The 72,089-nt window shown below is 38.4% G+C and overlaps 1 protein-coding gene across 4 annotated transcripts; it reads right to left on the bottom strand.

The window, feature by feature from the left end:
- Positions 1-29,338: 29,338 nt before the first annotated feature.
- FAM204A (family with sequence similarity 204 member A) lies at positions 29,339-66,440 on the bottom strand. Of its 4 annotated transcripts, none has more exons than XM_071215653.1 (9): positions 66,361-66,440; positions 65,821-65,937; positions 60,132-60,373; positions 59,183-59,270; positions 59,014-59,044; positions 58,735-58,834; positions 48,699-48,788; positions 34,447-34,553; positions 29,339-34,136 (listed from the first exon to the last, which is right to left on the bottom strand). In XM_071215653.1, exons 3-9 carry the CDS (start codon positions 60,363-60,365, stop codon positions 34,085-34,087), a joined length of 702 nt encoding a protein of 233 aa, XP_071071754.1. In that variant the 5' UTR covers positions 60,366-60,373; positions 65,821-65,937; positions 66,361-66,440; the 3' UTR covers positions 29,339-34,084. The 4 variants fall into 4 exon arrangements, with proteins under 4 accessions (XP_071071754.1, XP_071071752.1, XP_071071753.1 ...); XM_071215651.1 differs by having other exon boundaries at positions 65,821-66,094; positions 66,361-66,419; XM_071215652.1 differs by having other exon boundaries at positions 65,821-66,005; positions 66,361-66,406.
- Positions 66,441-72,089: the final 5,649 nt, after the last annotated feature.

Raw genomic sequence — 72,089 nt, 5'->3', positions numbered from 1 at the left:
AGGAGCAGTCTATGAATGATGTGAAAAAATATGTGGATGTTTTTGGCAATAAAGAGTTTTGACTTTCATTTAGAGAGTATAACACATCATTGAAGGTGTGGCAGGATCAGATCCATGCTTTTGGAAGAATATACTGGAAGTGATGTGTAGGATGTATTAGAGCTGGGAAAGGCTGAAGATAGCAATACCAGCAAAAGGCTATTGAAATAGTTCAATTAGAAAAATAATGAAAGGATCCATGCAAAGACTTGTAAATGAATGTTTACTGCAGCTTAAGTCACAATGGCAATAACTGGACACAACCGAAAGTCCTTCAACAGGCAAATGTATATATCTACACAATGGAATATGATTTTGTAATAAAAGGGAATAAATTACTGGTATATGCAACAGCATGGGTGAATCTTATAGAAAATGCAAACTAATATATAGGGATCAAAGGCAAATTGGTTGTTGCCTATATCATTGGAGGGAGGAATGGGTTGCAAATGGGATACAAGGAGTCTTTGGGAGGTGATGGAAATGTTCAATATCTGAACTGTGGTGGAGATTTTACAACTGTGTATGTCTGTTAAAATGAATCAATAGCACCTTTTAAATGGATGCAGTTGATTGTACAAACAACACATCTCACAATCAAAGTGAAGGTGAAAGGAGTTTGGTTAAAATAAAGACTGAAAATGCGTGTAAAAGCCTTCAGCTATGCAGATATCCTCCTTCACTCTTTCTGGAGAAGATGAAACCGAGTGTCTGTGGCCTGAGGGATACTCGACATAGTTGAGGGAGGGGGAAACACACCAAAACCAGGCGTGGTAAGGGAATGTATTCCTGCTGCAGATTGAGATCCTTGCCTATTTATCCATTTAGGCCCCAGAGAGCTGGTAGCCAGGACTTCAACTTCCGAGGAGAGATTGGTAGAGTCTTCTTTAGATAATTTTTCCTTTAGGAAAGACCTAAAGCTACCATCATTGAAGTTTTTCCAACTCATGGCACAGTTAGCTCACTCAACTAGAGAAGGCCATTGGGTTTAAGCTTCCCACATGTCTAAGAATTTTAAATCACCATTTTAGCCTTTCACTTTTAAATATGATTAGATAGCCAGGATTAGAATGCAAAAGATAAAAAACAAAACAAATGAACATAGAAAAGCAATTTGGTGGAAGCCGAAATTATACGATTAGAAGTAAACCCCTGAGAGGTAAGAGAAGATACTGCAACCGTAAAGCAAGAACAGATTTTAAAAAGTATTCTGAGAATTTGAAAAAAGAAGAGCTTCAAGAATTAAAAATACAGCAAACCTGAAGCCCTCAACTGGAAAATTAGAAGATGAAATTGAGAAAATATCCTGAAAAAAGTGGAAAGGAAGAGAAGAGAAATAAAATATTACAATAAAATTTCCCATAATTGACAGGCAGTTGGTAAATTGAAAGGGCTTTCTAAGTACCCAGGACAATGAATGTAAAGACCTTGCCAAGGCACATCAATATGAAATTTTAGAACACAGGAAGGAAAAAAAAAGAGATTACAAACTGCTAGACAGAGAGAGAGAGAGAGAAGAAAAGAAGAAAAGAAGGAAACTAACATGCAAAAAGCAAAACAATGAAAGAAGAAAAAGAAAAACATACACAAAAAGAATCAGGAATCACAATGATTTCAGATTTCTCAACAACAATATTGGAAGCCAGAGAGTAATGGAACAAGACTTTCAAAATGTGGAAGGAAAATTAATTCCAACCTAGAATTCTAAAGTCAATTTGACTGTCAGTCAATTACAGAGTAGAATAAAGGTTTTTCAATCATGCAAGCTCTCAAAAAAATTGTCTCCTCTGTACCCTTTCTCAGCAAGCTCTGAAAGATGTGTTCCATCAGAACAAGAGATTAAGAAAGAGGAAGATGTGGGGTACAGGTAATAGTTCAACACAGGAGGAAGGGAAAAGAAATTCCTAAATAATGATATAGGGAGATCCCAAGGATGAGACATTTGCTCAGCAATTAATTAGATAAATTAAAGTTTTCAAACTTTTTTGGTGCAAAAGAATCATGCATGGGAAGCAGATTTGGCCCAATGGATAGGGTGTCTGCCTACCACATGGAAGGTCCAGAGTTCAAACCCAGGGCCTCCTGAACCATGTGAGGAGCTGGCCAACGCGCAGTGCTGATGCGCGCAAGGAGTGTCGTACCACACAGGGTTGTCCCCTGTGTAGGGGAGTCCCACGTGCAAGGAGTGTGCCCCATAAGGAGAGCTGCCCAGCGCCAAAAAAAAGTGCAGCCTGCCCAGGAATGGCACTGCACACACAGAGAGCTGACACAGCAAGATGACACAACAAAAAGAGACACAGATTTCCAGTGCCACTGACAAGAATGGAAGCAGACACAGAAGACATAGCAAATGGACACAGAGAGCAGACAACTGGGGTGAGGGGGAAGGGAGAAGGGGAGAGAAATAAATAAAAAATAAATCTAAAAAAAAAAAAAGAATCATGCAAGCACTTATTAAAAATGTATATTCTATTGACCCCATTCTAAGAAATTCTAAGAGGTCTGGGATGGGGCCCCAGGAAGTTGCATTTTGACCAGTTACCTCAGGTGCAAGTACATCTGCAAAACATTAGTCCAAACATTTACATTTAGCTGAGTAACACCATATTTATGGTGTTCCAAGATTTACTCTTTAAAATTGAGATATTATTCACATTCCATAAAATTCACCATTTTAAAGGACATAGTTCAGTGGTTTTTAGTGCAACCAGAATTGTGTAACCATCACCACCATCTAATTCCAGAACATTTTCATCTCAAAAAGAAACCCAGCAATTGTTAACAATCACTCTCCCCAAATTTGGATTTACCTATTCTGGAAATTTCATATAAATATCTGGCTGCATTCACCTAACACAATTCTTTCAAGCTTCACCCATGTTGTATCATGTATTAGTACTTCATTCCTTTTTATGGGTAAATAATATTACATTGTACAGATATGCCACATTTCATTTATCCATTCCCTGTTGATAGACACTTGGGCTATTTCTGGTTTGGGGGCTATAACAAATAACTCTGCTATGAACATTCAAGTACAAGTTTTTGTGTGAACATGTTTTCAATTCTCTTGGGTATAAACAGGAATGGATTTGCTGGGACATATGATAACTCTATGTTTAACTGGTTTCCACAGCAGCTGCACCATTTTGTATTCCCTCTAGCAATGTATGGCCATTCCAGTTCCTTCATATCCTTGATAAAACTACTTGTTCTAATTCCTTCTTCTCTTCCTCTTCTTCCTCTTCCTCTTCTTTCCCTTCTTTCTCTCTTCTTTTTTGTTACTATAGCCATCTCAGTAGGTGTGATATGTTATCTCATTGTGGCTTTGATTCGCATTTCCCTAATGAATTACCAGAATTTACACTTACATAGTCAATCCCCATTTTCCCTTCTCATTTTTTGCCTGTCCTATGTATACAGGCAGTAATACATACTGTAAACTTCCCTGGAACTCTTTAGTCTCAATTCTACAAGTAACTATGTATAAAATACTCACCATCAGGCCTTAGGTCAATATCTCTGTAGTCTGAAGCTTCTTCTCTACTAGATTCTTTTGGAAGAGCTCATAGGAACAATAGTTCCTGAGTTTTTGCATGATAATTATAATTCATTTATGACTTTTGTACTTGAAAATTTATTTTGCTAGATTTAAAATCTGTGGCTCACATTTTCTTAACTTGAATATCTTAAATATGTTGTGCTATTACCCCATTTTCTTACACCATAAAGTGTTGCTTTAAAAAGTCCAATGATAACTAATCTTCTTTCCCTTATAAGTGTTATATTCTTTTTGCCTAGAGTTTCTGTGATGGTTTGAAGCTGTATGTTTCCCAGAAAAAAATGTGTTCCTGTGGGTGTAAACCCATTTTAAATAGGTTCTTTTGATGAGATGACTTCAGTTAAGGTGTGACCCACCTCATTCAGGATAGAACTTATCCTATTACTGGAGTCCATTATAAACAGAATGAACACAGGAGGGAGGGAGAGAGAGAGAGAGAGAGAGAGAGAAAGAGAGAGAGAGAGAGAGAGAGAGAGAGAGAGAGAGAGAGAGAGAGAGAGAGAGAAAGCCAAGGAGGTAAGAAGGTGAAATCAGCAAAGCCTGGAAGAGAAGGGAGAGACCAGTAGATGCTGCCATGTGCCTTATCAAATGACAGAGTACCAAGAACTGCCAGCAGCTGATCTTTGAAATAAAAGCATTGCCTTGATGATGCCTTGATTTAGACATTTTCTCAGCCTAAAAACTGTAAGCTATTAAATTCCGGTTGTTCAAGCCAAAGCATTTTATGATTTTTGCTTTAAGCACCCTAGGAAACTAAAACAGTTTCCCAAAGCTGTTTTCTTTTTCTTAAAGGCTATAGTTCACTATAATTTGTCTTGTTGGTTAAGACCAGGAATTTTATTACAATATGTCTTGGTCATGCTTATTCTGGGTTGATAGTCTCAGGTACACAATATGTACTTTCAACCTATTTCAAATCTTTTCTTTTTTCCTGTTTTAGGAAATGTCATTTGAAGGAGAGTTCTTAAATAGTTCTTCTGTTCCTGTGCTGTGTTTTTCTTGTTCAGGACTACTATTATCTAATTTTGGGTCTTCCTTGACTAACTTCCAATATTTGTCACTTTCTCTAAAATTCTTTTGATATCTTTCTACAAATCTTTATTTTTGAGATATTATTTCTTTTGAATCTCTATTTCTCTTAAGATGTTATTTGTAAAATCTCAAAGTTCCTTCTAAAATTTATTTCCTTTTATTTTTAATTATTTCTTGAGTTATCTCATCTCCTGTCTGAATTTTTCTATTCCGATTTGCAATGTTCTTTCACTGTTCATTGTTCTTTCAATGGTCTATGTCATTTTCCAATGTCTTGTTTTGAGAGCTTGTTTAGAGGTTCTAGCAAAGGAGTACAGCTACTCATATACCCTGGACTGAAGAATAGTCCTCTTCTAGTAGGGAAGGTCATCCTCTGACCAAGCATGCAGCTTCAGGAGGGATGTATATGGAGTGGTGAGGGAGAAAGTGGACATCCATCTAGCCAGCCAGATCTGCCAAATCAACCCTGGTGATCAAGGGGTGACAGCTGTCACAGCCAGATCACCCTCACAGTTCCTTCAGCTTGTTGTGAACTGATACATTACCGTTTGGATAAGCTTTCATTGTCTGTAGGGATGTAGTCTGATACTTTTTTCCTTTTTTTCTTATAGCAACTTTGTAGAGGATTTGCCCTCAATATTTTTATATTTTTTATTGTTTATAAGTAACTTTGGTTTTTCTGAACTTTTAGAGGGAAGATTTGTTCAAATAACTTTTATAAAAAGACAGAGCTCTCAATAGAAGTGTATGTTTGTGTGTATGTGTGCATGGCCTGCACACGTGTATTGTTAAAAAAATATAGTGAGCTGGGAAACGGACTTTGGCCCAGTGGTTAGGGCATCCATCTACCACATGGGAGGTCCGCGGTTCAAACCCTGGGCCTCCTTGACCCATGTGGAGCTGGCCCATGTGCAGTGCTGATGCACGCTAGGAGTGCCGTGCCACACATGGTGTCCCCCGTGTAGGGGAGCCCCACGCGCAAGGAGTGCACCCCATAAGGAGAGCCGCCCAGTGTGAAAGAAAGTGCAGCCTGCCCAGGAATGGCGCCGCCCACACTTCCCATGCCGCTGACGACAACAGAAGCGGACAAAGAAACAAGACGCAGCAAAAAGAGAACAGACAACCAGGGAAGGGGAGGGGAATTAAATAAATAAATAAATCTTTAAAAAAATATATATATATAGTGAGCTGCTTTCTGGGATTTCCTGGCTCTGTTCCTCTCCTACACTTTTACAGGGTCCTTCTCTTTCCTTCTTTATCTCTATCGTCCTATCCTACTTGTTTTGATTCCATCCCCAGGTTCTGTCCTAGAAGGGAGCACTGTGGAATCAGTTTTGAGAGTTCACAGGAGCCAAAGCATTTCAACCCTTTTAAGCCTTATCGCAGATGCCTTGCGCACACCCTCTCAGTTTTGCCTGCTTTGTTCTCATACTGTCTTGCTGTGCTCTCCAGTGCATATCTGATGGTTATTTGGAAATTTCCCTGTTTTTAGCACCCTCAGATGCCCCATTTCTTTCCACTGCTTTCTCTTTCAAAGGCACTGATAATATGCAGATCTTGAAGTTGGTAGAGGGTTTTCTCCAACCACTTGAATGTTGGGGTTCATAGGAAGACCATGTCAATTAGTTTAGTTGTGAATGTTGTCCACAGGTTTTTGATTGGGTTATCTAGTTGTTATGTTTTGTTTTGTTCTTTAATGTGGGGACTTGGGAAAATCTGAAAAGAATGCTGCCATCACCACCATCATCTTATGGAGTTCACTAGTTTACTAGATAAAAATGAGAGAAAATAGCTTAGGGAAATAAAAAATCTAGCCAAAGATAGAAGCCTCAAAACAGGAACAATTGACAATTTTTAAAATTCTTTATCTACACTAGTAAATCAAAACATTAGTCCTACAAAAAATTTGTCCGTATCGTCTTCAGCCTAGTGGCCTACAAGCCTTATCTGCCCTTAAAAGTAGTTGGTTTAGTCTGGCAATATTTAAAAAGTGAGGAAACTTTCATATAGATCTAGACTTTTAGCTTCTCCTTAAAACATTAGAAGATCTGGTAATACTGATATACCCTGTCTAGTTTGCTAATCACCACCCTGCCCAATTCCCTTATTTATGTTATCTACCTCATCCCTGAGGGCTTTTGAGTTTAGAGCTCCCAGTCTAGAATGCTAGCTGCCAAATATATGTGATATAAAGCTCAGAAACTATGAATTTGAAACACAAATTCTACATGGACATTTCTGCTCATTATAAGTTTTAGTTCCCCAATCAATTTTACCTAATAGAGATACATATGTGGAAGCTAAGCTTTATGAGAAAATAACATTGGTTTATCTATGTCAGAAAATAAATCACTATTTCTGCTACACACAATATGGGTATATGTCACAGACATAGATGGACAAAAGAAGCCAGATGCAAAAAGTCCACATTTTTTATGATTCCATTTACATGAAGTTCAACATGCAAAACTATCTATGGTCAGAATGATGGTTACCTCTAGGGAGGGGGTGGGTGTGGGGATTGACTGGGAAAGGAGTTGGAAATGGTCAAAGTCTTGATCTAGGTAGTCGTGGTTACGTGGGAATTATACCTAAATTCATCAATCTGTATGCTTAAGGTTGATCAATTTTATGACATGCATTTTGGACTTCAATATAATTTTTTAAAATTAGCATCTTTTTATAGTTATGTTACAACTATGTTTTATTTATCTCCGTCTTTTGACTCTGTTGCTCTGTGTATATGTTTGTGTGTGTGTGTGTGTGTGTGTGTGTGTGTGTGTGTAGGAGGTGATACAACAAGGCATTGATGAAGACCCATCACCATTACCACCACTGAGAACATAAAAAATTGGTTAGTCTTGGAGGATTAAACTATAACTCTATACTTAAAAGATTGGAACACAGGAATACAAAGTCACATCAGACAGGCCTAAAGAATAGAAACCTGATGGAAGCTGACATAGCAAAAAGGAAAGGGTGCTCATCACAGAAATATAGAAAGAGGAGTCATGGAGCTTTAAGAGGGCAGGGCCATCAAAGCTCTATCAAGCAAAGAGGATACTGGCTTGAGACCAACCTGCCATTTCCAGAGGTAGTGGCCACATTCTTGTTGAGATGAGGCCTATGACAAATGATTGTACCCACTTACTTATGCACATTTGAATCCCAAATCTCCTCTCCATGCTCAGTATTTTCTGATTGTGGTTTTGACCTTCTGTGCCATTTTCTTACAAGGAGAGATCCTGTATACTGATGGCTACAAGAGTCCAGTTCCCTGGTAGTTTTGTTTTTCATTGTAGGTTAATAAATTAGCATCTGGTTTACATAAATCAGGCTCATGGGAATTAAGTTAGCACAACTTCCCAGCGTGGGAACACTTCTGACACTTTGGCAAGGCCAGATGCCTGGGTCTGTAGAATCAGGGGCCAGACCAGGACTCTGGTAATTTGCCCAAAGGCTGGCTATGCAGGGAGGCCTCTTGGTGGCCAACTGGGCAGGCCCCCACCTGCACCACCATGCTCCCTGGACCGTCCCTGGGCAGGGGCAGCACTAATGTTTTGCAACTGAGATGGAGAAGGGGTCTGTATTCCGTACATCCCCGAGTGTGAGCTGATAGGAGCATATGGCTGTGACTCTCCAAGCAGGTGTATAAACCAGAGACGCTCGGTGCTGCAGCCAACCGCCCGGGCAGCTCCAGGGCACGAGCATGTTCAGGAACACTATAAATATTCATCTTCAGGGCCAGATGCCGGGTTTCGAGATGTATTGACTACAGTTCAGAAATCCAGACTAAAGTTCCCCTAAAACTCTTCTGATCAAAATTCTTTATCCTCTCCCGAGAAACAATAATTATTTAGTGGGATTGTGATGATAATGTACCAACTTCAAAGTTCTAATGCACCGAAAAGGAGAGGGGTTTCTGTGGATATTTTCCTTAGCAATGACTTTTGGGTTAAAAATTATGCCTGGGGGAAAAGCCCAGCTCTGATGACATGGCTCTGTGTCTCTGCTCTGCATGGTTTACTGCAGGGACCATCTGATAGTTTTTATCATTCCTAACAAGTATCACATTATTCTCAAATCATTTTGCTAATGGGTCTTCAAATGAACCATTCTTATAAAATAAATATTCAGGGGCAAGATGGCGGCTGAGTGAACATCCCTGTTAGGGTCTTCTGCAGGGAATCGGCTGGGCGGCGTTGGAGACTCTTTGGGACCGGATTGTTTCAGGATTTTTGCTGGTCCGGAGGTGTCTGGACATCGATTTGGAGGGAAGGTAACAGAGAGGATTCGTCTGTGAAATATACACGGAGATCCCAGCTACCTGTAGAGGATTCCCTCCTTGGGTAGGCGGAGACGAGGCATCTAGCCCCGCTCGGTGGGGCTGAGCCAGGCCGGGCCGCAGCGGCGGACGCCGGAGCCGGGCCGGGCTGCGCCGGCGGCGAGCGGGGCCGGGCGGGGCCGAGCCAGGCCGAGCCGGGCCGCGGTAGCGTTTGGAGCCGGGCGGGGCCGGTTCAGGCCGCGGCTGCGGGCCGCGGTAGCGTTTGGAGCCGGGCGGGGCCGGTTCAGGCCGCGGCTGCGGGCCGCGGTAGCGTTTGGAGCCGGGCGGGGCCGGTTCAGGCCCCGGCTGCGGGCCGCGGTAGCGTTTGGAGCCGGGCGGGGCCGGTTCAGGCCCCGGCTGCGGGCCGCGGTAGCGTTTGGAGCCGGGCGGGGCCGGTTCAGGCCCCGGCTGCGGGCCGCGGTAGCGTTTGGAGCCGGGCGGGGCCGGTTCAGGCCCCGGCTGCGGGCCGCGGTAGCGTTTGGAGCCGGGCGGGGCCGGGTCAGGCCGCGGCGGGTACGGAGCCGGGCAGGGCCGGTCCAGGCCGCGGTGGCGGGAGGTGGACGCCGGAGCCGGCTGGGCCGCTGTAGCGAGCGGAGCTGGACGGAGCCAGGCCAGGCCAAGGCGGCGTGAGGAGCCGGGCAGAGCCGGTCCAAGGCTCCGCGGCGGGCGGAGCCGGGCCTGCGGAGGGGTTTCTGTTTTGTTTTGTTTTGTTTTGTTTTGTTTCTGTTTTTTGTTTTTTTGTTTTTTGTTTTTTTTGTTTTTTTTTTTTGAGCATGTGCAGTACTGGGGAGTTCGTGGGCCCTGGGCGGCCTATTGGGGGTTTGTGGGAAGGGAGGTGCTTGCAGACCCATTTGGGCAGACAGACGGGGTTTTTAGGGCAAAGCGGGGGGAAGTTGTTGTTTTAGATAGTGTTGCAATTGTGACACGTGTGTACCTGTATCTCTCTCCTCCCTATCCGTTCCCCACCGTTTGCCCATCCTCTTTTTCTTTCTTCCTTTCTTCTTGCCTTTCTTTTTTCTTTATTATAATTATTTTTTTTTTTTTCGGTTTTCTCTTTCCCTCTTGTCCCTCATCTTCCACTTATTTTTACTTTAATTCAAGTATACAATAGGTGCTACAGAGAACACCTCACATTTGCTGGGTTTTCCCATCCTCCACTGCCTCATTTCTGTGTGAACTGATTTAGGCTACCTACACTATCCCCCTTCCCCTGCATCTTGATATCCACTATCATCTACTGTCTCTCCTATATTCCACCCCCCACCTCCCGTTCTTTGATCCACAAAGTGTCTAACTCTTAATTTCTAATACCTTTGTTCTGTTTTCTGTCTATTATCCACTCTTGAAACTATTACCTTTCTTTTCTTTTTCCCTCTCTCATGAAAACAATAGCTGTGTAGTTCATACCATATTCCTCCCAAATTCAGTCATCTACTTCATAAAAGGTACTCTACCTACAGCTATAACTCTATACAATCTACATGAATCTAACCTCCATCCTTCCAGATCTCATATTCTTGCTTTATTAACATACATCACCAATACAACTTTACACTTTTCCCTTGCTTACACAATTGCCTTTCCCCAACACTAATACTTTCCTCTAAAGTGAACTTAACCAACAACAAGTAACTAGAATAAGAAGAAAAAAGTGACAAAGAGAAGATATAACACCTGTGCAAAAATAACAACTAATTAACCTCCAAGAGCAGACAAAGAAGCTAAGGAACTGATTAAATTCGTCAAAATAAAGAGATGACCAGAAAGCAACAAAAATCTACGAACCAAACCAATAATCAGGAAAACATGGCTGAATCCAATCAACAAACCAATAATCACGAAGGGGAGCAAAACTTGGCACAAGCAATGAAAGATCTCAGAACATTTATCACCGACAAATTTGATGCAGTAATGAAAGAGGTTAACAACATGAAAACATCACTTGGAGGGGAAATTGCAGACATACGCAAAAACATAACAGATATGATGGGAATGAACACCACAGTTCAAGAAATCAAAAATACACTTGCAGCAAATATCAGCAGACTAGAAGAGACAGAGCAGAGAATTAGTGATGTGGAAGACAGTACATCAGAAATCAAACAGATAGTAGAAGGGGTCAATAAGAAGATAGAAAAAATCCAATTAGGATTTAGGGACCTGAATGACAATGCAAAACGCTCAAACATACGTATTATAGGCATTCCAGAAGGTGAAGAGAAGGGAAAGGGGTCAGAAAGAGTGTTGCAGGAAATAATGGCTGAAAACTTCCCAAATCTACTGAAAGAGACAGATGTACATATCCAAGAAGCACAGCGCACTCCACAAGTCATAAACCCCAACAGGCCCACCCCAAGACATATACTTGTCAAATTATCCAATGCTCAAGACAAAGAGAAAATCCTAAAAGCAGCAAGAGAAAAGAAAACCATCACATACAAGGGAAGCTCAATTAGATTAAGTGCTGATTTCTCTTCTGAAACCATGGAGGCAAGAAAACAGTGGTATGATATAGTCAAGGCACTAAGGGAAAGAAATTTCCAACCAAGAATACTTTATCCAGCTAAACTAGCATTCAAATATGATGGAGAGTTCAAAATATTTGCAGACAAACAGAAACTGAAAGAGTATACCAACAAGAAACCTCCCCTTCAAGAAATTCTAAAGGGAGTGCTGCAGGAAGAAAGGAAAAAACAGGAAAGGCAAAGTTGGAGGAGAGTATAAGACCAACGACAACAACAAAAAAGACAAAAAAAAATATACAAACAAAATATGACAAACACAAATCCAATCAAAGTATGGCTAACACAAATAATTCTTTGATAGTAACAACACTGAATGTCAATGGATTAAACTCACCTATCAAAAGATTCAGACTGGGACATTGGATAAGGAAATATGACCCATCCATATGCTGTCTACAAGAGACACATCTTAGACCCAGAGACGCATGGAGATTGAAAGTGAAAGGCTGGAAAACAATCATACAAGCTAAAAATAACCAAAAAAAGGCAGGAGTAGCTATATTAATATCAGACAAAATAGACTTTAAATGTGAAACAATTGTGAGAGACAAAGAAGGATACTACATTTTAGTCCAAGGGAAAATCTGTCAAGAAGATTGAACAATCATAAATATCTATGCCCCTAACAAGGGTGCCTCTAAATACGTCAGGCAAACGCTGGAAAAACTAAGTGAAAGAATACATACATCTACAATTATAGTGGGGGATTTTAATACACCACTATCAACTCTGGACAGAACATCTCAAAAGAGAATCACCAAAGAAACAAAACATCTGAATAGTATATTAGAGGAGCTCGATCTAATAGACATATATAGATCGCTACACCCAAACACAGCAGGATATACATTTTTATCAAGCGCACATGGATCATTCTCCAAGATAGATCATATGCTAGGCCACAAAGAAAGGCTGAACGAATTCAGAAAGATTGAAATCATACAAAACATTATCTCTGACCACAGTGGAGTCAAGCTGGAGATTTGCAAGGGAAAGAAGCCCAGATTTCACACCACGATTTGGAAATTAAACAACACACTCTTAGAAAAACAGTGGGTCAAAGAGGAAATCTCAAAAGAAATCAATGACTACCTTGAAACAAATGATAATGATAACACAACATACCAAAATTTATGGGATGCAGCAAAAGCAGTACTGAGAGGGAAGTTTATAGCCATAAATTCATATATCAAAAAAGAAGAAAGAGCAAAAATTGAAGAACTAACTGCACATTTGAAGGAATTAGAAAAACAACAACAAAGTAACCCAACAGGAAGAAGAAGGAAGGAAATAACAAAGATAAGAGCAGAACTAAACGAAATAGAAAATAAGAAAGCACTTGAACAGATAAACAAGACCAAGAGCTGGTTTTTTGAGAAGATTAACAAAATTGACAAACCTTTAGCAACACTAACAAAGAAAAAAAGAGAGAAGATGCAAATACACAAAATAAGAAATGAGAAAGGCGATATCACCACTGACCCCACAGAAATAAAGACTATCATAAGAGGATATTTTGAAAAACTATATTCCAACAAAAATGACAATCTAGAGGAAATGGACAAATTCCTAGAAACACATAAACAGCCCATATTGACAAAAGAAGAAATTGATGATCTTAACAAACCAATCACAAGCAGAGAGATAGAATCAGTTATTAAAAATCTCCCAACTAAGAAGAGCCCAGGGCCAGATGGCTTCACAGGTGAATTCTACAAAACATTCCGGAAAGAACTGACACCAATCCTGCTGAAACTATTCCAAACCATCGAAACAGAAAGAACATTACCCAACTCCTTCTATGATGCCAACATTACCCTAGTACCAAAGCCAAACAAAGACATCACAAGAAAGGAAAATTACAGACCAATTTCTCTAATGAACCTAGACGCAAAAATACTTAACAAAATACTTGCTAATCGTATTCAACAACACATTAAACGAATTATACACCACGACCAAGTGGGATTCATCCCAGGTATGCAAGGATGGTTCAACATAAGAAAATCAATCAACGTAATACACCATATAAACAGATTGAAGGAAAAAAATCACATGATTATATCTATTGATGCAGAAAAAGCATTTGACAAAATACAGCACCCTTTCTTGATAAAAACACTCCAAATGATTGGAATACAAGGAAATTTTTTGAACATGATAAAGAGTATATACGAAAAACCTAAAGCCAATATTGTTTACAATGGAGAAATCCTAGACTCCTTCCCTCTAAACTCAGGAACAAGATAAGGATGCCCACTGTCGCTGCTCCTATTTAACATTGTCTTAGAAGTACTTGCTCGAGCACTGAGGCAAGAACCAGAAATAAAAGGCATTCAAATTGGAAAGGAAGAAGTCAAAATTTCATTATTTGCAGATGACATGATCCTATACATAGAAAACCCTGAGAGATCTACAACGAAGATTCTAGAACTCATAAATGAGTTTAGTAAAGTCGCAGGTTATAAGATCAATGCGCAAAAATCAGTAGCATTTCTGTACACCAATAATGAGCAAGATCAGGAGGAAATCAAGAAACAAATACCATTCACAATAGTAAATTAAAAAATCAAATACTTAGGAATAAATTTAACTAAAGAGGTAAAGAACTTATACACTGAGAACTATACAAGATTGTTCAAGGAAATCAAAGAAGACCTAAATAAATGGAAGACTATTCCTTGTTCATGGATAGGAAGACTGAACATTATTAAGATGTCTATCCTACCAAAATTGCTCTACACATTCAATGCAATCCCAATAAAAATCAATGCAGCCTTCTTTAAGGAACTAGAAAAACTAACTATGAAATTTATTTGGAAAGGAAAGAGACCCCGAATAGCCAAAGACATACTGAAAAAGAAAAACGAAATTGGAGGAATCACACTACCTGACTTCAAAACATACTATAAAGCTACGGTGGTGAAAACAGCATGGTATTGGCATAAGGAGAGACATATAGACCAATGGAATCGAATTGAAAGCTCTGATATAGAACCTCACATATACAACCACATAATATTCGATAAAGCCACCAAACCCTCTCAACTGGGAGAGAGTGGCCTATTCAACAAATGGTGTCTGGAGAACTGGATAGCCATATGTAGAAGAATGAAAGAGGATTACCATCTCACACCTTATACAAAGATTAACTCAAGATGGATCAAAGACCTAAATATAAGAGCCAAGACCATAAAAACCTTAGAAAGCAGTGTAGGGAAACATCTACAGGACCTTGTAATAGGTAATGGATTTATGAATATCTCACCAAAAGCACGAGCAGCAAAAGAACTAATAGATAAATGGGACTTCCTCAAAATTAAAGCCTTCTGCACCTCAAAGGAGTTTGTCAAGAAAGTAAAAAGGGAGCCCACACAGTGGGAGAAAATATTTGGCAATCATATATCTGATAAGAAACTTATAACTTGCATATATAAAGAACTCCTATATCTTGAAAATAAAAAGATAAACAACCCATTTAAAAAATGGGAAAAAGACTTAAACAGACACTTCTCCGAAAAAGAAATACAAATGGCAAGAAAGCACATGAAAAAATGTTCCAAATCTCTAGCTATCAGGGAAATGCAAATCAAAACCACAATGAGATACCATCTTACACCCATAAGATTGGCAGCTATGAAAAAAACAGAAGAATACAAGTGCTGGAGAGGATGTGAAGGAAGGGGAACACTCATCCACTGCTGGTGGGAATGCAGAAGGATCCAACCATTCTGGAGAACAGTATGGCGGTTTCTCAAAAAACTAGCCATAGATTTGCCATATGACCCAGCAATACCACTGCTGGGAATATACCCAGCAGAACTGAAAACAAGAACACAAACCAATATATGTACACCAATGTTCATAGCAGCATTGTTCACTATTGCCAAAAGTTGGAATCAACCCAAATGCCCATCAACAGACGAGTGGATCAATAAAATGTGGTATTACACACAATGGAATACTACTCGGCTGTAAGAACAAACACACTACAAACACATGTGATAACATGGATGAATCTTGAGAACCTTATGTTGAGTGAAGCAACCCAGACATTGAAGGACAAATACTACATGACCTCAATGATATGAAATAAACAAGCTGCCCTAGATAGCAAGAGACTGAACGATAGGCTTGCAGGAAATCGGAGGGTGGAGGAAGGATATGAGCCGATGTCTGCAGGGGTGGAATTTAAGACGAGATGGTGGTAAGTATGAACACAAAGAAGAGATAAAAGGGGGGCAAGGGGTTGCCTTTGCTTGGGGCTTTGCGGGTTTGAGGGTGGCTGGGGAGGGACGGATGGGTAACGTTGCCCAAAAGTGGGGGGAGGGAGGGGTAGCATACGAACCAGGAGAGGGTCAGGTGTTGGTGGAGAGTAAAATGCCGAGAAAATCATATCAAAATATAATAAAGAGGGTTACCTGTTTAGAATGCTCGGAGGGGAGGGTCTGATGCAGGACGGGCTCCTGGGGAATGTCTAAATGCTCATTCTGCCAGAGTGGGTGACACCATGGGGTAGAAACCCAAGTAGTGAGAGTGGGGGTGGACCCACATCCTGGGGAGGACTAATGCCATCCAATAGAGGGAACTGTATCCCTCGAGAGAAAGGGTGGCTCCCAGGGCATTGGGGCAGTTGAGCAAGTTAGGCCCTGAACACTATTCCATCTATCTCTGGAAGTGGCTCCTCAGGAAACGGAGGTTGGCTATCACTGAGGGCACCAAGGTGGAAGGGAAAATGGACGTTAAATGTGTGGAACCAAAGTAAATGGGGGGTAAGAGAGGAGTTTCTTGAGAGTACACAAAGATGGATATAAAACATGTAATATTACACCATAACATATAGGAGATGACAGACTGATAATGTAAACCATAATGTAAAACATAGGATAACTAAAAATGTAAAGAACTGTGTATCCTAAAGTATGCACCATAATGTAAGCACAGATGTCACCTTGTTAGAAAGCTAATGTCTCAGACTCTGTACATCACTTTAAGTAAATATGATATGAATAGGGCGTAAGAGTATCACTGTGGAAGGGAAAAGGTTTTCTGGTGGATGTGTGGGAGTGCTGTATATTATATATATACATTGCTGTGGTCTAGGACTCCTGCGAAGAAAAGCTGAATAATTAGGGGGGGGGGGGGGGGAAAGAAAAAAATAGGATGTGGAATTTTTTCAAGTCAACATTCTTTATCTAAGTTCTTTATCTAACTTTATCCAAGTTCTTTATCTATCCTTTAAACTCATCGCTATATGCCATTCCCTAGTAAGGGACCATGACATTATATTGGGCTTCAAATTTCGGGGAGTTCTGGATCACAGAGTGTTTCAACAATGGCAATGGAGGGATACTGGTATGGGATACCAATGACAGGTGATATATGACTGACAGGGAGCTGTACAGAACATATGTCCAGGGTGCATGGTAATGTTTGGATATACTCATAGTGGCAACAATTAAAAACCACAGTAGGGGGGGTACTGGGTTCCTGGCCAGTGGTGCTCTGTCGTGGTCCCTAGGGGAGCAGCGACAGTCTCCCAGGTACAGTGGTGGGGACCGGGAGGGAGTGTGGGTTCAACAGTGAGCCCCAGATGCTAATGACTATGCTTGTGAGCTGATAAACCCAAAATAAGAACAAGGCCTAGAGCAACTTTGTGCCTGGGAATTTCCTTCTGTCAGCCTTCATGTTACTCAAATGTGGCCAATCTCGAAGCCAAACTCAGCATGTAAATGCAATGCCTTCCCCCCAGCGCGGGACATGACACCCGGGGATGAGCCTCCCTGGCAACGAGGGACCACTATCAACTACCAACTGATGATGCAACTGGAAAATGACCTTATACGGAAGGTTCAATGCGGATCAGCAGAATATCCATGTCTACATAAAATACCATGACTTTAAAATGCTGTTTGACCTAAAGTAAGGGGGAAATGGAAAGGAGAAATGAGTTTATATGGCTACGAGTTTCTAAAAAAGAGTCTGGAGGCTGGCAGAAGGTTTGCCCTCATGCACAACTGAGCAGAGTCAGAGAGACAGATAAAGCAGATACAACCCCCAGATATTGGTTCCTTTGAGGGCTAAAGAGACCCATGGGAGTTATGGTCATGGCCGATGGGGTTAACTACCAGGGCAGATGGCCCCTCTTTGGAAATGGTGTTTATGTGTGATGAATCTGGACTCAGATGGGATCTCCCTTCATAAGACTTTCATGCTAATGTGCTGGAGGTGCAGTTAATGTTGGGGTTTAAGATATATTTAGGGGATTTGAATCTCTGGACTGACAATGTGATAGCCAGATCCTGAGCCTCAACAGACTCCAGCACCTACAATCTGATTTATTGGACTTACCACACTCAGCTAAGATGGAGTTGAAGAAGGACAACCACCACACCATGGAGCCTAGAGTGATTACAACTGAAAATGGGAGGATTGCATCCAGCATCCAGGTGGAATCTGACCCTCCTCTTGACATAGAGGTGCAATGGACACAACCAATCCAATGTCCACATAGAAGAGGTGGCATTGGATTGGGAAAAGTGGACATAATGGACAAAGGGTGTGGGGAAAGGCAGGAAGAGATGAGAGGTGGAGGCGTCTTCGGGACGTGGAGCTGCCCTGGATGGTGCTTCAGAGGTAATCATTGGACGTAAATCCTCACAGGGCCCACTTGATGGAATAGAGGAGAGTATGGGCCATGATGTGAACCAATGTATATGAGGTGCAGAGGTGCCCAGAGATGTACTTACCGAGTCCAGTGGATGTGTCATGATGATGGGAACGAGTGTTGTTGGGGGGGGGGGGAGAGGAGGGGTGGGGGGGTGGGGTTGAATGGGACCTCACATATATATTTTTAATGTAATATTATTACAAAGTCAATAAAAAACAAAAAAATTTAAAAAAAAAAAAGGAAAAAAAAATAAAATAAAATAAATATTCAGGAACTTCCTAGAATTTGTCTTTTTAAATAATTGATGATAACAACAATAAAAACCCACATCAAGCGATGATGATGGAGGTTCTTTTTCACGGTGTTCCAGTGGGTTCTGTTAATAGTCTTCATAAGCATTGTGTGCCTGCTGTGCAAAAGGCCAACCAACGTCCTTCCCCAGACTGCAGGGGGTGGGAGAGTGAGGCCGCAGGGAAGCTGGTCACTCTGAGACTGAATGGACAAGCTTCCTTGAATGACCAAGGGTCAAGCTGCTGCATTCCTGGGGACAGTTTTCCCACCCGGGGTGGTAGACTCCCGAACTGTAGCTCTTTGAGACAGCAGAAGGATAGGGACAGATGAAAAAACTCCAAGTAAAAGCTCACTGGTGATGGTGGGAAACCAAGGCTGTGGCTCAATGATGCTGCTGAGTGTGGGTGACAGTTGTGCCAACAGGCAGTGGCAACTTTCCCAATGGCTGAGAGCATGGTGGAGCCAGCAGCTGTGGGGAGAGGGGTAGAAACTATGGAGAACAGCTAGATTGTCGCTCTGCTCCAGCCAGCCCCCGCATTCCGGGGGCTTGAGAACAGGGAGCTACCACGGCGGGGCTTGGGACTTCACCACGCTGTGCAGTCGAGTCTAGCTTGTTCTCCCAACCTCATCTCGGACTTCACCCCTCCTGGCATTCTCTTCTTCACCCCGACCTTCTCTCAAGCCCCTGAGGCAGTGATACTTCCCCCTCCCTTCTGCCACAGGCCACAGGGCCTTTGCAGAGGCTGCTCCCTCTGGGTGAAACCCTCTTCCATTCTCTCTAGGTTTGACTCACTCCTTCTCAGTTTTAGAGCTGAGCTCCATTCTCATTTCCTCAGGGACATCTCCCTGGCCTACCTTGGTCAGGTCACGCCCCCACACCCCACATTCTCTTCAGTCGTGGACTCCTTTATAGCCTCCACCCCAGGTACATGTTTCTATTTGGGTGATTATTCGATCAGTGCTTTCTCCTGAACTGGACTGTAAGCTGCAAGAGGGAAGTGACTACATCTGTTCTTTTACGCTCCTCATTCTAGCCTCATGCCCTAGGACAGTGCTGGACCTACACAGGCATATAATACTCACTAAGTGTACACTGACTGCATAAATTACTGAAGGAATTTCTTCTTGTTTTGCTGAATCTGGGTCCGAATTTCTCTCTTCCCTGCAGTGGCATGCTTGTATCAACCTTTCCTGCACCCCAGCCAACCACAGAGTTGGAAGGCACATCACACGCTGAACTAGGAGGTGCCTGTTAGGTGAATGGGAATTCAGGTGACGTCATGGCTTCTGCTGTTAGCTGGGCAGGGCATCTTCCGCCCTGGAGCTCCTGGGCCTATCAGAAGTTGGGGAGCCTAAATTCCAGGAGCCTTCTTTTCCTTTCACACCAGGTGGCCCATCTCATCAGGGCCAAACCCACCCTGTCCATACAGCACTAACTGGGCTAAGAACATGAACTTGAGAGTGAAACATCCACATTTGGGGCTTGGTTTTTGCCTTTCACCATGGGTTTGCCTCTGGGCCAGTTTCCTAACTTCCCTGCACTTTATCTTCCACACTAGTGAAATAAGGACAATAGTATCTATCTCACAGGGCTGTAACAGAAGTAAGATGGCATACAGGAAGTGCATAGCACCGCACCTCTCAAAACTGGTGGGGAGGCTGGCTCGGCTCGGGGGAGGATCGTCTGCAGAGACAACCAGACGGGCTCCCTTCCTTGGGGAGATGGGGTGGCACCTGGCAGGCATCACGAGTCTGGGCCACCTGTGCCCGAGGGGTGTCGATTGCTGCACAGCCCAGGTGTCTGACAGGTGAGGCCGTGAGGAAGTTCTTCCTGTTACGGGATCCAGAGCAGTGTAGACCCTCTTCCTATCCAGATGAAATGGCATTTAGAAGAACAACAAAGGGCAGCCTTGGAGAAGAAAAAAAGGTGTCTGAGAGGCAATGGGCAGCAGCATTTCTCTAGCTGAAACAAAAACAAAAACAAAAACATTACTCTTAGTAGTGGAGGTGGTGGTAATGGCAATAGTAAAATAGTCATAATAATCATTGTAGTGACTGCCATTGTCCCTCTATTATACTGTTTCATTCTCACAACAGCCCTGCCAAAGAACTTATTTCCCTCAATTACAGATAAAGAAAATAAGAAAGTTGTCCAAGGTCATATGACCAGTGAGTGGGAGAACCCGGATTGGAACCTAGTTATTTGCATATTCCATTCTCCCAGGTCAGGCATATGCTCCCTTCTCCTTTACCTTGGGTTTGTGTGCAGGGAGGGAGGAAGCTAACTTCATGTGTATGGCTTTAAGTTTTTGAGCCCCGGTCCATGGGACCAGTCTACTTTCCCTGGATCCCTGCCCAGACAGGTCCCCTGATCCAGGCAGTGAACCCACAGGTATTTAAAAAGATATGCTAAGTGCACAGTACATGATGGGCTAGTAGCAACTCTTCCACCCCACACCCCACCTCAATGCCACCCTTATTTTGGAAACCTCAATAACTCCTTGTTAAAAAAGTCACAGGTGCATCTCTTCAATTAAATGACAATGGGTTCCTGAATAAAGCCCTTTATTCCCTCCTACCGGATACTTCTCATTTTTCTGTACCTGAAAGTTCTCCTTGCATAAACAGGTGCTAGTTCTGTGTATCTATACTCAGGTTCTGTGAATAATATTCTTTGAGCTATCTGCAAAGGTGGACAGAGCCAAAACTCCATTGTCATCACCTCTGACAGCCATTCTTTGGTAGGAGAGAAACCTGCTGTAGGTATTATTCTTGGTGAAGAAGAACAAGATCTGGGTTGGAGCAGGTCAAAGCAGAAGACAGGATCAATGTAAAGATCCCTGGCCTTAAGTTTTCCCAAAGATTATCATGATGTATACAGTGCTACTATTTTTGGCATCATGAAACATGAGGTCAAGTGATGAAATGTTTGGGAAGAGGCTTCAGGCAACTGTGACCATCTTCAACATCGCACCTAAGAACGATTTAACCTTTGCAAAGCCGTCACTGATTTGGGAACTTCAAATGAATTTTCATTGTTAGGTTGCAGTGGTAATTCTCTGTTGCATTACCTTTCTTGTTTAAAAAATAAATTAAAACAATCTAAGAAAGCAGATAATGTTTAATGGAAAAGGGCAGCAATGGGCTAATGGTTGCTTAGCAACCACTAGACATTGTTTTGCTGCTTCACTCTAGAGAAGCCAAAATGGTGCCTATATAATCCTTCTATAGCCCCCGAGACAGTGTATGTCCGAAAGACAGTTCCCTCTGGGCCCAAGCCATGTTTTCTTCGTCTTGAACAACAAATCATTCTTTTTCAGCTTCCAAATGTGGAAAACTTGCTGCCTATTTCTTGAATATGCCAAAGCTTATACATTCATCTTCTCAAAATCTATGGCTGAACTTTTGGGGTTCTTTCTTTGGGCTGTACTACTTAAGTATTTTCATACAATCCCCATTTCCTTTTTTAGTTTTCCCCTTCCTAAAAATCAGTTGCCAACACATGTTATATATTTCTTGAGGTCAAGCAAGTTACTTGACATGAATTAATTTTAATAAGTCTCTTCTTGTCTTATCCTACTTTCTTGCTTGCAGAAGGGTCTTGACTACTCAATTCCCTAGGCCAATTCTCTGAAAATTCTTTGACCATTGGGTTTTCTCACAATAGAGAATGAAAAGGAGGAGAAATATGGTGATAGGAAGTATAGTTAGAATTTTCAGGATTATAATATGATCAGTAAGACTGAATGAACCTATTTTTATAAATAACATTACTGTTAGCTTGTCTTGAATACCACACGCCAACCGTGAGGAACCCAGAATATGTGAATTACTTTAACCTCTGCTACCCCTAATTTCAAGTAGATTGGTAATAGGTCTTGTGTGGCAGTAGAGCAGAAATGTCTCCAAATAAGAGATGTAAGGAAAGAACTTGCTAATTAGTTTGTACCTTTATTAATTAATTCATAACAAATCTTTATTTAACAGCTACTGTGTACCAATCATTGTGAAATGTCCTAAGGATATAATCATGAGAAAAGGAATGGCAAAAGTTGAGCACATATTATATGCTAGGAGTTTTATATGCATCAATAAAATCTTATCTTCAAAACAAATATAAGAAGTGATTAATTCTCAAATTGTAGATGAACTGAGATCTAACTCCAAAGCCAGTCCTTTACCCACCCTGCTTATAGGACCTTAGTCTTGGGGAATTCTTGGGACAGATTACAGGGGTAAACTGTGTTGGGGCTTGGGTGGTTCCAAGAAAAGGAACTTCAGTGTGGAATATATTAATAGTTCAGTATTGGGGCCTTAGTTCCATAAAGCTCAAGTGAGAGGATAAAAAATGCTCCGGCCTGAGCATAGAAGTAATAATACCAGCTAATTATGATGGAGTCCTTACTGCTTGCCAGGCCCTGTGTTAAGGATTCTAAAGTCCTTATCTTAACATTCACAACAATCTCACAAAGTATGTATCATTAGGAATACCATTTTACAGATAAGAAATCGAGGCTTAGAGAGGTTCCATAGCTAGTGAGAATCTAGAGCCTAGATTCAAACCCAAGTTTTATTCCAAAGCTTATGCCTTCTTATTGCTATATATATATATATATATCCTATCATCTTTAAATAGATATTTAACTTCCTTGGTTCATCTGGGGACTCTCTGGAGGCTGGAGCCACCAATTACACTTTTGTGTCTTCCACAAAACTGGCACATAGTGGGAATAAGAGGAACAGTAATAACAACAAACATACATAGAATGTTGTCAAGAAGTGTGACGAAACTAAGATTTTACCCCACTTGCAGGTTAACGAGTTAGGCTACTGTAGTTTCATGATGCTGGTAGAAGACACAAGGCTCCTGGGTCAGAGACAAAGGACAGTTTATTACTCACAATAGCGGTAAGCATAGTTTCAGCATTTTATGCACCAATTCCTATAGTGCACATTTGACACTGAGTGGCTTTAAAGGTGAGGAACTCTGAAGTTAGGGAATCTGAATCGTTCATAAGGGAAGTAAGCATAGCTTCCCTTTGCTGCAGAGGGAGTGCCAAGGCTGGCCCCTCAATCCTCCAAAATTGTTCTATATACAAATATTCTTGAAAAGGTAGTCAGGGACAAAAGGGCAATCAATGCCTTCCTTACAAGATGTGCAGAAATGCAGGAGACCAATAGTGAACTGTTTCCCAACAGTATATTGCTTGTTATATGCTCGGATCTAATCTAAGCACTTCCATATTCATGACTTCCTTTAATCCTTACAATCCTATCAGGCAGATACTATTATTATCTCCATTTTTCAGAAGGGGAACCCTAGATACAGAGACATTAAGTAACTTAAGGTTACACATCCTTTAAGGGGCAGAGCTGGGATTCAAAACTGGGTTGCTCCAGAGTCTAGTGTGTAACAACGACTTCACTATTTTAACATTTGCTGGTAGCAGCAATGCCCTCCTTTAGGATATCATGTTTTTGCTCTTGCTCATCACTATATGGAAGCACAGTGGTTCTCAAACTTGAGTGTACATCACAATCACCTGGAAGGTTTGTTACATCACACATTTTTGCCTGGCTCCACCCTAGAGGCTCTGTTTCAGGTCTGGTGCGGGGCCTGAGAATGTGCATTTCTATGTTTTCTAAGCTATGCTGCCACTGCTGGTCTGGAGCCACACTTGGAGAACCACTGTGATGTATAGTTTACTTGTTTCTTTATTGTCTCTCCACTAGAATATAAGCTCCACAAAGTTCAGGATTTTTCTATTTTGGTTCAGTGCAGTGTCTTCAGCACTTTCAATAGTGCCTGGCACATAACAAGTCCTCAATATGTATTTATTGAAAGCGTAAGGAAAGAAAATGAGGGGTGGTGGTGGAAATCCATTTCTTCTAGATTCTATCAGATCTTATCTTTGGAAAACCCTCTGGGGCCATCTTGGCAGGAGATCTGTGAGTGGTCTTTACTCCATAAGGCTACAAAGGCAAAGGAATCAGGACACTGAATCTCAAAGAGGGCAGCTTGCTGATGGAACTGCACAGCTTACAAGGTTTCTCACCTCAAGGCCTGTTGAAGACACTTCTGGTTATATATGAATTTTGGAAAAACACCTTCCAAGGTGTACTGAAACATCCGAGGACTTTAATTAAGCCCTCTGCCATAGGGAATGGAACTTTTATGAATGTGATCTTGGGATTTTCTCTTTTCCATATTTTTATTTTTGAGCACTGTGGGCAAGGAAGCAAATGTCAAGCAAGGATTCGAGATAAGAAGACATGGAAAATTTCTTTTCTGTTCTTTTAGTTTAGTTTAGTTCAGTTTTGTTTAATGAGCAGGAAGAGCCTGTTTGGAGAGCAGAGTATTTATGCGAATGGAATTAGACTCAGCGTTTGGTGCACCTCCATCCCTATAGTTTGTGATAAAACATGCATAAGTTTCATTAGTTTGTTTTCCCCTCTCCTATTCCAACTTCCACATTTAGGAAGGATTCTTAAACTTTAGTGTTCATTAATCAAGAGGAGCATCACTCAAATGCTGATTCCCAGGCCCTGCCCCCTGAGATTGATTCGTGAGGTCTTCATGGGACCTTGGAATTTACATTTCTGATTCTGTTTGCAAGTGGTACATGGATCACACTTTCAGAATCACTGGAACAGGAGGAAAGATCAAAAGCCTGACCCAGGTCCTGCTCATGGTCCTTTCATGCTAAATGTATGGCTTTTCTCTTTTCAACCTTCTGGCACCTCAGTTCCCTTATCTATAAAACAGGTGTAATGTGTGTTCGGCTCTCTTAAGGGGATTGTGCAAAAACTAATGAAAGCATTTTACTTTCTCAACCTGCTAGACATTTATACAAGCTTTTTGGAACTAAGGTGTCTCAAACATTTTAAGGGAGGAGTGTAAAACACTGAATTCTCAAAATGTTATATTCAGTAAAACAGTATCAGTAGTTTCAAGGCTTATAGTTTCAACCAGGCATGAATATTTATTAAGGACATCAAGGCCAAGACTTCAAATAGCTTAATCTCTAACTAAGAGGACCAGGTATGTATATATCCATCCATCTACCTATCTGTTCATCCATCCACCCATCCATCCATCCATCCATCCATCCATTCATCCATCCATCCATCCATCCATCCCTCCATTCGTCCATCTATCCTTTCATGCCATTTATAATGCTGGTCTGCAAACCTAGGGGCAGGAGACTCACTGAAGAGCTTTAAAACAAAAGAGATCCAGACCCTACTCTCAGAGATTCTGTAAGTCTGAGTCAGGCTCAGAAATCTACTTAAGATAAGGGTTCTGAAGATGTGATTTCCATCTCATGGGGGGGGGTGGAGAATAAATGTCAAGGGAAACTTGGGAGGAGGGGGCTTAAGCTGAGCCTCAAATATGGGACAGATTGAGCTAGAGAGAAGGGAAGCAGTTCAGTACACAGAAGGGGAATGCACAGAAGCCCTTCCGGGACAAGACGCCCTGAGCAAAGGAACTGCTTCATAGACTAAAATGTTACTGTTACATAGACACTATAGAGTTAAATGGGCATTTCCCAAAGTGTCATGACCAATTACATGGACTATTTACAAATGTGAGGTGAATAAAAGATCATATTGTTAAGTTTGAGAAGCATTGGGTTAAACAAAGATAAACAGGCTTCCTGACTTCTCAAAGCGCTTGTGCTCGTGCATTTTCAAGGTTCCAATGGCAATAACATCCAGTGTTTCCCAAACTTGTTTAACCAGATGTGGTTTTTCTTCACAAGGCAAAGTTCCAAGGAACTTAATTTTTGAGAGATACTCCTCTCTCTGTTTATTTCTATATCTACATATCTATCTGTATCTCTACAGATATCTATTTATGTATTTCAACATAAATAGTAGTAGATGGTTCTAATTTTTACCTTTCTTCCAGTGCCCAAACACTTGTACAGCACTAGTTGCACACCCAGTTGTAGGTACTCATGAGTTTCTGTATTTTCAAACCGTTTGCTAGTTTTCATATGACCTTAGGGAGGGTTATTTATTAAAGGGTTTCATTCATTCTCGGGATCAATAATCACAACATTTATGACTTTATATCCAGCAGGCTTCCATCTAACGCTATTACTCATTTCTATTTCTCATTGAACCGTGACAACCAGGCAAGTTATGGACAATTTAAACCCTTCTGGCTTCAAGTCCATCACCCTACACTGGTTGTCCAAAGAGATCTCCCCTGGATGGATCGAGACCCCATAACCATGGTCTGAATCGTCTGCACATGGGCTCATGAATACACACACTCACGCTCCCCTGGTCCACAGCTGAGGACCAGATCCCTTTTAGTTGGGTCAGCAAAACCATCCTCCAGCTGCTAACACTTCACAGCTGTCCCTCTTTCCTACAAATTGCCCTCTGCCCAGGGAGGCCACTTTGCTCAGGAAAGTGGTACTCCCCACCCCCACCCCCAGGACAGCTCACTGCCTCTGGCGACTGATACAAGGGCATACAAGGCCCGCTCCCTTGCCTCAAGGCACACACACATAACTTACTGCATCAAGCCAAAGCTTTACCTTGCTCAGCTCTTTCCTCTTCTGCTTTACTCCCTCCCTTACAGGTTTTTCCCATCTTAGGCACTGCTTCTAGGAAACCCAATCTAAGACACCATCTATTGTGATCATGGCTTAAATCTGGGATTTGACCAAGGTCACCAGTGCCTCTCGGATGCCAACTCCAACAGCCATCTTTCCACCTTTACCTTGCTTCACAGCTTAACAGCATTTGTTGCTGTTTCCCTTCTAAACCTTTCTTGCAACAAGGTTCCCCTTTCAATTGCTCAATGCCCTTTCCTTGTCTCTTCCTTCACCAATCTGAGCATTTACACCCCAAGAAGCTGTTCTTTACCCTCTCTTTTTTTTTTTTTTTTTTTTTCCCAGGAGGTACTGGGATCCGAACCTGAGACCTGGAGTTCTAGAGAGTTGCCCCTAGAGACTCCAGTCCAAATATCCTAGTCTCTCCCCAAGCTGCATCAGTTGGTCCCAGCCACCCTCATCTCTCTCTGCTACTCAACCTCTGTATTCCCATGCTCTCTCCATGCTATAATTATATCATATGTTGCACTTATCATATGTTGCAGTGGATCTTTGAGAACTCTACCAAGCACACTATCTGGTAAGATGAGTGGCCATTGCAACTCAGCTCTGTCAACACATCCAGGAAAAAATGACATCAAATTACAAATAGTTTGTGCTACTCGTCATGCCTCAGTAAAACTTAAAGTTACTATTTCCCTGGTCATATATGATTGAGACAATGTGGCAGACACTGCTATTTACTAAAATTTGTTTCCTCTTCTTCCTGGGAAACAGCTAGTCTACATTTCCCAGCCTCCCTTCCAGTTACATATGGTGAAGTAACGAAGTCCCAGGCAGTGTAAACTGAGCAGAAGTAATGTGCTTTCAGGCCAGGCCTGTAGATTCACATGAATGCTCTTTGATGCTCTTTTCCCTTCCTGTTAACTGCTGTGGTGATGGGTAGGGTTACTAAGAAAAGAATGTTAAGCATAAGATTACGGAGTAATGTGGAGTAAAGTGCAAAACACTTACATTCATTCTTGAGTCTTACCCCATCAATGGTGAGTCCAAGAGATAAGATAAAAGTTAAGGCCTCAATCCCACTCACTTTGAGGCACACACATGTGATCAGCCACTAAATTAGGGAGCGACTGTAGCTTACTGCCCAGCTAGGAAACTCAGCAACCTGGATTTTCTGTCTTATATCCAGTTAACTCTTAGGAAGTGATAAAAGCTTAGGTTCTTTGAGGATTCGAGCACCCTTATGGTCATTATTTCTAGAATTATGCTGTTAAGTATCTGTTGTATAATAAAGAACTTGGCTGGGTCTTGGTCCCTAGTTCCTGGATTTCCTGTCTTAAGTGTCTTTTGTTATTCACACGTGGTGGCCCAGGCTACAACCTGATAGTTGATGCAAACAAAATGAGTCAGGGTGGAGCCATTTCCACCAGTAGCCTTAGGATGGCAGTCTGGTCACACCAGAAATGTCATGTGATCAGGGGGCTGGGGAGAGAAAAGGGGCTGCAGAGTGAATTCAATCACGTGGGCACTGATTCAACCAATCATGTCTACATAATGGTACCCATAAAAACTCCGGACGCCTTAAGCTTAAGTGAGCTTCCATGATTGTAACACACATCGACATACTGGAAAGGTGGCATGTTTTGACTTAACATAGAAAGGACACTGGCGCTTTGAGTTTGGGACCCTCCCAGACCTCACCTTATGTCTCTCTTCTTTGGTTTCTGATTTTTTGCTATAATTAAACCATAATAATAAGTACAGCACTTTCCTGAGTTCTGTTTTTTATATCTTTTTTGCTATAATTAAACCATAATAGTAAGTACAGCACTTTCCTGAGTTCTGTGACTTGTTCTAAGGAATTATCAGATCTGAGGGGATAGTGACAAATCCAACTTTTTGCCACCTGGTCTCTGTAGCTGAACTCATGGCTGGTGTGCAAAGTAAGGGCAACCTCATGGAGGAATGCCCTTAACCCGTGGAGCAGTCAAGAGTCAGAATGGAATTTCGGTTGCTGATGGAAGTCACTGTAGTACCATAGTCTATTTTCATGTCATGATTAATCTTACTGTTTTGGTCAAAGGCTTTGGATTTTAAGATGCCACTTAACACTTCCCAGTCACAGATATTGTTTGTCTATTCTAAATTAGCGAGAAAAGAGTATTTGTTCCTTTTAGGTGTAGAGAGACTAAGTTTAGGTTATGTAACTTACTGTATGCAGATTTTTTCTCAGTATTTAGCAAAGAGAAAGTCACTGAATTTCTCATAGTTCACCAAAAAATCAAGTCCAGAACAGTTTATATATATTCCCACTAGACTGTATACCTGAAAACAAAGAACATGTTTTATTTATCTGTATCTGCAAGAGCTTAGGATAGTATCTGACATATATTAGGTATTTAGTATATGTTTCTTGGATAATATGTAGAGAGCAATTCAAAGAAACTCAAATCTTCATTGTTTCACAATTCCTGTGACATTCATAATTACTTCTTCTAGCATCACTGACATTACACATGAAAAGTTTTAATTCTGGGCAGTCATAATTGTATGCTATCCATCAAACAATAAAATGTTCATAGCTGAGGCATATTCAGCCTGAAGATGAAGTGATATATTAACTTCTTGATCAAATGCCAGAACTTACAGATGAATATGAAACAGACATCAATAATTACAGCTTGTACTGAGCTCTTGGTTTCTAAACCTGTAAGTTCAATGAACAAGTAATAACTGGACAGACACACCCTTGAGAAATTAGAGGTGGGACAAGATTACCTCATTCCATACCTGTCACCTAGCAGGCCCCCGGCAGCAATTCAGCAAAAGGCAGCCCAGAAGCCCAGAAAGGGGTGTGGGCTGGAGCTTCTAGAATGATGCCAGGGAATAGTAACAGACCTGGTGCAGGAATAACTGGGAGCCGATCCTTCTCTAAGGCACTACCTCCCTTCCCCTTTCTTTCCCTTTTATTCTATGCTTCCTTATATAAGAAATCTGGTCTGGATATAAAAAGCATGCACTTACATTCAATTTTTAAAAAAATAGTCTCTCACTTGGAAAATACAAAGATTTTTTGACTTAAATCTAAAGAGGGGTTACTAATACTAATAAAAAAGATAAGTATTCCTCAGGTAATTCTTGATTTTGTAAGCACATTTAAAAACACTGCTTACTGTCTGGCATTTAATGAATAGGTCAACAAAAAACTTGTGCATTCGTGTTCCAAGGATCAAGCTCGCAAAGCCACTGTGGTAGGAGGCTACTCTGACAGCACCGCTACATTGGAAGATATTCTAGCAGAGTGAGCAGGAGGAGATACTGCTGACAGCGCAACACACTTCATTTCAAAATGAAAGTAAACGAGTTGTACACCTTTCGAAAGCTTCTTCATGGCAATTCTGATTTGCTACATGCAGCCATGCTCTTGATGAGGTCAGGAATCTTATCCCCAGTCTTTGTGCTGCTCACAGCTACAACACTAAGAATGTTTTTTAACTTTTAAGGTGAGTAGTATGGACGGATAAAATTATAAAGACTAAGGAATGCAGTTCTGCTCATTTTAAAAACATCTACAAAGCATCCAACTTTAAAAATGAAAAATGGATCTTTTTTTCATAGTATGTTACAAAGATCAAGAATAGATACATATTGATAATTATGAGAGTTCACTGACACTCAAACATATTCTACTTTCTAGCATAAAGTTTCTCCCTGATTTAAATTTGAAAACTAAAAAGGTGCTACTTCATAATAAATATTAATTACTTAAAATACATTATTGCCCTGGGTTTACAAGGACTTTGACTTTTCAAAACACTTCTAAATCCATCACCATGTTTCAAATACCAATCTACCTTTGGTTTTAGAAAGAGATTTTCATGTACATAGTTTGTCCAAATATTACTATTTGTTTCATGAAAGTCAGGGCTAAGACTTTAGTAGAGTGTAAATTTTAAGCCAATGAATAAACAGTTGGCTTGAAAAAATATTAAACTGACATGTAAAGCATTTGTTGTTCTGCCAGAAATTAAAAATAAAAAGGACTTCTGCCAACAAAGGAAAACTTGAAATTGTTTCAGGTGGTTCTCAACTTGACTACTAGGTTTTAATAATTTTCCAAAATGGGTATACCATCATTTGACATAACATCTGTTTCCCAACCTGTATTACCTCTTTAAAAAATAACCCACAACAAAATTTTAAAAATCTCACAAATGGCATCTTAGTTAAGCACCAAACTTATACAATTTTTAGTTTGCAGAATGTCTCTAAAAAAAATGCAATCTTTGCAAAACAAATGGACATTTTGAAAATTATATCTTCATATTTTAAACATTAAATTCAAACTTGTCTTATCAGAGTAAAAAATAAATTATTTAAAGGATAAGATTTTAGACAAAAGGTATCAGGAAAATCAGATTTTAAATGTGAAGTTCTAAGCTTCACATTTCAGATAACATTTTATCTTCTCCTTGCCCATTTCTCACTGCTTGAAAAAGTATGTTTAAAACATGGGGTTTGAGATTTACGGTCAGCTGCAGAAACCTGTTTAACTACTGATTTACAGTCTTGGCCAACATATTTAACTCTGTCATCAGAACTAATTATAGCAAACCTGAGGTTATATGTATTCAAACTCTCCTTTTGGTGAAAGAAATAGAATGTTCTGCTGAAAATCACAAACATCCTGAGGGCTCCCCAAAAAGAATGTACTACCAAATTTACTTCTTAGAACCAGTGCTGTAAAGCTCAAATTTAGTGTTCTTTAGTCAGTTATTTTAGCCTGAAGTACTTAAGCAGTAAATCATCGTTTCATTAATGCCATGCTGATGGCCTGAAACATATTAATCCCAGTTAACAATAACTGACGTTTACATTACTAATCTAACTCAGGCATTTTGTGGTAGTAAATGTACATGTTGCAGCATCAGGGGCTGAAGTTATTGTCAATCCAAAAAGAATCCTTATTTTGCTATGACTATAATGGCAATACTCTTTGGGCAACAGAGACTCTAGGAACCATGTCCCATTTATTGCTTTAATGAATAAAATATTTCATTTGTAATGAATAGCTGCTAAAAAAAAAAACTGGTTTCAAATGATGTGCCAGCAGGGCTGACCCATGACAACTGGCTCCTTCCTCTCCTCCTAATCCTTCATCCCCAGTACCTAATGTCCTCACCTCTGCAGCTTTACCATGATGTTTTGGAGCTTCCACAAACCATGCCTCAAAGAGTGGGAACTTGTGAGATGGCTCCCCCAATAAAATGAGTCCTCTACTACACCTGATCCCGCCATAATGCCTTCCTCTCCCGTCTACATGAGAACCCTGACAAGGGCACTTGGGGCAACTGCTGGCACTAGTGCAGGCTAAAGAAAGCTTCTGGGGCTGGACTTCTGCTAGAGGCTCTTAAAATCAGACCCTGAAGGAGGCCACTCAGGCAAGCCCTTGGCATGGGAGGAGTGGTGAAATGTGCTGCAGGGGTCACTAAATGCTCCAAGGAAGAGGAAACGGGCAAAGAAAAACGAGACAGACAACAAGGGGAAATGAGAACTTTATGGTCCGATGGCATCAGAAGAGCTTCACCACCTACCTGCTCAAAAGTGGCATTTTTAAGATTTCAGATAAAATTATTGGGTTGTATGGTAGACTTTCCCCCATAAAGGACTTTTAGAGGAAAGGTTCCTGTGTGTCTTCATCTGAGTTTGAAATGGGATGTTCTTGAAGCAGTATATAACTATAAAATAGAACAGGGAATAATAAATCATAAAATATTTGGTCTGGATACCTTTTCGTGATGAATTCTGTAAGTATATAAATAATCTCCTAAAATTTTATTTTCTCAATTCTAGTTTTTCTCAACTAAGTGGAAGCAAGATGCAATTTTTGCTCTCTTAAAAAGCAACTAAGCTAATCACTTATTCTAGAAGACAGAAACATTAAATATGCCACCATCAATTAGTATAATGTTGTTACTATTAAGTCCAAAAATAATAAAATAATTATAATCATGACTCATTTTATATGTTCCTGAATTTCTATTCTTAATTCAAAGAGAGTTTATATTAGCTAGAAAATAGAACCTCTGATGAAGGCTGAGCAAGAAGGTGAACTGAAGAAAATCATAAGCAGTTTTTAACCTTCGCTGAGCACTGAGACCAGCAAGGTGCCAAAATACCATGAGTCTGCCAAAGAACTCGCAAGATCCACCAGAGGACTTGCCTGCCAGCTTGTTCTATGATTTCTCAAAGTCCCCTCCAGTTAGGATTATGAAATGCACATCTACTGAAGACGACATCTCATGATATCAATCCTTTTTTAATCTTGATTAATCTACTCAGTCTTTTAAAGAGCAACAGGGAAGAGGAATAAAAACAATCAAACCATGTTCTCAGTTAACTGTCCTGAGTTATAACTGTCTATTTAATATAATGATACCATTTTCTCATCTAAGACCCATTTCATAATCTAAAGAATGACATAGCTGAACTGAAATCATCCTCCAAATACTACAGTTTGTCCTTTTCTTTAATGAAATATTTTATCTGGACATACATGAAAATTAATCAATTGCTTTTACCATAACTCTACTGCCTCCAATAAAGTATCAATAATTTTACAATTAAAGTCATTTTTCAAATCAGTATCAATTGAGACTTTCTTGCACTTATGACTAATCTATTATAAACAAATAACAATCTTAAAAACAAAATTCCTGAAAAAGTATAGTTAACTGAGTACAAACAAGAAAGTACAAGGAGTGTATTGGTAATGTTATATACCAAATGGATAAAAAGTAAAATTGCTTTTATACTGTAAGTTATACAAATAATAAAACTATCATTTTTTTCTTGCATGTGTGCTTAGATTTTCTCGTATAAATAACAATGCTCCATTTCATGCACTTCAACAGGATCAATTTCTTAGAAAAAGACTGAAAAGATTTGATAATCAATTCCCAAACTTTATGCTTGTTTTTTCTTTGATCAATTTTCTGACATTTAACATAAGCAGGAGAGTCTTTTCAGTATATTGGGCACTTGGAGTCTAGAAATATCTCTGGCAAGTTACATATATCCCATGTTGCTTTTGGTTTCCCATCTCTTCTTTGCCTCAAACCTAAAATGAAGAGCATAAAAATTGCAATTTATTTCTAAAATCAAAGAAAAACTTTTGCTAAATTAACATGCTCAAAAATTGCCCCCCCAAAAAAACAAATTTTAAAACTTCATACACTCCGTGGATTACAAAATAAACATCAAACAGGACAAAGAAATGCCTCCATAGTTATAATCCGATAAACATTTAGCAAATACAAAGAATAACACGAATTAAAATTACACACAGACTCAATTTACAAAACGTATTAGCAGGATTTCTGAAATTCCTATGGAGTTGGTAGAATGACTACTAAAAATCTTCAGCTTACCCCCATGCAAGTTTCTTCTTTTTCCGAACAACCTGTGAATTTTCAGCAGCCTTTTTGGCTTTTACAAAGTTGTGGCAGGCAACAGCTTTGGCAATTTTTACACCAAGCTGAGAATTGCAAAGAAGAAAAGAAAAGGAAAAAAGAAGTTAAAAATAAACATTCCCACCAATATAAAAATGACAATAATACAAATATTTGAGAGCTTGTGGGTGAGAAAGCCATGTACAGAAATTAGATATTCTTACATGCAGGCCCCTTCAAACAACCAAAGCTTAATGAATACATAAATATGCCCTATATTTCCCTTACCTCCCAACAGACCCTTTAGTTGTACCAGTCTCCTGCATGGAAATCATTCCCAAACCAAGGCCCCTCGAGGGACCACAAAAGTAGTAATGAGTATCTTCAAGCTATTTCCGTATTTCAGTAGGCCAACAGGAATTTACCCCTGATAAGGCTGCACAGACTGACAGAGACATCAAGTTTTTTTAGCTCTGGGCTAGAATTATAGGAATCAGTATGGTCATACCAGTTATCTCATGCTCATCAGAAGCTCTGATTGGCAGTTATAAATGTGATTAATAAAACATGGGAAAGCTAATTACTACCTCATATATGCACTTTGTATGATGGGCAACAGCTTTAAGTTCACTGGTAGAAAAAAGAACAAAAGTGGTGCTAAGAGGTGAAAAAGCTGGGCACCTGGACCACAGTACCTGAGCGCTCCCTCTGCAGGCCCTCATCAAGCCCCTCCTAACAACCAGCCACTAGGTCTGCAAGGTCCATTCAAAACAAATCCCCAGTCCTGGAAGTCTTCTCTAACTCAACCTAAAATACGCTTTGCTCTCTGTATTTCTACAGCCCTTTAGCTTCTATGCTATAATCTTACAGTTATCATACTTCGGTCTACACAGTTCTCTGGCTGCAGGGCTGTTGCTCAGCAAGTTTCTCCAGGACAGGTATGGCAGTAAAACTTCATTTTAATGGGCTCTTATTATTTAAAAAAATGCCCATCTATACAGATGGCTCAAAAGTATCTGTTAAGAACCCTGGTTAAATGAAGGCAAAAACCTCTCTCTGGTGTGTATTGTCTTTCCTATCCCTGGACTCAACCTAATGCTTATTATTTTTTTTTTTTAACATTTATTTCTCTCCACTCCCCGCCCCGGTTGTCAGCTCTCTTGTGTCCATTCACTGTGTGTTCTTCTGTGTCCGCTTGCATTCTCGTTGAGTGGCACAGGAATCTGTGTCTCTTTTTTGTTGCGTGACCTTGCTGTGTCAACTCTGTGTGTGTGTGGTGCCACTCCTGGGTGGGCTGCGCTTTTCGCATGAGGAGGGTCTCCTTGTGGGGAACATTCCTTGCGCATGGGGCTCCCCCATGCAGGGGATACCCCTGCATGGCACAGCACGGCACTCCTTGCATGCATCACCACTGCACGTGGACCAGCTCACCACACAGGTCAGGAGGCCTTGGTTCAAACTGTGGACCTCCTACATGGTAGGCAGATGCTCTATCAGTTGAGTCACATCCACTTCCCTCAACCTAATGCTGATTAGTGGATAGGATGACTTGGATCTGGAAGCCACTCTAAAGTCAATGCATTAACAAAGACTGTTTTTAGGGATCTGCTCACCAATGGTAAGGCATGGCAGGAGGTTAAAAGCACACAGGTGAGGAGAGAAGCCAACTGAGGAAAGCAAGACTTGGTAGGCTTGTCATTTCCTTCAGCTTATCTTGAAGAACAATTTCCTTTAGGGTGAAAGACAAGTAGTGTAATCAAGTACTGACTAGAGCAAGAATTCTTAACAAGGGGTCCATAAGCTTGAATTAAAATTCAAAAAAACATTATTCTTGTGGGGACATGTTGGTGTGGGTATGATGTATTTATTAAATAATACACAGTATAGTTGTGGACTTGGTAAGGGGTCTGTGGTTTTTGCCTAACTGGCAAAGGGGTCTGTGGAACAAAAAAGGTTCAGAACCCTTGGACTAGAGTTTAAAAATGAGAGCAAAAACAGATCTGCTTCTTTAGTCCAGAGAAGAATATATATAAAGAATGGAAACAATCTGACAAGCAAACCGAGGTGATGAATTGGTCAACACCTAGAGGAAACCCTCCTGAAACAATGATTCTGACTTGCAAGAAGAGCCCACTTGAAAAAGCAGACCAACCTCAGTGTCTTCTCAAAACTCGAAATATTAGCAGCAGCACTAGTACCATTGCTGTCTCTTTCTTCCACAAGGACAAGGGGCATTCAACAAATATTACTGAGGAACAGATGCAAAACTTTGCCAAGCTCTATTCTAGGGGCTATAGATAGAGACTGAAGGAAACAGGCCTTCCCACCCCCACCCCCCCCAAATTGGGAGCCTGGGGAAAGAGCTTGTCTCCCTCTCTTTGACTCTTTCGGTTATGAGCTTGTTCTCTTGCATCTCTTTTCATTTGTGACTCTTGATCATAGTAAATCTAAGTTAACCAGAAAACGAAACAAAAAAAACCCAAAAAACAAAAAAGTCCAAAAGGCTAAGAATCAAAGGGCTACAGCATTATCATCTAAATAGAAAATTAAACACTGGAAGGTTGTTGTGGCATAATTTGTCTTCATATCCACTAAAAAGCTATCCTCTTGTCATAAATGTAAATATTCAAGGAAGTATCAGGTTAGGCAAGCCAACACTTCAGTATCAAACAAATCTCCCAAGTTTCATTGGCTTCACACTTACTTCCTGTTTTACTTCCAGCTCTCCTTTATCTGGTGAGGCCAGCACCTCAACACGTGATTTTTGTGTTCACTATGGCAGAGGAAGCCAGAGATGGAGGGCCACACACTGGCTATAAAATGCTTTAGTCCAGAAGTGACCCCCATCATTTCTGCTCACAGGTCACTGGTAAGAACAACTCACATAGCTCCACCTAAATGCAAGGTGGCTGGGAAATCTGGAGGTCCAATGGGAATTTTGGTGAGCAGTAAATGCACCTAATGAACTATCTACTGCCACTAAGCACAGCTTACCTACAAAAGATCTCTTCACATTCATGTGGAATATTTAGTCTCTTCCCCACTCTCCACCTCTAAAAGGTGAAACACAGAATCTGTATTTTTCCATTAACTCCATTCTTATGTATTATATATCAAATGCAAATCTCTTGAATGATTTAGTTTTTCCAAGTCCCTATAAAAAATGATTCCCCTTAAAGAAAAAAGACCCTCAGCTAGTTTATCTTATATTTACATTGAGCTTTTTTTAAAGATTAAAAAATGATCTGAACCATATTTTCTATGTACCACTAACCACGTGATAAAATCACTTTCTAAAACGGTTATAAACTAAGATAGAGCTTGCGTTTTCAGCTCACTGAAATCTCCCAATATGGGTTGTCTGGATTTGGGACAGACCAACCAAAAAGCATCTCAGAGTGTCTGAACATGCAGTCATTTGATTTAAAAGGCACCCTCATCTTAAGATGGTCATATACTCTAAAAGTGTAAAGCTTTTAGATTTCTGAAAATGATAAGCCCAATCCAGTACAACCAGCATCACAGTAAAGATCAGAGCATATGTTCCTTAGAATACAGTATAAACTTGCTAAAAGCAATTCCTTATAATGCATTATAAACAAGTATTCACATGAGAGGGCTCTATTGCTTTGTGAGCTTAAGGAGAATAAATGAGTGGGTATGTAGGCAACACTTCCAAACAGACCTGTTCCTATAAAAGGTATATTTTCTAACAGTATTTTACCATGGGATAAGTTAAATGGAATGTTCTTCAACTGATAAACATTAAATAAGCTTGGTCTATATATTTTACAGACAGAATCTTTTCGTTTGTAATGATGATTAAAAGCCACATTCTTTTTAGTGTCCCTTGTATACTTGAAATGAATGTATCTCACTTATTTTTGTGAAGAGAAAAAAAAAGAATGGAAATATTTGGAAATAAGAAGGGATGATAAGACCTTCTATGGAAGAGACAGCTGAGAAAGAGATGCATTTCCTGGGCAAGATGACTAACCTGAACTTCAGAATTAAAAGAATATCACGCCGTGTTTCAGTATTACAAACAGTAATACAGGCCGACAAGAATCCCCCTTTGGCTTCTGTCAGAAAGAAAAACCCATCTTCATGCCCAATGTAAACATCACAAAAGACTGGTCAATGGTTTTTATATTAAAAACGGTTTTGGGTCATCAGATAACTACAGCAACACAACGTGAAAAGAGATTTTTTTAACTGAATAAATATATACAGAATTTTTGTATGTGTAGTCAAAGTATCAGCATTTTCCATATAGAACATCCAATATTTTGCTGCATTTTAATTAAGGTGTCTAAACATTATCACAAAGAACTGCAAATTGGTCAGAGCATGCGGTAAGGAAAATTAAGCTCTAAAGGCTTTTTATCACCATATTTCAGGAACCAAGGGTGTAAAATGTTCTAATTTGGGATATATTAAAAGCCATAAAAGGTCTTTCAAAAAGATTAATGGTACTTTGCTTGGATTTAAGATAAGGGCTTTAACTGGTTGGAAAAGCAGGGCCCTGGCTGGACCCTTGAGGCATTCATCTTTACAGCCACTTGGAAGATTTGTAAAAGCGTCTGCATAACCTCAAGCAAATGCACGGTGACATTTTTTTAATTCCTTTCAATTTTACAGGTTTAGTGTGTGTAAATCATGTTGGGTTGTAAAATAGATATAATGGTACATCCTTGTAGCATAGTACAGATTTTTAAAAAACAAACTTCTAAAATAAACTTAGTTTTTCTTGCTAAATCTTGCCATCATAAAGTTTGCTGAAAATCTCATTTGAAGCATCTGATTCAACAGCTTAATCTCCCGTAACTATAAACTTCATATCCATTTCATAAAATATTTTACTCATCTCACAATTACTAGCTTGTAACAGATTTATGAAGTTTTCCTCCCTTTTGAACACTTTCAAGGCACTTATTTAAAAATACCAATTATCATACTTTAACTTTTTATGGAATAATAGGTCTCTATGAAAAATATTTATGCCATTCTCTTTTGTTCTTTAATTAAATGAAAACAGATGTTTTCTGAAGTAAAGCGGAACCATTACTGGAGTACTTAAAGTGTTAAGGTCTTTAATTTTTATATCAGTTTGGTCGACAATTCCTGATTGTCTTTACTCAAGCTCAACATTAATGTCAAGCAAGTTACCTAGGAGACGAAAGAGATCAAAGAGACAAAAACCCCTCCAATGTCTGATTAATCAAGCCTGCAAACAGCTTATTTCTTTTAGCCTGCATGCAAGTATGAAAATGAGATTCTGGGAGCCGAACATTGTGCAGATTTGTTCATTCTTATCAGAACAAAGCCAGCGGCAGCTTATTTCATGGATCATTGGCACTGTCATCAGTGCTACACAGAACTGGTGACAGCTCCTCATTTTGAGGCTTGAACAAAATTAGCAAAAAGTCGGCACAAATTAGCCTCTCATCTTTTTAGTAATATGACATTATTCATTTACTTTTTATCCAATTTTTAATTTTTTCCTTGTCAGCTATCCCTTTCTAGTGTCTACTGCATGGCATCATAAAATGCCTTCAAAAAAACAAGCAAAGAAATAGCCAAAGTTGAAATAACATGCAAAGTTCAAAAAGCAAATAAGAAAAAAGCGCTTCTGATTACTGACAATGCTGTATATTTTTTGTAACTTTCAAAACTTTGCACTAATACAAACAGCTAAGAACTCCATAGTTAAGAGTTTCATAAAATTAGTAGCACATTCCAATAAAGAATATCATATTGTTTTCATTCAAACCGTATTTAATATGGTATGTGCTATAGGAAACTGAGGATGTCTATACTTGGAATGATACCTTTCTCTCCATGGTTATACCCGAGATGCTGAAGCTCAGCAAGTAAGCCATGCCATATCTAGTCATTTAAACTCTGATTTTAAATTGAGTCGTTTCCTCTTATAGGAAATATAATTTCATAGTCATCTTAAAATATGCATGCACAGGCCTACCTATGTTTGGGTACTACATATATGTGTGTGTAGAATGTATATACATATTAATTTTTGTCTACAAGTTCATATCACTTAAAGTCAAATGGTGTTTATTTGAAAAAAATAACCCAATAATTTCCATTTTAAAAACATATCAATCACATATCACATAATCATATACCATATGTATCTATGAGTCACCTTGCAGTTTATTCAAAATGTGTATTTGGTCCATGAGGTGTGAGAAGATAAACTTTGATTTCATGGTGAAAGAGTTTACATAACACCTGTTTTAATGACGACTATTAAGGCCTCAAATTATATTTAGATCATAGTATTCCAAAAGAGGGAGAAAGATGTTATACTGTTGAAATTACTCCTAAATATAGACATTTATATGCAAGTGACTTACTCCATTCATAAGGGAAAAAAGGCATTAAAAAATTAACCATAAGCTGTCAGATGCTTTACACAGTCCCTATAAGACAGTTTTTTTTTAAAAGAACTGCAGTACTGTTTTCAGCAATTTCTTTATCTCTGTTCTTCTAAGTAAGAAAGCTTATTAACAAGCTTTGAACTTAAAATCACATTTACAATAATGTGCCATCAACAGTTTTATAAGCTAATTAGAAAAAGATTAATTAATGACTGGCTGCTAATAAAATGGCAATCATGAAGAAAGAAACCAAGGGTGCTAAGCTTCAACTACCACCAATTAAGAGCTAATTACAAACAAATTATATATGTGTTTTGCTGTGGGCTTTAATTTACTAAAATGGTTTTAATTAAAAGAGAAAACATGCTGATTAATTGAACTGCAGAAAAAATCTACAGTATAAACTGTGCTTTGTCTGTCTCTTTAATTAGACTTGTAACATCTGAAATCTTTTTTTAAGGTTTGTTAAAAGCACAGATAAACATAATTAAAAGAGAGCATAAGGAATGCCATTCTAGGTGATCACCCAATCATACCCAAAGGTAAAAGAAAACATCCTCAATGCAATGAGATCTGTGTAAGCACACCTAAAAACCTGACAGAAAATCCCACCACTGAGTACTCTTCTTATTTTTCTGATGTTAAAATGCTCCAACTTCAAGGCTGTACATAATTTTTTATGGGAATGAACACATCTTTAAATGAAATGTAAAGGAATTCAACCAGACCTCTCTTACTTGGTTAGTCATATAGCTTATTTTCCAAGCCTTGTGCTAACTGTTCGTCTACATGTAATAACTGACTTACTTAGAAGAACTAAGGACAAGGCTTCAATGAATTAAAATCACCATTTAAAAGCCACCCCCCAGAATATGTACAGACTACAAAATGGTAATGGAAGCATATTTAAATTTAAAAAGCACTGAGAAATGACCAAAGTTAATGAAAGTCAGCTCTAGAAGATCCTTAACAGACACCTCCCAAAGCAGGCTCTCCCAACTTTTTCACTCTGTGGCTGATGAAACTTCTGACCAGCCTATTCCAGCGGAGCTTTTCTCCTTCCCAAAGTCCTGTGTTTTTTGTTTACCATTGCCAATCAGTGAAATACACTGTAAAGAAAATTGTCCTAAACTTGACTGCCTAGTTAAAAAAAAAAGAAAGAAAAAAAAGAACTGTAAGAAACAGAAGGTAGAGCAGTAAAATTTTTACTGTATTGCCTTTTGAAAGACAGAAATAAAATATACCTTGCCAGAGAGTTTGTAGACATTTGTAGGAAATCATGACTTTGTATGAAATAACCATTTAAGTAAAAAACAACCTTTTGCTTTTATAGCAAAACCGATGGTTAATATGTATGCTTCAGACACACCCCTGGACCTAGCAACAAAAATCAACACTCCGTAAAAATAAAATGTTAAAAGTGGAGATATCAAATTTAAAATTCTTTATATACTATTCAATGCATTTTCATTGTGTTCATACAATCTTCAGTGGCTAGGTATCACAATAATTGAGAAAACAGAAAGTACCTGCCATCCTTCAGTAGGGTCACAGGTTCCAATGATAAATTCTTGTAATAGCTAATTGGAATATACTGTTCAGCTTCCTATCTGAACAAACTGTTTTACCTTGGAAACATGATTGTTATTTCTACCCAAAGAAAGTATTCCTGAAAACAGGAAGAAAACAATTTCACTCTCCAATTATAGAATAAAGGGTTTAGAACTACAAGATTTGCTGAACTGTGTCTTTCAATTCAGCTTTTTTTTTTTTTTTTTTTGTATGATATATAAACCTTTCCTAAAAATTATAGCTTTGAAAATAATACCTACTAGAAGTAACTTTAAATTGTCAAGTTTAACAGCAGGTCTATTTGAACTCTAGGTATGATTATGGTCAAGGTATTGTGATAGGTAAATCTGTCAACACTGTATTAGTTGGGGAGGATTTTTGTTTTTGTTTTTTTCAGAAGAGGTATGGACCTTCCAATTTCTATTCTATTAAGACAACATGGTGCTTACATCTACATAACACTAATAACAGAAATGAAAATGATGAATTGTAACCAGACCTTTTTCAAGGGAACCAAAGTCTTATAACAAAATGTTTTGGAAAAACTCTGAATGCTAAAGCAAGAGCTATAGCATCTGAAGCATTCCTGAGAAATGACTACTTTTTAAGTGCTAACATAAAACGAAGAAACTATCTCCTCAAATGTGCATATACTCCCTCAGTGAGAACTACTCAAATCTTCTGGGAAATTGCTCTAAAAATAATCTGCTAAAATTTAGAGAGCATTAAATCCACTTGACTATGGAAGACTAGAACTAAACCAATTTAAATTTTAGTTTTTAAAGAAGATCATTCCTACCTTCTTTAGATATTCCTACCTTCTTTATTTAAATTAAAAAATTTAAGTAGTCTATTTTAAAAAAAAGGAAATTCTTGTCTACTGCATCCTGCCAATGTAATAGTTATTATAAAATAACAATATTATTAACATGAGGTAAATCTTTGTTTTTATCATTTATACTTGTGATACCTGGGTTAGATTGTATATAAATATGATGCTCAGCAGTACTAAGGAATAAATTGACTTAAGTCCTCACTTATAAATTCATGAAAAAAGCTTTAAAATATGCAACATTTGATGGTATCATTCCTCTAAATGGAAAGTTTTCAGGTGTGAATACCCTACAAATTTTTAAAAACTCTTTCCAGGTTGCACAAAATGATTGTAATACTACAAGAGGAAGTACTAATGTTTTCAAGGAATCAAGTTCTTTTGGTGTTGCCAAAGATGACCCTACTTCGGTCACTTATAGAAAAAACAATCTTTAAGGGCAATTGCTATACAAAGCTAAAAGGAAAATCATAGGCAACCTCCCTTCCCTGTTCATTTCTGCTCTGACATTGTACAGGTTTATTCAAATCAACCTGAGCAATATTTCCAATTAATATGACTCATTCAATGGTAGAAACTTACTGTTCTACTGCCAAACCAACTTGGTATTTATCTTTAGGAGGTTAAAGTGAAGATGCCTAGAGAAATGTTCTCTTTCCAAAATGTGAGATTCAACCTAACTGCTGCCTACTTAATTAGGTTTTAGCACTTAATTTAACACTTGTTGGCTACTGGTTTCTATAAATTGGTATGATCTGGATTGTAATAAAGATTATGTGTCAGAAAGATACAGTATCAAAGGATAGCATTTTTGAGGATTACTATCAATGAAATAGACACCACTTCCAGCTCAAGCCTGAAGTTAAAAAAGCCACAAATATGCTCAAAAACTTGTACATATATAACATATTTTTTAAAAGCTCACTTTCCCTCCCCCAAATTCGGACAATTTCATCAGTAGGACACAAACTTTCCCATTTCATCTCTCCTCCGTGATTACAAACAACAAAGAAGTATTTAACCTACATACTTTGGATGTCCCAAAGCAACCATAATACCACATGGCAGAAGCAAAGATGAAAGTCGTACAATCTAGGCTACAAACATGTGAACCTGAGCCATCCCCCAAAACCAGATTATATACATCCTTAGTGTCATTATTAATTTAAGGGATGTGATTCTAGAAAAATCTGCACTTGCTGTGTCCTAATGAAAGATACTGACAGCCTTATTTTGGCATACCATGTTTTTGAGGAACTGTTCTCAAGGTATAATTTCAGATGTGGTTCTACTTTTGGCTTTATTTTTCTCAATCCTGAGACCGTCCTATTGGTTTCACAGGCTTATAAATGTTAAACATCAAAAATTAGTTTCACTTATTATGATTGGTAAAGGCTTTAAGAACTCTGGGATCTGTGCCTCTGAGCAAAGGCTTTATCAGCAGGTCCCAGTCACTGCTTCTTGAAAAAGGAAAATGGTGCTGATTAAAACCCAATTCACCTGATTTCCAAAAGGACACCTACCATGCATGTATACATTTAATTCATAAAGGGTTTCTGCTCCAAACTCACAATTATTTCTTAAAATCTCATCTTTTATATCCACAGTGATTGGCACCAAGGGGATAAGTAAGAAAAAATTAAATCTCAAACTAAACTATTTATGCAAGAATTCAATCTTGATTAATTTAGTTATTCTTCATGGGTACTTAATTAACATGGCATCAGTATCTTTCCAACACTGGTGTCTGAAAAGCAAACATTTTCCAGATGTTTTTCCACTTACATCAGGAAAAGAAGAGGGCTCAAATCACTGTTCCTTCTTTTAATCAGAATTCTTTAATCCCACACTAAATAAATTCAATTTATTTTACCAGAACAAAGCATCACATTTGTTCGGAAGTAAAAAAGAACACTTGAGAAAAATGTTTATTATCCTTATAGGTGCTGAAAATATCATGTATTTCTAAAGCAATCTATTTGCCATAAAGTGCAACAAGAAATAACAACCCTTTGTCATTTTAGACCATACCCACTGGTATAAATGGAAAATATCTAGTCAGTATCATTTAATTCTAATATTTTTCAAACAGCAGTATGACAAAACAAAATACAAAAACAAAAATCTAATACTCTCAAAGGAAATATATTTCTGAAGTCTTTAAAGCAGTTCTGCTTTTGAAGTTGTCATTTTTAACGAGCAACTTCAATTGGCAGAGAAAAAGGAAAGCTCACCAGTGAAACCTGCATGAAAGGCAAGGTCAGAGTGAAGATGCAACCACTGGTAAGCAGAAATCACATGGTGATCCCATCTGGCCCCAGCACATCATTTATGAAAACTATATCCAATTCCTAATTGTCCCGTTTTACTGAGAGATTTAACAGAAAGACATAAAAGATCCTATAATCAAATATTTTATTTAAGCCAAATTATACATTTGGTTAGCAGTATAAAAGATAAAAAAGTATAATCAAAAAATGTTTTAAAAATCCAAGGTCATGTGGCAACCACCACAGTCATAATTGTCTCAGGATAGCTCCCCAAAAAGACACGTATTAATTACAAAGGGAAAAACAGTAACTTTACAGTGGAGAAATCTGATAGACACTACATCTACCAAATCATCAAAGCCACATCACCAATAAATGGGACAAATACATATCCTGTACCTCCTGATATCTACTGGTAAGGACACAGCATCACTCCTATGATATTCCTGCCAAAAATGTATAACCTCAATCTAATCATAAGCAAATATCAGATAAACCAAAATTGAGGGACATCCTACAAAATAACTGCCTCTACTCTTCAAAAGTATTATGGTCCTGAGAGACAAAGAAAGATGAAAAACTATTCCATATTAAAGTACACTAAAAGGACTAACAAAATCCAACAACCTGAACCAGGAAAAAAAATTTTCTTTTGGAATAAAAAAAATCTTTTTACAAATTTTGCAACTTTGTGCAAGTCTGAAATTATTCCAAAATAAAGTTTTTAAAAAATCAAGTGTATTCAACTCTTAAAATTTCAGCATTACTAAATTTACCTAAAAGCTACACAGAACCTGCAGTAAAGTAAATGCTTCTGCCTCTATGAATTCCCCTTGCCTTGGGTTGTGGTGCTAATAAAAAAAAAAAAAAGGAAAAAAAAAAAAAAAAAGACAGTCATTGATAGATCATGTGGAACCCACATTTTAATGTAGACTGGGCCCTGCCTGGCTTTTTCTTCCTTTAGCAAGGCAAAGATCTGAGGAAACTTACTGACCCAAGGGCCTCTGGCTGAGTCACAATCCTTTTATTATTTGGAAGAGATCACATAATACACAACTCTTGGGTCTTCCAAAGGGAAGGGTTGGACAAGCAATGACAATGAGGCACTAATGTGTTGAGCCCTGTGATCCCTAAGAGGCCAAGAAAGGGACAGAAATGCATAGCATTTCTGAAAACAATCAGGGCAGCCAAACCCCAAGGCCCTGCTGGTTTTTATTAGGTGCCTGCCTTTAGCTTTACTGGAACTATCTAACTGATCCACAGAGCAGCCACATGTTAGTACAGCATCTTCTAGACAGCAACCAGTAAGAAATACCCACAATTTTTAAAGGGATTCAAGAGACACTTGCTCAGCATGTGGCACAACATGGAATAGTTTCTCGCCAGTGATGCATTTAACTACCAGCTCTCTAAAACGTTTTGTTCCTGACCCAAATGGGGTGGATATTGAGATCAGGCTGCCACCAGCTTCCACACCCCCTACATAAGAGTGAACCAGACTAGTGACTGGTTATTGCTGCCTTATGTGTTTTTCAGTCCCTGAAAGCCCCCATACACCTCAAGCCACTCCTCACTAACCACACCATGTTGTCCTACTGTGCCTCCATCCTCATACCCACAGCCATGAAAGTTATCTACCCACTGAAGAAATACCCAACACCTTCCCTTTGTTCTTTGTCATTTTCATAGTCAATTCCCCAAAATACAGAGATTAGATACACTACTGGTATAATTTATCTTATAGATTAAACAAACTTGCAGGCTGGATAAGAAACTTAATCACTATTTCTAATAGCACTTTTATGGAAAAGTAAGTTCCAAATACCAAGAGTCCATTTACTAACAAACAGTAGACACTATGTTTGTTGATTAGAATTTTAAATGTGATCACTGGACCACAGCTGATTTGCAGAGATACAAAGCTTTGTTTACTCAACTGAAGATGCCACTATTAGAACCAACAACACTGAGATTCTTCTGAGATTGTGATACCATTTAAAATACTACCAAATTTATTTTATTAAAATGAAGTATCTGTATCTTTCTAAAATAGAGTAATAAAATGCTAATATATGAAATCAAAATATGGCTACTTTAAAAATGAAACTGAGTAACTGTCAAACTGAAAATAATAATTATTATAATTGGGGGGGGACATAAGAAAAAAGCAAATATTAAAAATACTTTAAAATGTCAGTTCATTTTTTGAAAGGCCACAAAACTGCCACTTATGTTGCTCCTTGCCTGTGCCCCTAACGCAAGCTTACAGGTGTACAATTTCCTTCATATTAGCTATTAATATACATATAAAATATATATATACACATTATACTCAGAAGTATTTAATGTGACAAGTGATTTTAAAAGGCTTAAAGGAAAAATATAATTTCCGAGTCCCTAAGCCTCTCTTCTGAACTTGTTTTTTTTTCCCACACAAGAATATATACCTGACAAGACACTTGAGGCCAACAGCCAAAAATTTAAAACATAAACAAAAAAACCCAAAAAGAACAAGGCCAGCAACAGTAAATTTTTCTGACATCTGAGGATAGTATTTTCCTAGAAGAATTTATAGAAATAGTAACTTCACAACTAGTCTCATGTTAGGAGAAAACATTCACCTGCATGAATATGAAGGAATTGACAGAGTTGTCAGAGTTGACAGAGATGACCCTCAATTTTCTCAGTGTAATCAAGCACCATGGAGTAGTTAAACCCTGAGAATTGAAGTTAGATACTAAAAATAAAAGCTATGGTAAAACTTTTTTCCTAGAAAGGACAAAAAGGAATTGCAAAAACAAACAAAAAAGCCCACATGCCAACACGAGGTCTTTTCTCTCTCTGAGATTTTGCCTAGTATTACCTAACGTTACCTAGCAGTTAATTCTTAATTGGGGAAAAATCTCTCCAGGGAGTACATGTCAGAATCTTCTGGTGGCCTTGTGTAGTTGGAAAAAGCATATTCATATTATCTAATAGGTTTATACTATAAACTACAGGGGGAAAAGGCCGAATATTCTTTAGGGTTGATGGGGATGTGCAGAATATGCAGTAAGAAAGTACTTTGGGAGGGGGATTGCTCATGATCTTAAAAAGAAGATATATTCATTTTAGAAAATTTGGAAATAGAGAAAGTATGGAATCAGTTTAACTCACCTCTCGAGTAGCTAGCTGGTTGCTGAGTTCCTCGGCTTTCTCAATATTCCACTCTTCCACAGCCTGGTCTATGCGCTTTTCAAGACCTGACTAGAAAGAAAAGAAACCTAAAATCAATGGCAGTTAAAAGAGGCAAACAAATATTTGCTGAACAAAGACTATACGCTAAATGTATTACATACTTGGACCATTTAATTCTCACAATTACCCCATAAAGTAGTTGGAACCACCCCCCATTATGGATGAGAAGATGGCTCAGAGATATTAAATAGCTTACTGGAAGTCATGTAACTTCTTGAACTAATAAAAAGGAGATACAAAGCCATGTCTTTGTGGCTCTAAAGCCCACGCTTTCCCTTAATAACAATAATTTTAATGATAATAGTTAAAAATTATGAAGTGCTTATTATGTGGTAGACCCTAGGGTTAAGAAAGCTCTCTTAATCCTTATAACAACTCCACAAAATAACAGTTATCCTGTTTTAGAGATGAGGAAATAGTGGCTTAAATATGCTAACGTGTCTAAGGTCACAGAGTCAGTTAAGTGTTAAGGCCGTAATGGAATCCAGATGTGCCCAAAATCTGCATTCTCAACCATTCTTCTGCCCATTTCTGTAGCTTGAGATCTTCTTTCAATAGATCGTCACATTCCTTATGAACATTAAGCTGGATTCTAAACATGGGTTTACATATAAGAATGATTTTATTTTCTTACAGAAATAGTTTTTGTTTACTAGCTGAAGATATTTCAGGAAATAATAATTAAAATTGCCATGGGATTACCAAATGGACAAGGTGGGCATCATCGTACACTTATGGCAAGATGCTTAGACTTAAATAATTTGAGTTCTAGCTTGTGAAAATACACATACACATTACACACTACAGAAAATATGAACTTTAAAAATGGCCTAATATATAGTTCTCATAAGAAAATTTTATCCCAATATAATGGCTTATCTAGTATCTCTATTTATTTACTTATTTCTTCTTGTCAGCTTGCTGTGCCTGGCCTTCACGCCAACTTGTTGTCTTCTTTAGGAGGCAACAGGAACCAAACCACAGACCTCCCATGTGGTAGGTGGGAGCTCAATCGCTTGAGCCATGTCTGCTTCCTCTAGTGTGTCTTTTAACTTTCACATTTTCAGTGAACATTCTATCTCTTACAGACTTCTCTCTTAATCTAATAAAAGTTTTTAGAATGTCTCTTCTCTCAGCACACTGGTAGTTTATATCAGCCAAGAAAGAAATTTTCTTCCTGTGCAGCCTTTGTTAAAATGAGATTTCAAAAATAACCACAACATAATTTGCCTAGAAAGACTATGGAATGAGAACCAGTGACGACTTCACTGATGTCAACTGTTTCTTCTCACAATCCCTCATCCCACATAAGGATGTGGGAGAAAGATCGGCCTTTTTTCTCTCTTGCTCCGTTGAGACCTTCAATGAACAGCCTCTTATGGCCTTTGACCCTAGGCCACATAGCCCTACTGCCTTCTTCTCATTCTTACCCTGTGATCCTCTACCAGTCTCCAAAACTTTCACTTTCTTGTATTTCTGCAGAACTTTTCCTCTGATGGTCCAAACAAAACCCTGGACTCACTTTTCCAACATTCTTCATCTTCAGGGACCTCTATCTCTACCCACCTCGGCTGTTTTTTATCTAGGTCAGTGCACTCCAAGCATGGCATGTATATTGGACCTGGTCTGCAAATAGTGCTAGCCTGTAAACTTGAGTCCATGTGGAGATAAGGTACTTGTGCCAATAAAAATCAGCAACATGACTAAGTACGATTTTGTTCAGCTGCTTTTTCGGGAAGGGGGGGTGGGATGCAAAACTTTCTCAGTAAAGAAAGGAGTAGACTGAGTTAAATTCAGAGACAAGCTCCTCAACTCTTCAAAGACCAGGATTTTGAGGAGTACTGCTCTAGGCCATGCAATAGGCATCATCTGAAAGCTTCACCTCCCAAACTTCATAGTCTGGAATTTTTCTCCCTAAACAAATACATCTTTCATTCCACCTATCCCAAGGTCTCATACCCAGTGAATATGGCTTCTGTCTTCATTTGGAACCCCATTCTCTGACACCCCTGTATTTATTCTTACAGTCCTAAGTCTCTTCCTGAATTCTATTCTTCTCCCTCTCTAGCCTGCAACTCATGAATAATCTTTACAAACTACATTCTAAGCCAGTGGTTCTCAAAGTGTAAGTCTGGACCAGCAGCACCAGCATTACCCAGGAACTTGTTAGAAATGCAATTTCTCTGAATCAGAAACTTTGGGGCTAGGGCCCAGCAATCCATATGATTCTGATGCACACTAAAGTTTGAGAATCACTGCCCCAAGTAATAACTTCAATTTCTTCCAACATCATATCCTGTTTCTGTCATTCTCAAACCCTACACTAATCCTACCATCTGTTTTTACACTAACCCTACCATATGATACCATACATCTAAATGCAGGTGTCCCAGCAATGACAGAGAAAAACTACGTAAATTCATTAGCATCTCTGCAAGCAGTTTTTCAAACTCAGCTGCCCTGGAATGTTCCCACATCCCCCTAAAAAGTTGTTACATGACTTTCCCATTTTCCCAAATACTCTTGACCTTATTTCTGTCCCTATCTCATAGTGGTCTGGGGAAAAGAAGGGGAGGAAACCAAAATCATATATAGCTCTCACTTAAAAAAATATATACCTTCTCCAACCTTACTGCCCCCAAGAAAGAATCACCTTCCTTTCCAAGCCTAATCCTACCATCTGGGCTCATAGCCCATTTGCTTACATACCATCAGGAACACTGCTCTTTAAATTTTCTCCTCTCTTTCCTTCATCTGTCCTTCATCTGTCCTTCATCCTACAAATAAACGTGTCCTTCTCTGGGCTAGGGGCTGGGTGGCTGGGCCAACACAGTTCCCCTCCCTTCCCTCAAAATCGCTTTCTTCTTACGTTGCTTCTTCATCTCTCTTCTCTAAAGCAATGTCTCTGTCAGTTGCGTCCATATCACCTCCCATTCAGTTCTCCATTCCTTTTGCCCTCATCTTTCTTCTGAAACTGCCATCTTTTCCAGTCATAAGCAACACCATCTGTCCTACTTTTACTTAATCATCTATTATAATTATTGTGGTCCTCAAGATTCTGTGTTTGGCTTCCTTTTCTTCTGATCCTCCACTCTCCCCCAAGAATATGCTCAGTCCTAGGGCTTCACTTACTTCTTATTAAGCTGATTTATATCTCTAAATAATTCAAAACATCTGGCCTCTGACCTGTACCAAGACTTACATCTCCATCTTTATACTGAAGGCCTTGCAAAGGCAGGTCTTTAATGTTATTATGTCTAAAATCACACTCTTCACTTCTTGCCCTGCTTCTCATGGCTGTCTACCCACTTAGGTGACCCTGACAGGTTTCCCAGTTATCTTCAACATCTCTCAATCCTTGCTATTTTTTGGAATAGTATAACCTTCTCCTAACTGACCTTCTATCTTTCTAAAACAGACATCATGTCATTACCCAGCTTAACACACAATTACTTCTTTACTCATTTAAAATAGCATCCCAAATCCCTTCAAAATAGGGTCCCAAAATATTCTCTCAGGCCCATAGTGGGCAATACTTCTATACTTCCTCATCTCTGGCCACATTTACCCTTTTCTTAATATTCCCTGTGCCTATGATATACTACCCTTTGAAAACTCTTAATCATCCTTCAAGCCTCTGCAGGCTTCCTTATCACAGTCTACCCCCTGACCCTGCCACACCCTTTCCGTGCCCAGGATCAAAGTGCTACCTACTCCATACTGCCACTGCACTTCAGGCCTCTCTTCAGTACTTACTGGTCTGACACATCACAGCAAGTTGTGTGTGTGTCTCCCTTCTTGGATTCTATGCTAAGGGTTGACACTGTATACTGCTAGTTTGGTGTGTCACAACAGCTAGCCCAGTTACTTGCACACAGGACACACTCATTCAACCTGTGTTTTGAGTTAATATTCACGGTGCAGTAAACCACATTTGAATTAGTATTGAAAGAACCCCACCCATCCAAACTTGGAATATTTATTACATATTCACCACTCTGAGACCTTTCCAAGAGAATTCCACAATAGTAACAATGGGATAATAGTACCCCTATGGTTAAAAAAAAGTTATATTTTATTATTGCACTTCATTTATATATAAATGTATCCCTCTACTAGAATAAATACTCCTTGAAGTCATAGAATATATCTTTTCCATCTTGGGCTCCCAGAACTTAGCATAGTACTTGCACCTGAAACTTTATATGAATTATATATTTTTATATTGGAAATAGTTACTTTAAGAAATGCTAATACAATGGCCTCTGCTTCCTGCACAGAATATTAAATATCTCCTTAAATGCCTCAGAGATATTTGAAAACAAAACACAAATATCAAACTTCAGTTTTCCCTGCACCACAAATTCTAGCCAGGGTAGCCTGGTATCTTCACCCACACCATAACCTCCTCCAATCTTTCATCTCAGTAACATGCTCACTAATAACATCCATTCTTGAGACTGCCCTGCTTATTTCACATAGCAGTGCTGTTTATCCAGCCTTCCTCAGATTATATAAGAGCTAGTTGCAGAATTTCTTTTTCTAGGACTTAGAGTGATCCTGAGTAAGAAGAAATCAGTTTTTGTGTGTGTTTTTTTACTAGTTTAAAGTATTTTATTTTGGAACTGCAAAACCATATGGTAAATATTTCTTGTAACATTTCTGTGAGGTAGCATGATCAATTATGTTATAGTTAGGTACAGAAACAGAGAGACAGAAAAGAAATTTCTAGTTTTTTTCATTTGTTTTAAAGAAACCACAACACACTCTCTTTGCAACTTCCTGCAACTCTATAATCATTTCAAAATAAAAAGTTAAAAAACAACCATACCACAAAACACCATCATCATCGATATCATATCAACTAGTAAGTATGCAAATTTCTAACTATCATGAATGAACAAAAGGAAGAAAAATATCTATAAACGAAAGTCTTCCAAGTATTTCTTCATTCAATGGTTACGATATGGATTGTATGACAAGACGAAGTAGAGCCAAAAGAGAAATAAGACCTAAGTTTTTCTCTAAATGTATCAGTAAAAGTACAAATGAGAGACCTATTATCCAAATTACAAAATGAAACCTTTCTTAACTCACAGTCCAAAAAATGCCTGTCTGGATTTTATTAGGTCCATAACAACAAAGATATAAGTCCAGAGCCAGACTCACCAAGACCCATCTTTTGGTGTTGGTGATATAATAGCATTTCTGCACAAAGAGTCTTTATAGACACCTACAAGCCCAATACCCCTTGCCTCTTACGTCTACCTGCCAATAATGCTTGTCACAAGCAAATCTCTGCGAACTCAGAATAGATAGGAACAAAGTAAAGTTCTTAAGGTTGTAAGGTGAGTTTGGGTTCATCTTTTCTAATATCATGCTTCTTCTGTTTTCTGAGATAATGAGTTTGGGGTGCGCAGTTTCAGTTACCTAACGTCAAATTTACCTTAAAAATGTTGATGATTTTCTGTAGGCTAAAATACTCTTCAAGAGGACTGGTATATTTTTTTCTGTAATTCATATGAAAAAGACTGCTGGACTGTTTAGGTTTTCATACTTTGTGTAGATACTTTAAGTACCTGTAAGTAAGTCAAGTTCTGACTGCACACACTTTTCTACTATTTTCATTCAGTACATTTTTTAGGGCACAAATATGCTCTAAGAATTTTACTTTGTTTGCCCTTAGGTTTAAATATAAATTTATACATTTATAGTGAAATGAATAAGTAAAATTTATTCATATTTTATAAGATTATATCCAGATTTAAGGATACCATTAATATGGTATCCTTTTATTATGATGGCTACAGACCTCATCATAGGTCTTCAAGAGCTCAGACCCAAACACAAGACCCAAGAAATGCAACTTTGAGTAAGGAGTTTCATGAAATCAGATTTAAGTATGAAGAAAAAAATTTTATATCAGACCCAAGAGAAATCTTTATTTGAATTATCCAGGACATATTTCATACTACAGAGAAGTGGCAGGAGGCACAGAAGTGCTGTTGCTTTACAAAGCAGTAACACTGTGGTACCTAGGTGTGCTTCTAAGCTGCCTTTGGCTGGAATAAAAATTTAGCTTATAATATAGCTCAATACAGACAAACAAACAGGAATGGCAAATTTGGCCACAGCTAGAAAATTCATTTAAGGCTGGTGTTTAACAGATTCCCATGAGGCAACAAGTAACCTCTCATTAACAAAGTTTTGCTGCAGATGTCAAGAAGGCATTACCACAGATATCTAAGAAGTCAACAAGAACATTATTGACTGACCATTCCTATGCACACATGTAGATTACCTACTAATATGATTAAAGTTCTTTAAGTCAAATCAGACCACCATGTATTTCTACTGAAATTTCCTTATTAAATACATATTTATTCAGGTAATACATTCAATTTTTCAAGCTGAGTAAAAATGAATAGTCCATGTAAGTTTGCTGTACTGTGATTAGCTCTAAATACCTATAAAAACTAATTAGGTAAGCTCTCCATAAAGAAGGGGGAAAAAAAGAGCTAAGCATATAAAATTACTTTTATATATAAATCAGGTAAGTATAAACTAGGCTGGGCTAAACTTAGAAAAATTCAGATTTGGGACCAAATGCCTTAAAGTCTCATTTCACGTCTTATCTGTTCTGTTTGTTTTCTCAGGTAAATCATACCAGGCATCAGTTTCTTCATCTAAATTATGAGAAGAATACTGGCCCTACCTACCCACCTCACAGGGATCACATGGGGATCAAGAGAAAATGCTTTGTAATTGATACCAGGGGAACTTTCTGGTACAACCACAAGTCCCTCTCCCTCTTCCTCTCCCCGTTCCCCAGACACTCTGGGTAGCCAGCCTTTTATCTGAGCTATGTATTGGAGATACATGTACCACTTAGGTGGGAAAAAGCATTCTGCTAAAAAATGTTTGATAAAAGCTACAAAATACAATAGCATAGCATATACACTATACAACAGCAAACAATATTCAACAGCATAAACAATTAAAAAAAGGCATCAAACATGTTGTGGAATTACTCTAAAAATTAAAGGTATCTAGTTTTTTACCCCCAAAAATATCCATTAGGTATATATAAAGTTACTTAAATGACTGATGACTAATCAAATTGATTCAACTAAAGAATACTTGAGACATTTATAGTGAAATAAATAAGCAAAATTTATCCTAAAGACATTCCCACATAAAGTCAAAATACTTATGATTACAAAATCATTGGTAAGTCCCAGAACTGTTGCCAGAGAGACACAATTATAGCTGTATTTTATACAAAGAACACTTAAATACATCTTCGGATATTGGGAAGATTACATTTAGAAAATATAAGTCTCTCTGTATTGCCTGAGAAGCAGGTGACAGCTATCTTACAGACACACATCTTTGGCTGAGAAACAGTTTTAGCTTGGCAGTGTTCCAAAAAAGAAAAAGAAAAAAAGAAAGAAAGGGAAAAAAAGACTGCACAACAGATAGATGACTAAGAAGTTTGTTTTGCCATTCTTGAAGGCTGAATAAATCAAGAATGAAAAGACTCTCTGAGATATGACAAGTCAGAAATAAAATTATGTTCTGGAAAATCCTTGATAGCTTTGTCCCGACTGCATTACAGATTTTCATGATCCTCTCTAGATTTCCTGAGCAGTAACTATTATCTGTTTAACTTTTATTTATTCTTAGCCTGTATCTTGATGTCTCCATTGTGGACATTCTTCAAGTTTATTCACACTTTTGGATTCATGGTAGACATTTTAGCACTACAGCATTTTGCAGGACAGCAAATGGGGTACCATGTAAAACAAGGATCCCCAAACCAAAGGATGAGTATGAATCTGTTGGCATGCAATTATGCTAAACTACCAAAAGAATATAAAAAACTTTGACATCACTAAATCTTTCCTTTCCTTTTATGCTTGCATTTAGTTATAGAATACTAAGTCTTGACAAAATGGTGGGCAAATATAAGCCTGGCTGGCATCAGTTTCCTTGTTGACAAGACTGCTATAACTTTCTTAGCCAGACTGAATTTATATATATACAATAATGCCTGCTATTAAGAAAATCCAACTTTACAAAAGAGATGAATTGTGGATGATTACAAAAGAACTTGGAGCAGTCTTCCCTTACACAGTAATCTCATTTTAAAAATTGTATTTGACTTAAAAAAAATTTTTTTTCACTTAAAATTTTTTTATGGAACACATCTAATGCATAATATGAACAGAACACAGTTCCTAATACTGAGTTGCTTAAAAAGGCTCTTTTCTGTGAAGTTGTGCACGAAGAATCCTTTACTAAAGTCACCCCACACAAATTCCAAACAATGCACAAGAGTTAGTTATATCTGGCAGTATCAAGAAGGTACAATGTCATATATATTTAACTGTATAACTCTCTCTCTGTATATATATAAAGCACTAACAAAGGTAGACTGTAAAAACCACTTGCTAATTTCTACTTTTTAGAATGGCTAAAAAATTAATTTCATGGCTTTAACCTCACTAAGAAACAATTTAGACATTCCAAAGTCAATATAGTTACGAGAAAACATAACAAAATACTGGAAATAACTGAATACCAAAGATCACCCAAGTCACAAGTAAAATTTCAAATGACTGTTCTTTAATGTATAGACCCTGATGGTCACACCACCACCCAATGATTGCTTTAAAAATCGGAGATTTTTTGCAAGAAAATATTGATTAATCAGAAAATGGTAAAGGTCTCTTAAGCACACATAGTAGTCTACAGCATTGATCTATGACTCTTGAGGAACACTCCCCTGTGCCTCTAGCCTTAACACTCAGCACTTGATTTTCATGCTACTGGAGTGTGTCAACATTCCCCTATGTGAATATACATGTCACTAATTCATTCAAGCATCTACAGCTAAGTATTAATATCATTTACATACTGATGGCTCCCAAATGTATATCTCAAGGCCAGTGCTCTCCTCCGAGCTCCTGACTCATTTTGCTAACAACTTACTCTATTCCTGCCTGCAGTTATCACCTATGTACCCAAAATGAACCCTGGATAGCCTCATTCTAAATCTTTCCCCTACTCAAGTCCTACCCATTGTTTAGGGCAAAGTCTCTCTACTTCCACATACCCAAAACACTCCCCAACACACACAAGCAATACTGATCTACTATATTGCTTCTACTTCTACAGTATACCTCAAATCCATCTACTTTTCTCCGTCTTCACCAGCACCATTTTTTTTCAAGCTACCATCATCTCATGACAGGAGTCTCTTAACTGATCTCTTACCATCCACTTTTGTCTCCCTACAAACAATTCTCCACATAATAGTTAGTGCTGTCAAGCCATAAATTAGGTGTCACTCCCTTGATTTAAAACCTTTTAATGATTTTCCATTACACTGTGAATAAAACCCAAATTCCTTCCTAGGCTTTCTAAGGTCCTACACAGTTTGGTCCCTGCTCACCCCTACTGGCTGCTGCAGTCTTATCTTGGGCCACTGTCCTCTTCGCTGACTCCATTCCAGCCATGCTGGGCTTCCTTCAGTTTCTCCAATGTTTTGGAAAGAGTCTTTCCCTGTGAGGACCTTTGCCCATGTTATTGCCTCTGTACTAGCCCTCCTTATACAGATGGTTCCTTCTCCTCCTGCAGGTCTCAATAAATTAGCACTTTTGAAGAAAAGTCTGCCCTTACCACCAAAGCTAAAGTGGGATTCCCATTTTAATTTCTCTATAACACCATGTTTTTTTCCTTAACGGTTTTTTAAATAATTTATAACTATATTTACTTATTTGTGTTTAATTTCTGTCATTTCAAAATAAATTGGTATCTAGCATCCAGCTTGGCATACGGTAGACAATTTAATTCTTTACGGAGCAAACAAATGAAGACAAGTACCTTTGGCAAGCCTAATCACAAACATATCCCAATGATTAATACAAGACACAATAAAAAAGATCATTACCTTCTCAATTTTTTTCTTTTTTACAGGGGGGTCAAACCTATCATTGACTCCAAAATACTGAGTGAGCTCCTTCCATTGTGTTTCATTTGGTGAGTGTTCACTGCATAAAAATAAATAGGTTAAGATTTACACAAAACATACTCATTTTTATTTTTTACCATTTTTAATTGGTTATTCTTATGACAACAGTTTATATGTTTGATCAGTACCAGAGATAAGTGGTTCAACTATTTGTAAAAATTCTACAATTCTATCTAGAATATTTCAGATTGTACCTACCTAGAAGATGCTTCTTCATTCTTCAATTTATCTGAAAATAATTCACAGTGTTAATAACTATGTATCCAATTGTTATTTCAAAATAACATCCTTAAAAAATTGTTCAACTCCATTAGTCACAATTTAGCATCAGCTCTATTGACAATTAACCTGAATTAAAGCAAAACACCTTTCCTGGAGCGTTTTCTTTTTTTCCTCCTGAATCTTGTGGCCAAGTTTTTCTGTTCAGAATGCTTTTTATGCAATTCTTGAAATTTCTATATAAAAGTGGAAAAAATTTGAGAAGCAAATAAACTTTAAAGCAAAACTTGCACTTAAAAAATAAGATGTTAATATTAATAAAAACAAATATATTCTAGCTTCTCCCCCCCTTGCGGCTTTTTGCTTGCTGTCTGCTTTCCGTGTCCATTTGGTGTGCGTTCTTCTGTGTCTATATTTATTACTATATTTTTATTTATTTATTCCCCCCCGCCCCTTGCGACTTGCTTGCTGTCTGCTCTGTGTCCATCCGCTGCACGTACTTCTGTGTTTTTGCTTGTCTACCTTTTTGTTGTTGTTGTGTCACCTTGCTGAGTCAGCTCTCCGCAGCACTTGCAGGTCAGCGGCACTCCGCAGCGTGCAGGTAAGCCTGCCTTCACAAGGAGGCCCTGGGACGCAAACCCAGAGCCTCTAATATGGTAGATGGCAGCCCAACTGATTGAGCCACAGCCGCTTCCCTATATTCTAGCTTTTTAAAACGTATCTACTTAATGAATTCTTCCTGAGTTGCTCTATTTTCTGAGACTCTCACAACCTGATTTTTTAATCTTCATTTTTTTCAAAGTCAATTGGTAATCTAAGAGTAAAACTCCATGACTCAAGCAGATAACAAAAAGATAAAATTAAGGTAGAGGAAACCCCACATGCATCATGTTAGGCAAAGTAGCTAATCCTATTCAGTGATTTTTCCTTCCTCCTTTTATGGGGGAAAAAAAAAGGAAAGCAAGGATCTAAGTAGCCAGTGGTTTAACTACAGTCCCACAGAATAGTAAAAGTATTCTATCTTCCCAACAACACAAACACTCTGACCATGGCAGTCATATAAGAACACACACATCACAGGCTTTGAGAATACCTACATTCCACATATTTAAAGATATTCCAGAAGGACACTCTTTATATGCATTTACATTTGCCTCTGTTTCAGTTTTCGATCCATCTATAGGGGAATCTGAGATTTCTGACTTTCTAGTGGCCTGATCTTCTTTATCTTCCTGTAAGTTAAGTTCAGAGTTCTCTACTATAGCTTCATCTTCAGTACTTGACTCAACCTCACTTTCATTTAGGCCAGGAGGTAGCAGCCCACTCCACATCTTTCCTTCTATAGAGAAAAAGATGAATTTAGATATAAAAAATAGCCACAGAAAGACTTTTTAAAACCATTAAAAGACACCCCAGGAAACTAATGATTATACCAATGTTTTAGGACCAGACCATTTAAACTTTTTTAAAAACCTAAAATGGGATATACCTGCTACATGAAAATAATTTAAATATCTGCTTGTATAATTTAAATAAAAATAATTTTGTCTAAAAAAGGAAATTCAGTAAAAGCATTCACTGCTCAAGAATGATTTTAGGAACATAACAATGTACACTGGAGGCAATTTAAGAACTATAATATTTCAAGCTATAACAATTAGAGGGTAAAATAAAATTGGATGTTTCACCTTCATTTTAATATATAAAACTTTTGGGGTGCTTATCATCTAAAAGGAATAGGAAAACAATTATTCAAGGAACTTTTAAGGTATAAGTAGTTTGGGGAAGGAGTGGTGGTAAAAAAAGATGCTCTAGTTTTAAATTTTATACTGTTAGCTAAACCAATACTTAATGGAATATAATCCTAACAATTTAACAAAAAGTACAGTTTAAAATATATATATAGAGGTGCAGAGGTGCCCAAAGATGTACTTACCAAATCCAATGGATGTGTCATGATGATGGGAACGAGTGTTGTTGGGGGGGGGGAGAGGGGGGGGGGTGTGGTTGAATGGGACCTCACATATATATTTTTAATGTAATATTATTACAAAGTCAATAAAAAATAAAAAAATTAAAATAAAAAAAAAAAATAAAAAATAAAATAAAATAAAATAGATCTTTTTTTTAAAAAAAAAAAAATAAAATAAAATAAAATATATATATATATACACACACACATAACAATGCTCTGTTTGGGAACTAATATTTAAGTTCAGGATAATATTTAGCCCTAACTAGCTATATGGCCCACTGAGAGAGAAAACCATCAACTACTGTTAAGTTTAAATCATTTCCTAAAATTATAATTGAGGTCATTTTCACTAGTGATCTCCAGGGCACAGTCCACTTTAGCATATATACTGAGCTAAACTATACATCTATTAAAATAGAGAAGTTGGTTGTACTGCTCATAATACACTAAAAGCCTGACAACTAAAATGGAAAGAAGTATTTTTGCAGAGTTTTCTACCCCATTTTGTGATTAACCTAGTAAGAAAATCATCACCATTCACAATGAGAATAAGGGCATCAAGGGATTTTGCATTATTCTGAATAACAGATTTCTGATATCTTTTAAGGCCCTTCTCCCAGGTCCAAAGAAAGAGATCTTACTTCTTGCAGTTTGGGTTCAGCCTCATCAGTTGTTGATTCTATGAACTATCCTCACCAAAATATTCTCTTAGTTTATTAAGGGCTCTGGCAACTAACAGATCCAACTGGAATCTTGACTCTACCATCTACTAGTGATATAAAGAAATCATTTAGCATGTCTGACCCTGTTTCTTCATCTTTAATGAAAGGATAATTATACTATGTACAGGGGTTATTCTGAGAATTAAATGAAAACTCTTATCACAGTGGTTAGAAGGTTCTTGGGATTCAATAAATATTGAGGTTTTTTGCTGTTATTATTTCTAGGGCAATTTATAACAATTTTATACTAATTTCTACTTTTTGTAGCACGGTCCATAGGTAGTTTTGAAATTTATAATGTTTAAAGTATTCACTTGGCATTTCTTGCAAAACATGGTCTATAACATGTTAGACACATGGAACATCCTTCCACCTGTCTGATTTCCAGCTGACATGAAGTTTCTATGAATAATTTTGGTGTTTCATTTTCTGAATGGAGCAATAAACCCAGGAATAAATTTACCAGGAAAATAAGGCTCCTCGTTTGCACAGATCTATCCAAAGCCTTGTACCCAATTTTCTTATAATTTTGGACATCGAGAATTACATAAGCTCCAGGCCCCATAACATCTGGATCCATCCCTAAACCTGGCCCATGGATCTTAAAAGTTGGAATGGAGATAGCCTCCAGATGATTTGTTAGCACAAAGGATATCATTAAAAATATCCTAATAGTGAAAAAAAAAACAGACATTATACCATTAATAAAAATATTTCTACTCTTCTGGGGAGTGGGGCAGTAATTGGCTCCAACATGACTGGAATATGACTTGATATGATATATGACATATGGGATATAATAATAATATACTTCTAATGTATCTCTGGGTTCATTATTCATTTCAGGACTTAAAGTTAGTAACAAATTTAAGATTTAGATTTCTTAGCATAATTGAGGTTCTATTTAAACCAGTTTCTTTTCCCTGTCACACTTTTTACATGTTCATTGTGTGCCAGGCACTCTTCAAAACACTGGGGGACAGCAGTGTACAAAACAGGCAAAAATCCCTAACCTGATAGTGTTGATATTCTGCACACATGGCAAGTTTCTGTCCATCATCAGCCAAACACCCCTCAGCCTAGACTTCCATTTTGATTGCTTCTGAAAGGCATGTGCCTCACAGACACAAATCTCCTGCTGGACCTCTACTCCAACATCCCACAAGATAACAGTCTGTGCTCTGGGTGCTCAAACAGGATTCACCTCAGGGAGCAGTCTCTTGCCTGAAGAGGGCACGGCTTTCCTCATCAGTCCTCAAGCAATTATTCACTTTTGACTGACTTTTGGACTTTTCAAAAATGATCTTCTTACTTGTCACTGACATGGTGTCAAAAGTTGTCTTCAGTATGACATCTGCCTAGTATGATAGCTTTTTGTGTGTACCCACAGCAAAGAAAAAAATTAAAATAACATTTAAAAAGTAGAATCCAACTCCAAATCCATAAAATAAGGCAAAATCCAAAAATGGTATATGTTTGAACTCAATTCCTGAAAATCTTTAAAGCGATATGCTATTCTGATTGGGGAAAAATACCCTGGTGACTCAGGTGGCCACAAATAACAGCTTCCACCTATTCTCCACCTGCACCATGGAGTTGCCCATGTGAGAAGCAGATCAACTGCAAATCAAGCCAATACAGAGTGGCTACATAGGGACTTTTGCTTTGTGGTCAGGTTTGAAAACAATTACTAGTCACAGAACACATGTTTTCCAACTGGCATCATGTCAGACTTCCTGTTATTCCTGTTTTGGCTGCTCTGGAGAATGATATTCTACGTCTTTGCAATGCCTCCACCTTCTGCCTTTAAAAGTGTATTTCTTCATTTCAAAGCAGATAAGCCCAAATTACCCTTTAAATGTGATGAAAATTCACTCACCCATTCGTAAGACACATAGTATACAGAGAAATACTTAATTTTTAAATGCAGATTATGTAGTTAAGCCAATACAACAGTCCATACAGCAATTCATTAGCTTTCATTTTTTTAGATTTAGTTTAGATTAATTTAATAATTTTAATTTAATCATTTATAGTTCCAGGTAAGAAGTAAATAATTCAGGATTCTTTTCTTCTCTAGGACTTTGAATACCATCTTCTCTTTCATTTCATACCCCTCCACCTATAAATTTAAGATTTATTCCACTCTACAATTATTCTATAAAAAGCATTCTGTATGTGCTACACAGAACACATCTTTAGATCCAGGTTGATACAACTTACTGTGAACTGAAAATATTTATATATCAGCCTACTCTGAATGGCTGGGTTCTCTTTGGCCCTTGAAAGCCAAACATAGTCACTATTTAGTACACTTGGGCAGACAGCAATGTATCAAGGAGAATATGACACAATTCCATGGCATCTAATATATGGCTTTTATCAAGTTTTATGAAGATAGTAACAAGGTCTATAAGTCAATTTCAACATTCAAAAAGTCCAACATACTTTATTTTTCCTCTCAATGAGATAGTATCATCCACCTGTAGGTGAGTTTAATTCAGGGAAGCAAATCTTTACCTCATGTTCATCAGAGGCTCTGATTCATAGCTATAGTCTGATTTTCATAAGAAAAAATTTAACAAATGTAGTTTAGTAGACACAGACTTTCAAAATATAGCATCCATGGGAATATCAAATTAAAGTAAAACGGGTGGAGAAAATACTGTCTTGAATATCGGAGGACTGTTCTCTAGGCCTGAGCAACAAGATTGTGGGCAAGCCACTGCATTCTGTGGTCTCGATTCTTAAGCTATAAAATAAAAGGTTTTATCTGTGAGGTGTTTTGTAGCTCTAAAATGTTGCTTTATGGATCTTAATACTACATGTGTCCCAAACACCCAGTCACCTCTCTCCTTTCTGCAGCACTCCTTGCTCCCCCACTCCCACGCAATACTGATTAAGCCCAAGGACCCTAAGAGATAAGGTTTCTCTTTTACCTAGCAGCCACAGCCAAAATTGCTAGCTTTCAGTGGTACTATGAACTTTAGGCAGATGCTCTGTAGAAAAGGAAGGGAAGGAAAACCCAGCTGTGACAAAAGACATAAAAACAAAGGCAGAAAGAGGAAATAAAAGCAGGTTAAAGCAATAAATGGCATATAAACAATGTGACAGGCACTGGTTTACCATCAAGCCTCACAAAGTCCCTTCCACATAGGAATTAACATGTATACCTTTTATAGATGAGGTAACTGACTTGCTTAATGCATTGGGATCTGCTTCTTTTACAAAAAGGGTTAAATTATAAACTTTTAAAGGGCAAACGTTTAAGTAGAATTACATTCTTGGAAACAGATTTGAGAGTGGGTCTGAAGAATGACCTTAGGTTGTTACTGTAGTCTTGTTAAAATCTGGTTAAGAATATTTTTTCTCCCTTTTTAAGCACAGAGAGCTATGTAAGTTGCTATACTAAATCATATCATTAAAGTCACATTCAGAGGTCTGAGTGATAATACCATATTCTCTGGAAGATCAGATGGCTGCCCATAACTAAAACCCAAAAGATATCATTTCACCAGCTCAATGGATGACACTTGGTTTTAATAATCTCAGAAACTGAATTCCATTTTCAACAAACCTGTTATTTCCCAAATTTTGTATTCAATTTGAATCATAGAAATCTGAACCTATCTATTTTAATCTTACTTGCATAATAATTGTAAATCACCACCCATCAATCTGAAGATCATGTTAAATAATGTTAAATACTAACCAGTTTCTGTGATTTGTAATGAGTTACTTAATTAGAATAGTTTAAGCACGTATAAACATAAGCATGTTGGAAATTAATGGAAATATTCTATTTACTTTTATAAGTGTGTTCACTTTTCTCAAAGATGTACAGAAAGTAAAACTGAATCAAAGGCCTTACTTCAGATCCAAGTTTCCAGTCTGATTATTCAGATAAACTATTTAGCAGGATTTTCCATGTATGCTTATGTTTTAATTAAATGTTTACTTGTTTGTCTAGTCACGGCCTAGAAAAGTGGGGAAACACTTTCCCAGACCAAAGACTCTGCATGGAAACTTACAATTAACTAGCAACATTTCAAGGCTCATCTTAAATCGGATGCCGCTAAGAATACTTACAAGGTTCAAGACTCTTGCAAGAGTGTGGCTCTAGAATAGTACACCTTTTCCCGCTTGGCTGCAAGCACAACCCGGAACTCTGCAGGACTCTCTGTAGGCAGTGCCATACTCCAATCCCTAAACGGGAAGAATCCCCTTCTGGGCACAGGACTAAGCGCCGCAGATTCTGGTGTACAATCTCTATCCTGTTGACATTTTCATTAAATGCAGCTGTTCTCCGGACCAGCCATTCTAAACCCGAGCTCTTTCTCTGATGGAGAACTTCTCACTTTGGCTGGGGTGGGACAGAGAAACCATCTCCCATTAACTGGCTAAGGAAGGCGCTGCGACGCCCCTTCCAAGGTAAGCCGAGACCAAGCCCGACGTCCCCGCGGGCCCGGGCTGAGGGCTTTTCGATACGAGGCGCCTCGGCCGAGAAGCTGTGAACCCGCCCACTCCGGCTCCCGTGTCTGCTGCACAGGGAACTCCCGGGTCCCTCCCGCTGAAGCCGGAGACAGCCCGGAGACAGCCCGGACACAGCCCCGCAAGAACCCTACTCACCAGGAAGGAACCGGCTGCCCGGCAGCCATCTTAAGACGCCGTCAACATTCCGCCTTTTCATTGGCTCTGACACCTCAACCAATGGACTGGGGCGGTTCTGGCTCTGCGGTCGCCATGACAACCGGCCTAGCTCCGCTCCCCCTGTAAGTGTAAATAAAGGAGGCGGCTGGTTTGTTTGTAACTCCGTTTTCTCTCCACTTTTTCTCCTTTCTTCTGGATGTTTTTGTAGGCTTTGGTCCTTCTTCCTTCCCTCCCTACGCCAGAGTGTCTGGGTGAGGAAAGTGCTGGTTCAGACTCGGAACTGAGTTCATTCCACAGGGAGGGAGAAACGTTGCAGAATCACTCTGGGCCCTTCTGGAACCTTTTCGTTCATCCATCCTTTTTTCCTCCCTCCCTTCCTTCCTTTTCTTCCTTTTCTTTCCTTTCGTCTCCCTCTCTTTTCTTTCTTTCTTTTTCTGTCTGCATATATTTAGTGAGCGCCAACTCTGCACCAGGCACTGAACCAGTCCCGCCTTCCTACTCTCGTGGAGCTTACCATCTGACAGTGGAGTACGAACTTTCATTGACTAGCTGTGTGGCCGTGGCCAAACGTTTATTGAGCTTTTCCTTGCCAGGCACTCTTTTAGGCTCGGGGCAGAGTGGGAGGGAACGACATAAAAAATAAGCAAGGAAATAACTATTAAAAAGTACTGTAAAGAAAATTTTAAAAAGTAATGTGATATGATGGGAGGTAAAGCTATTTTAGAAATCCTTTCGTTTTCCAAAATAGTAGTGTTTTGGGAGAAGTAGAAGAAGAAAGGATGGGCCAGAGGACCTGTTAATCTTCTAGTGTTATGGCGATTATATAAGAAAAATACACGTACTGTTAGCAGACCTGTAGTACTTTTAAATCTTAGCTATTTGTTTTTATTGTTGCCATAATCAATAATACCTTTCTTCAAAGCATTTTTAAAAAATTTTTAAATTTTGTATTGCACTCAATTATATACCTGGGTTTAGTATATAAAAAATTTTAGGTATATTGTTTAACTATTCGCTATGTCTTCCAGAAGATGTGCCGAGATGCGGGTTTTTCTATAACCTCAGAATCAATAAAACCTGAACTGGCAAGTTTAGGGGGCTAAGGTTCCTTCTCATGCTCACATTGTGATTACAGATTCTAGAATAGAAGAAAGGCTAAGTGATTTTAAGAGTCTGTGTGAAAGTCTCCTAGCCAAATGTATCCAGCTTCTTAAAAGGGTTTTCCTTGGATCCAAATCCTTGAAAAGTTAAGCAGTTAGAGAAAGGATTTTCCTGAAAGTGTTTATTAGTAGATGTTGTGTTGGAGCTTTTAAATGGTGATGATGAAAGTGTCACCAGAATGGGGAAAAAGAGGGCAGAGGGGGAACTGAGGCGTGGAGTAGGAAAGAAATAATGTTGGCTAGTGTAAGAACTATCTGGATAGTTTCTACGTATATTCTGTCGAAGCATGCTCATTATTGAGTGTATATAAATGTGCAATAGATTGAGGAGGGATATAATTATAAATATTCCAAACACTTACAAAATTCCAGATTTGATATCAAAACCTTTTTTGAAAGTCCAACCTTCAAAACACGGATTTTAAAATCAGGTTTTCATTATTAATTGGAGAAGTCTCAAATATATGATTGTTGATGGCTATGACGTTGAATTCCTGCAATAAACATAAATAGCTCAGACTTTTCTTCTCCTTTTGGTTTTAAGAATTTCAGTCTTGGAATATTATTGTTTTGCCAGTTTTCTGGGGAAACGTCAGGCATTTGATTTATTTTAAGCAATAAATTTATCTTCCCTCCAGCAAATTCCTGCCCTGGAAACCTGCCAAGCCTTGCATTTTGTGAATGAAATACTTATATCTGTGAGATTTCTATAAAATGTAAAATTGTTGAATACCTTTAACTAAATCATAATGAAATACCTCATGCAGCTAGTGAATTGTGCTTAAATTCTGTTGCATCTGGCACTAATTTCAAACATGTAAGTTGCATTTAAATTCTCAAAGGAATTTTGAGAAAACACAAAGTGGTTTTTTTCTTTGCCAAGAAATATTATAGTTTTACCTTATATTTAATAATATTTTTTTCTTAGTATAAAGATTACAAGTCACACTACATTTTAAAAGATTAATTGTGGAGTACTTTTTGGTGGCTGCTAAATCTATGATTGATTAAAAGTTCCCCCAAATATAATGAAATCCCCTAAATATTTCTCAGTTGCATGAAGTAAATATACCTTTGTTGAAAATATAAAAAATGTGCTTCTTGCTGAAATGGAGAAAGAATAATTAATTTCCTTCTGTACAAAATGCCTCTTTTCTGCACTGAAGAAAAAGTGACTTAGTTATGCAAAAGAATAGAAACCAGGGAGTTCTAAATTTCAGAAATTGTGTTGATTTCCTTCATGACTAACAAATGACAATTTCTCTATCTGGATTTGTTTTTAAATCTTGCAAAATGAAGCATCTATAAACAATGCTAATCTTCCTACAATATGTTGAAAAACTAACACCATGACATTGGCAAGAATCGACATTGGAGAAAACAAAATTTCTGTAACATAGGATATTGTCAGAAAAATGCCTTTCCTTCACTGGCCCTATCACTTTCAAGTTCTTCAGGCTGAATAGGTTACACGTGAGGGAGAGAGGACACCAGAAGAGCAAGGTTTATTGAGCACTCATATGCTAGGTATGTTGCATCTATTATTATTATTACTACCCTATGAGGTAGTTATTGTTGTATCCATTTTACAGATAAGGAAACTAAGGGTTCAAGAATTTAAGAAACTTGCACAATGTCACACAACTGGTACAGTGCAGAACCAGGGTGTTTTAGTTTCCTAGGTTGCTCAAGGGAATACCATGCAATGGTTTACTTTAAACAATGGGAATTTATTTGCTTACAGGTTTAAGGTTAAGAGAAAGTCCAAATCAGAGCATCATCAAGGCTGTGCTTTCTTCCCAAAGACTGGCTTTCTGGGGCTGGCTGCCAGCAATCCTTGGTCATTAGTTTGCAGCATGGCAAGGCACATGGTGGCCTCTTCTGGTCTCTCTCTTCTCTTCCAGGTTCCATTGGTTTCAGCTTCTGGATACTCCCTCTTTGGCTTTCTCTCTGTGTCTGAATTTCATTCTTTTATAAAGAAGTCCAGTAATAGGATTAAGACCCATCCTTGGCCACACCTTAACTGAAGTAACCTCATCAAAAGGTCCTACTTACAATGGGTTCACACCCACAGGAATGGATTAGATTTAAGAACATGTTTTTCTGGGGTAGATACAACCATAAACCATCACACAGTATGGGGTAATTTCACCAGAATTCAAAGCTCAAGCTTTTCCCACTGTCACCCACTGCCTCTTTAATGGGAGAGTCCTGATAAATCCCCACACAGTGTGGTCAATAAAGTACAGACATAATTAACACCCTTGGAATAGTATACCCAGTAGGAGGTCCTGAATGTCTCCTCTTCCTCCTCAGTACCAAGCAAGTGATCAGATTTCACCAGAGACATCCTCTTTGATCATTCCTGGTTTGCTAGATTGAAGTCTACATTAGTCTCCCCTTTCCTAAAACCTTCATCTTCCAAAACACCCCACTGCCTGATTAATCTCTGCAAATGAGGGAACACATGTGAAGCATTTATTAAAGAGCCTGCTCTTTGGCCAATGCTCATTAAATAACAGTTTCCTTCCCTTACACATAAAAATGAAGGGCCACATAAATATTGATAGGTTATCAGATTAATCTGTTAACATTTTAAGGTCCTTACTCTGTGCCCAATGCTTGGCACCATGCTAGGGATTATAGAGGATATAAAAGACGTATATGAACTGGCCTGGCCTGTCAAGAAGTTTATAGTCTAATTGAGATATATAACGTCGTTATAAATGATATAGTTTGCATCATAATTACAAAATTATGAGGTCCGTGATATAAGTAAGGATTACGGAAGTCCTAAGAATGGAAAAGTAAGCCAGATGGAATTTAGCACCTGCTATTTCCTTTGCCTGGAACACCTTTCTCTTATATACCTGTTTAATTCCTCTTCATCCTTCAAATCATATGTCAGATATTTCCACTGGAGTTAAACCTTTCCTAATTCATGCAGTTCATGCCTTTCTTCTCTATGCCTTCATAATAGTTGATATGTAGCACAACTCGGGATGTATCATAATCAAGTACAATAATATGTCATGGATAGACTTCCCCAATAGATTGCAAGCCCCTTTGAAGGCAGAGTGCTTGCCACATGGTTGATGCTCAGTAAATACTTATGGAGAGTGTGGATGGATGGATGATGGAAGTGGAGATGTCAGTGCATGGGACTAAGAGAAATGGAGAGAGCAGTTTAGGAGCATCACTGGAAAAATGCAAATTGGCAGAAGAGCTTTGGTTTAGTGAAAACATCAGAATCTACTTGGGCCAGACTATGGGGGCGTTCTCTAAGGCAAACATACATGCTCTGATTTGAAACAATACAGGGAACTAAAGGATTCTGACCAAGGGAGAGACATGATGAAGCAAGTGCCCCAGGGAGATTAATGTTATGGTCTTGTGAATATTAAAGATGGGTTTGGTGGTAGTTGAACCAATATGAAAAGCACCTAGGTTGAAGGTCATTATGGAATCATTATCATATAGACAAAGGTAATGGGAATGGAAAATAAGAAGGAAATCTGATCATCAAGTCTATTAGTTTCGCATCATGTTCCCTCATTCTTGGTTTCATGGTTTTTCTCTATCATTACTCCCTGCTTTCTACCCATTCATTTTCTGCATTCAGTTTTATGAATTCAACCCAACCCTTGGGGATACCTCCTTTACTATGAACTTCCATTAAACATCTTCAATGAAATCATTCAAACACCCCCACAAACAATGTGTTGAATGCCACTTCTCACCTCCTTTCCGCCTTCAGCCACATTTCAATTTAATATAAACAACAACAGCAGCAAAGTAGTTCCAGGTGAGTGTTGGTCATTCAGGTGCCCTCCAGGTGATACATCTTCCTCTTCATTTAGATACATCTTCCTCCCATTTAGAGATAATCTAAAAAGAGCTCTCCACCTCCCCTTTGATCCTACAGTTCAGAATACTGGAAATTCCACATCAGTTCATCTCTTCCTCACAGATACAAGTACATTATCTGAAACCCTCTTTTCCACTTTTAGTGCAGTCATTTCAGAGTCTTCTCCATAATTTTTGTGACTCATAAACACCACTACTCACCATAATAATTGTGACTGCCAAGCACAAGGTGACAGGGTGCTTGTTAAGAAAAAGATAGCTGGAAGTTTTAAAGTGAAATAACTAATTAAAGAAATAACATCTCACCTTGAGTATGTCCAGAAGAATGCTTCAAAATCATTTCCTAAAATTCCATCCCCTCCCTCATCCTAATAAAACATTGATTTTCCTTTCAATCACCAATAGTCAGAGCAAGTGAAAATAATTTCTTACTCAATTTTTAAATTTTCAAAAAACTTACTATTTATTTATTTATTTATTTGAGGTACCAGGCCTGGGGATTGAACCCAGGACCTGTTAAGTGGGAATCTGGCGCTCAACCACTGAGTCACATCAGCTCCCCTGAGTTGTTTTTTTTTTTTTGTGTTTGCATGTTGTTTGTTTTTTTATAGGAGACACCAATAACCAAACCCAAGATCTCCTTTGTGGCAAGTAGGCACCCAACCACTTGGGTCACATCCA

The sequence above is a fragment of the Dasypus novemcinctus genome, chromosome 6, assembly GCF_030445035.2.
Source record: "Dasypus novemcinctus isolate mDasNov1 chromosome 6, mDasNov1.1.hap2, whole genome shotgun sequence".
In the NCBI taxonomy this organism is placed as follows: domain Eukaryota; kingdom Metazoa; phylum Chordata; class Mammalia; order Cingulata; family Dasypodidae; genus Dasypus; species Dasypus novemcinctus.
The sequence above is the reverse complement of the archived record's forward strand: the minus strand, read 5'-3'. Positions and strand labels throughout refer to the sequence as shown.

Bases quoted from the DNA above. Each gene is read 5' to 3' on its own strand.
- FAM204A (XM_004471531.4), bottom strand. From the start codon at position 66,421: ATGAAAAGGCGGAATGTTGACGGCGTCTTAAGATGGCTGCCGGGCAGC. The intron at 60,374-66,360 runs GTGAGTAGGGTT...TTTTCTCTATAG, and splicing joins GGGCAGCCGGTTCCTTCCTG to AAGGAAAGATGTGGAGTGGG. The intron at 34,554-48,698 runs GTGAGTTAAACT...TGCAATTCTCAG, and splicing joins ACCAGCTAGCTACTCGAGAG to CTTGGTGTAAAAATTGCCAA.